The sequence below is a fragment of the Agelaius tricolor genome, unplaced genomic scaffold, assembly GCF_023055355.1.
Source record: "Agelaius tricolor isolate 1412-34295 unplaced genomic scaffold, bAgeTri1.0.p SCAF_12, whole genome shotgun sequence".
In the NCBI taxonomy this organism is placed as follows: domain Eukaryota; kingdom Metazoa; phylum Chordata; class Aves; order Passeriformes; family Icteridae; genus Agelaius; species Agelaius tricolor.
The window spans coordinates 3084794-3154823 of NW_027269272.1; the positions used below are offsets into that span (position 1 = coordinate 3084794).

Here is a 70030-nt window from a genome sequence, read left to right on the forward strand (position 1 = left end):
ACTGTGTGTGTGCCAGCATGGATTATACAGCCTCCCTTCCCCTTCCTCCTGCTGCCTGGGGTGTGCTGTTTCTGCCACAGTGAAATGTGTCATACTTTTATTGAATAGCAACGTCCCGACCGAGGAGAGAAATACAACACAGGCATAATGAATCATGGGCTCTGTGGCCTTGCTCAGCCCCAGGAGGCTGGAGCAGGCCAAGGGATGAAACACCAGGGGCCAACTCTTGTTTTCTTTACTTTTGCCTGCAGAGTGCACCCACGGGAATTCAGAAAACAATACTCATCCTGCCTGTGCAAGAATCCAAGGATCCTAAACGGGCCAGGAGGAAAAGCATGTGCAGGAGGCAAGAGGGCCAAGTGGCAGAGTGCTCCTCTCTGCACAACATCCCTCTCTGAGGAGGGGTCTGGCTGCTGCTGCTGCCTGGGGAGCCTGGCCAGGGGCTAGAGGGCACTGATCTTACCAAAAAATCCTTGTCAGGCTGAACATGAGCTCTAACGACAATCCCACTGTGAGAAGAGTAAATGAAATGAAGAATACAAACAGAAGTGCAGTTGTGCACTATTGTATTTGCTGGGAATGCCCCCACAAAGGCAGGAATGATGAATCTGACTCCATGTTCTCAGAAGGCTCATTTATTATTTTATAATACTATATTATATTAAAGAATACTATACTACACTAAAGAATACAGAAAGGATACTTAGAGAATGCTAAAAAGATAATAATGAAAACTCCTGACTCTCTCCAGAGTCCTGACACAGCTTGGCCCTGATTGGCCAAAGAGTGAAAACAACTCCCAGCAGAATCCAATGGAACAATCACCTGTGGGTAAACAATCTCCAAACACATTCCACATGAGCACAACACAGGAGAAGCAAATGAGATCAGAATTGTTTTCCTTTTCTCTGAGGCTTCTCAGCTTCCCAGGAGAAAAATCCTGGGTGAAGGGATTTTATCAGAAAATGTGAATGCCACAGTGCACACCATGCAAGCCTTTCCTCTGCTCAGGGCAGGCTTCAGGACAGATGTCAAAAGATAAAGCCTGACTGGGGAAGGACCAAAGATGTGCAGCAAGGAAGAGTGGAGGACTTGGAAACATGACCTGTGAGGGCAGGAGGAATGAAGTGGCATTGGTTAATCCTGAGGAAGGAGGACTGGGAAACGAGTTAAGCCTTTAAGTGTGTAAAAGACAACCACAGAGTAAGGCAATAAATCAGCCTCCCACTGGGGATAAGGGAAAATTACAATAATATTTTGGAAAAGACATTGAGAGAAACTTTCCAACTGCAGGATAAATAAGGACTGGAAAAGATACAGGTTGGCACATCTCCATCAACAGATGTTTTTAAGACCAGGTTAGACAAACCTCTGTCAAGAATGCAGGTTTTGGCAGTAAGGAAGGACAATGTGGGGTGTTAAGATTAATTTCAGTACTTTTTTGTTAGCTGATTTCACTGTGCAGAAGCCAGGAGCTTCTGGAGAAAATTTCTGCCATGGCACAGGGTGAAGGTATCCATGCACATCCTGAACATGGTGGGACTTCCCTGCAACTGCTCTGCCCAGCATGTGTGGTTTCCCTGCAGTTCAAGGACAGTCAGGTCAGGCAATCAGGGAGGTGGCACCTTTTTATCATAAAGCTATTAGAGCTTTAAGCAAAGAGCTAAGAAATTGAAGATGCAGCAAAATATTTTTTCATGTAAAAGCCACTCAAACCCACCTTTAGGGGCCTCTCAGTAAAGGAAGGAGTCTTTGAGGAAGATTCCATTTAAAAGCCCCATAAAAGCATTATCTATTGTTCTCGACCTTCTAATATTAGCAGGCCCAGAGCATAAATATTAATCACTTCATTGAGCAGCTGAGTGCTGCTCTGTGATGTTTCCAGCACTGCACAGGTAAGTGTGCTCCTTCCCCACTGATTCAGTCACGACTGGAACTCACACAAATATAGCCCAGAAAATCAGTAGTGCTGGGACACAGCAGCTGCCAATGCTGGGGGTGGTGCAGGAATCCCTGAGCTGGCCTAGGATGTGGCTGGGACAGGACAAGAGCCACCTTTATAGGCTGTTCTTCTTCTGACTCTGCCCATCTCTTCAGGGTGACAAATCCACAGGGCTGACTATGACTCCCATTACTTTTCCCTGAACTGCTCATTCTGCAGCGTAGGAAAAAATGACTTGGACGAAGATGCTGATGCCAGCTTTGTTCTCCAGAAGGAAGCTCTGCTGGAAGGTAGGAGTCATAAGCCAGAAAAGGCTAGCACAGCTCAGCACAGCCCTCTGGAATTTGGATGCTCTCCCTCACTCCCCCTGTGGTCTCCTGCTGCTGCTTGCCTGGGGGCATGGCAAGGTGAGTGGGTGAGGTTCACCCCCAGAGGCTCCTGGGCTCCAGCACATTGCTTTTGGTTAGCTGCAGACTTTGTAGGAGTTTCCAAAGGTAGAGGAAGGGCTGTCTCCACCATGGGTGGTCCCTGTTCAGGTACCCTCATGGTCTGAAACCTCATTACAGCAAGAAGGGAGGGAGTGAGCAGTTTTTGTGTGTGTGTGTGTGTGTATTGGGGAAGTGTTACAGTGGTTTGGGGAGTTCTGTACCATCCAGGCAGGTGAAATTGTTAAATTGTGCCTCTTCCTGCAAGCAGCACAGCACAAGGGGAATCTGAGATGGAGTCAAGGAACAGTGAGAAGGGGACTTGTGCAAGAGGAGAGTGGGTAGAGAGAAGAGACAGAAAGCAGGCCCTGTGTGTTGCTGACCTGAAGGGGAGAGCAGGGGGCTTTTGTGCAGCCCCTTGCACTGACAGCAGGTACCTGCCTCCACATGGTTTAGGTACAAAAGAACTGAGAAGATGCTGAGTGAAGGTTCTTAGCCAAGGCTAAGACCTTTCTGAGTAAACATCCACATAAACATACCCCAATTAGTGGTAAGTGTGGGCTGGCCAGCTGCCCATCTCACTTATGTCCCTACTCAAGAGAGCCACAGGAACTCATCTGCCTTCGGGTTCAGCACATATGTAAGGCTTAACTAGCTTTTAAAGGCCAGGAAATGCCCTAAACCACTTTGCCTGCCCAGGAAAGTGTCTGCCTTCTGTGAACCCCCAGCCTCAGTGCTCATGCTCCAAGAGCAGCACTCTCAGCCAAGGGTTCTGAAGGGCACAGGGTGTGCAAACCCACCCAAGACCTGAGTCCTGCACCTTGTCCAGGCAAGCAGGCTCTGCCTCCCTGATTCTCCTGGGCAGTGCATCAAACAGCTTGCAGGGAAGATCCCATCCAGCCCCTCAGCAGCCAGGGAGAGGCACCAGGAGACGTGAAAGCCACAATTCTCCCCTGTCAGCTCTCCCTCCAGCACCAGGCTCAGACAGGTACCAGCAGTAAGGGGAGTACCTGGGGAGTGCACGGCGTTGCAATGTGAACCTGAATGCTGCAACAGCTCTGGGGGCTATTTATTTTCTGAGGGTTTATTTTGTAATTCTTTATGTATCCTTGCAGGTGTTTCATGTTCTCTGATGGAAAGCCCCTGTGAAGACCTCGCTCTGTCCAGTCAGAGCAGAGAGGTACATTGTGTGAGGGAACATCATCTGCAGCTAAGGTGGGAGTAATGCACAGTGAGATGCTGATTTTGGACACAAACTTTTAGGATATAACCCCACACCAGATGCTGACTCCTTTCAAGTTGGAAAAACATGGGTGAACCCCAGAAACAGTTTGCTCGCTCTTTCCAGTTAGCACTGGAAGCACAGCAGCCGGGATAGGCACAGTGGTAGCGTGTCCTGCAGCCCCAATGGGGACTGGCACTGATTTAAGCAGGGCATTTGTTCTGGCTTGTATGGCTCAGAGTCTGAGCTTTTATGATCACAATAATCAGGTTGCCTTGCCTGGACCCTGATTAGTACATAGTTTGGCAAAACGAATTGCACGCAGTGTTCCCTGCTTGTGCTTTTGCTTGGCAGAGAAGAGGCCAGAAGCAGTTTAAGGCAGTGGCCAGCTGCAGGCAGGCAGGCAGTAGCCATGTGCCCCATTTTCCACGCTTTGGGCATCCCTGGGGGTGCAGGGGTGCCCTGAAGGAGCCATGGCCCCGAGGGCTCTCCTGGGCAGCACTGAAAGAGGTGCTGGGGGCAGCTGCCGGCGGCTCGCTAATGAACTATTGATGTATCTGCAGTGCAAACTCGAAACGAGCCCACAGTGATGGAGTTAGAGGGCAGCTCTGCCAGCGCGGGGCTCTGCCGTGTCCGTGACAGGGCACGATCGTTTTTTTGTGCTTTTCCACACAGAGCTCCCCAGGCAGGCGGGCAGGGCCGGCGCGGGGCTCGCACCGAGGGTGCTGCAGGGTGTGCGGCACTTTGTCCCGTCGTGTGCGGCACCGAGCCACCCCCTCGGCTGGGGCTGCCACCCGCCGCTCCCCGGGCCGGGCTGGGCTCGGGGCTGTCGCTCCCGGGCAGCCGCTCCTCCTCCTCCTCCCCGCAGCTGTGCCGTGAGGGGCGGAGGATGAGGAGGGCGAGGAGGATGCCCCGTGCCCGCCGGGCTGGCGGCGGCGCCTCCCCCGCGCGGCGGCCCCCGCCTCCCCCCGCCTCAGCGCCTTAAATGCCTCGGCCGCGGCGGCAACAAAGGCGGGCGGCGGCTGTGAGTGAGGGGCCGGCCGCGGGTCGGCGAGGCGGGGCTGGCGGTGAGTGTCTGAGGATCCATGGTGCCTGCGGGGCTGTGCTGGGGGTGAGCGACTGAGGGGCAGCGGGACCGGGCTGGGCTAGCGGTGAGCGACTGAGGGGCAGCGGGACCGGGCTGGGCTAGCGGTGAGCGACTGAGGGGCAGCGGGACCGGGCTGGCGGTGAAGGAGCCACCGAGGCTCGGCGGTGGGCGAGGCTGAGGCGCCGCGGGGTCGCAGGTGCCGCGGGAGGACGGGAAGGGCCGTGCCCCGCCTGCCCGGTCCCGCCGCCCTCGGGGGTCCCGGCTGTGGCGTGAGGCGGCTGCCGGGTGTGAGTGGGTTCCGGCGGGCAGCGTGGGGCGGACAAGCGCTAGCTCCGCTGAGGAGTAACTTTTGTTATTTCTTATTATTTGTGCTTATAACCCATCAGTATAAACTTCTAAGAGCGGCAGATGTGTATGGCGGCGGCTGCCCGGGCTGCCAGTCCCCCCTGCTCTCGGCGCTCGCCGGCGCTTTGGCAGCACAGAAGTCCCCGGTGGCTGCGGAGCCCGCCCGGTGGCGGCTCCGAGCAGAGAGGGTGGGCGGGGGATGAGGCGGACAGACCCCGGCCCCTGCCTGCCTCCGGCTTGTGCTCACCCTTGCTGAATTTGACAGATCCCTGCTGGCCTGGGTCAGTCCGCAGGGACTCGCCAGTCCTAGCAAGGGATTTAATCTGTGAGTAATTTTAGAAGTAGCTGCATTCGTCTCTACTAGCGCACAGCAGGTCAGGCTGCAGAGAGAATAAATAATGTGTAGCGTGGTTTTTTTTTGTGCTGCCGTGTACTAGTCTTTCAGGGCAAATCTCTGTTCCTGCATTTATGAGTCCCCGGTAAATCAGGGCAATGAATGGTGACCAGGGGCTGAAGGGGTGGGAGCTGCTGCTGCTTTATCCTGTTTCCATATCTGCTTGCTGCAACTGGATCTAATCACTGACAGTGTCAAAACATAAATATCTGCAAGGAGAAAGGTGCCATGGCAGAGCAGCTGGATGTAGCAGGAGATTTTCTTGGCTGTGAGGGAGTGAGAAACCAGAGCTGCCTATTAATGTGTGAGGAATGAGTCTAACTCTCTCTGTGTGACTCCTCCTTTAGTGGCACACTCACTTTAGGACTGCACTTGCCTAAACACTGGTAGCTAACCTGGAATACTTTTTCTGAGCTGGGATAGCTTTAAATAAATGGGAATGCTGTGATGCAAGGCTGCTCCTTGCATCCTCCTGCTCTCAGAGGGGAGTCAGTGGAAGGAGACCCCAGAAGAATGGGGTAAGTGTGCATAAGGTGGGTGGGGAGAGGGACAGCTTTCTGTCCTCAGCTTTTGCTGCAAAAACTGAGTATTGTACTGACCTTGGTAGTGCATCTTGGAAAGTCCTTCTCATCTCCTGGTGTCCAGGACACAATACAAACACTCAAACACTCATCCCTCCTGTTTCATCATAGTGCCCTGGGTCACTGCTTCAGGGAAGGTTTAGGTGGAGCTCCAAATGCCTGAGGCACTCACAGAGATATGAGTGATGCTAAATCTTCCCCAGGAGGAAGAATATTAGCAGGAAAAATCTTCCCCAAAAGGCCCCTGGGACAGAGGCCAAGAGTGTCTAATGAGGCAGACTTTTCCTGTTAGCTGCAGTTCTTGTGGGAGGGTGAGGGCCTGGGGGCTTGGCGTGAGCCCACGTGGGGATGGATGTCAGGGGGCAGGCAGCCCATCCCCAGGTCTGCTCTGCTCTGGGCACCTGCTCACCTTACCTGGGCATCACCCACTGCTCTGGAGGTGATGCAGCTGCTGAGTCGAGACAAATCATCATTTTCTTCTGGTTCAGCAAATAAATGGGTTTGGTGATGGTGCTGCAGGGATGAGCAGCTCTGTAGTGCCAAGGTGTGTGCTCTGTTGGTGCTGGGGACAGGGCAGCTGTGCAAGGCTGCAGCCTGGCTCCAGAGAACTCTATCCTCTGCTTTTCTTCTCTCATTTCATGGGTGCTTCTCTTAGCTAAGCTAAATACAGTGGAAGGAGCTGTGTTTTGTGGCTGTAGTGGGAACACTGTGGGGTCCTCTGGCAAAAGTGGTGCATGGCCTGAAAAGGGAGATGCTCACATCAGTGAGCTGCCCCATTATCACTGGAGCTGCAGCACTCAGCTGAGTGCGTATGTGTCTCCTGCTGACAGCAAACGTGAGGTTAGGTTTCAGAAAAGAGGGATATCTGATCATATCTACTTAATTCCTGGACACAAAAATATTTGTTGATGTGGCTTTGAGCAGGCTGCCCACTCTGGTGGCTGCTGTTTGTGTGCTCTGTACCTTGGTTAAAACCAAAGAGTGGAAATGCAGGTGTTTCATTGTTCATGGAGACCTAGTTTTCTAGGGACAAAATAGGTGAGTACTTAAACCTTGTTTTGCAGTGACTGCTGGCAGAGTCCTCTCTTGCAGAGCTGGGAATACATGAGAGGAATTAGAGGTGCCAGTATGAGGTGGGCAGGGCTGCTCTAACAAAGGGCAGAGCAGATGGAGTAATGCTCTGTGTCTTAGCTGTCCTTGAGACAGTGCTCAGAGGGGCTGATTGCTGTGCACTCAGAGGTTCATGTCCTCTGGCAGGGGACAGGCAGCCCTGCACTCAGGGGTGTGTCCCCAGCACCTCAGCCACAGCACAGTCTCACCCAGCTGCTGTCCTGCTCTGGGCTGGGGGAGCCAGCCACAAATGGTCATGGGCCAGGTTGTGTTGGCCTTTGCTCCCAGGCTGACTGATGTGGAGGACATGATTGAACTCAAGGACATGATTGAACTCAAGGACATGATTGAACTTGAGTTCTTTGACCGCCAAGGCTTCTCCTCACACCCTCACCCTGTTGCACTGGCAGTTTGTGGAAGGGCAGAAGTGCTGCTGCAGTCGTGATCTTCAGCCCTTTCCACAGGAGAGCTTCAGTGGTGTGCACAGCCACCAGTGAAAATGTCATTTTCCTGTGCTCTACTCAACATTTGTAAAGATCACTGTAATAGGTCTGACAGAATTGTTTTGATGATCTTTTTCAAAGTATCCAGACCTTTTTGTAGCCCTCAGATTTTGGAAGAGGGATGTAAATCACAATTCTGCACAGGATTAGCAATCAGAGAGCATTATGAATCAATCTGATACTTTGTCTTAGTCACAGCCCTTCTTAGATCGCTGACCTACATATTACAGCTTTCACTGTAACTGCTTCACCAAGGACAGGCTTTGCTTCCCAGTGTGAGGTGGCCCAGTGGCCAGACATGTTTGTGTTTGAAGGACATTCCTGGTGGCTTCAGATCTGCCTGAAGTCTGTGCTGCTTGACTGGATAACTTGTCAATGAAGTGTGAAATACAAGTGGTTCCTTTGAATGTTCTTTTAATTATAATTGTGCTGATAAAAAATCCCAAAAAACTAGAAGATGAAATGAGATGCTTTCTGTATAAAGTGCTCTTAGATGTCGAGCCAGCAGGGATCATTGTTATCAGATCCTCTAATCACTTGTGTGATTAAAAACCTTGGAAAAACTTACATGTTGTAAGTAAAAATGAAGGTTTATTGCCTTTCTGAATGTGTGCTGTAGCTCAGCCTTTGGTGAGCTGTGAACCCAAAGCTTCTGTAAAGTCCCTCCCTGTGGGTCACCGGTGGCACTGAATATGAATGCACATCTGCTGGCTCCACTTGCAGATGAGTTTTCCTGCTGATTCCCAGAGCAACGAGGTGAAGGATGATGAAAAGGAGAGTCCAGAACAGTGTCTGCAGAGCAGTGACTTGGCTGATTTAAGGCAGCACTTAAGCCCATTTCTACCTGTCATTATGATTCCACTCTGCAGGGCAGAGTCTTTGCTTTGAAGGATGCTGGGAAGCAATGAGAAATCCATGTACTGGTGTGTGTGTGTGTGTGCTTCCCAGCACGTACCAGTAGCATGGGCCATGGTGAGGGTCCTTCTGGGTGGAGTGTGTGTACTGCAGCATGTTCACATCTTGGGTATGGAGCAGAATTTGACTCTCTAGGTGTCCAGGAGCTCTTCTGTGAAACCAGAGTAGAGGAAGCCTGCCTTGTCATTTTTTGTCCCAGCAGGTTCCAAGAGGTGCCTTTGCTTAGCTGATGTTTGCTGGTCCCTCTGCAGCATTTGGAAGGTCATGCATTTTCCTGGGATGCTTGGCTTGGAGTGTCTCTGAAATGAAGAGCTCTGCCACTAAGTCATCTGGTGGTCTTCAGGGTTTGCTTGTGGTGTGTTATTCACAAGTTACCACAGCCTCTGTTCTCAAGCAGAGGTTGGTGTGGAAAGCTGCAGCACAGCATCTTGCAGTTTCTCTTTCTATAAATAGCTAAAATAAAAAGGTCTGTTTGTGAGATTGGAAACATTGCACATAGTAGCTCAATTTCTTACAGCAGTATGCTGAACTTCAGGGAGGCCTCTGCTTTTGTGCCTCGTGTCCCAGAGTCCTGTGCCTGGGGATGGTTTGTCTGTACAGGCAGAAGGGAGCTCTGTGCCAGCCTGTGCTGTTTGTGTGTGCTCCTGATGTGTGTTAGCTCTGGGAGCTGGCAGCTACTGAAAATGAGCTGAGCAAAGCTGCTCCTGCTCCCTCAGTGCTGAGGCTGTGGAGAACCCCAGTGCCCCCAGCACAGGATGCCTGCCTGCCTGTCTGTCTGTCTGTCTGTACACCCCACACTGATCCCTGGGCACTCGCAGGCATGTTTGTCACAGAGCCCAGCTTGTGCCTGGGACTGCTGGGGCTGGTGGGAACTGGAAACAAGCTAATGCTCCCTTCTTTAATATTGCATCCACTCTGCTTACAGTGGCTGCAGCAGTTTGGACTTTCAGCTGTAAAATTTTGCAGAAAAAGAAGAGTTGTTGACAGCAGTGATTAATTTTTTAATATGCATTGCAGCTCGCCCTTTTTGTCTTTGTGGTACAGTGTGTGCTGATTAGGAAATCAGAGGGGTTCCAATCAACCTGACTGTGTTCACTGGATTTTCTGCAAATACCCAGTGTGTGCCAGCAGAGTCCCAAATGTATGGGGACAGTGGGATAACCCTCACTGGGATGGAATGACAATAGAAAATGCTGTGGCAGTTGTGCAGCAATGACAGCTTTCTCAAATGGATCTCCTGTGGGCTACAAAACATCTGGTCCTGGTTTTTCCCCTGGTTATCTCAAGGACCTGCTTTTACCTTGAAATAACATTTAATGTACAGCATCAGAGTAATGACTTTTTTGTTCTAAATTTGTTTGTAAGGCAGAGTCTTTAGGAGAGGCTGCAAGCAGAACTCTGTTGTCTGAGCTGCTCTCTTCTGAAGGCACAGAGCATCCCAGAAGCAATTAGTTTATATCTTAAATGAATAAATGAATAAAAACTTCTCAGAGAAAATATCTTCATGCTGTGAGCTGCATTGCCTTGCAAGACTGAAAATTTGGGTGTGATCCTTTGTTAACTAAGTTGAGTGAAAGTTTATTTATTTGGTTGGTTTTTCTTCTTATCTCCTTCGCTCACAGTTTAGTTCTTCCTAAATACAAGATTTTACTTTTGTCCAGGGATAGATTATCACTGTGTTATTTCTTGGTTATCTTTGTGACCTGTTTTCCTGCTATTCTCTGTGCTTGCAAGGGGTCTTAAAGAAATTAAAAATTTAGATGTACAAGATTGTAATTGTTTGGATAAAATCTCACTGTTGCTCTCATGAGACCCCATCTGGAGGGCTGCACCCACCTGGTCGGGGGTCCCCAGCACAGGAGGGACATTGGCCTCTTGGAGCAAGTCCAGAAGAGGCCACCAGGATTGTTAGAGGGATGGAGAACCTCTCCTGTGGGGGAAGGCTGAGAGAATTGGGATCGTTGAGCCTGGAGGAGGGATCAGGGTGAGCTCACTGTGCCCTTCCAGTGCCTGGAGGGAGCCTGCAGGAAAGGGGGAGAGGGACTTTTTCCAAGAGCCTGGAGGGACAGGACAAGGAGGAATGGCTTCAAACTGGCAGAGAGTAACTTCAGATTGGATATTAGGAAAATTTCCTCCCTGTGAGGGTGGTGGGGCCCTGGCACAGGGTCCCCAGAGAAGCTGTGGGTGCCCCATCCCTGAAGTGTCCCAGGCCAGGCTGGATGGGGCTTGGAGCAACCTGGGATAGTGCAAGGTGTCCCTGCCCATGGCAGGGGGTGGGACAAGGTGATCTTTAAGGTCTCTTCCAACCCAAAACCTGCTATGATGATTCTATGTTACTTTATATTTTTTGGGTTGCTTACATTTTTATATAGATTTAGATTTGTCCTTCTCCAGCAGAGCTTCAGTGTAAATAATTGTCAGGGAGTTGGACACTTTGTGAGTGAGGTCCATTAGCAGAAATGTAGCAAAGATGGAAAAGTTGTGTTCTGGCTGGTATTTCACAGGCAGGTCTGATGAATACTTTATGTTTTATGAGAGTCTGGAAGGTGCTGGATGGGTTTAGCTGTCATCCAGATGATGGTGTCTGTGAATATGAAGCTTGTTTCTTACTAACAGCCATTCTTGCAATCTTGCAATCCACTTTTCACAAATGCTTATGTCCATGAGAGTGCTGCTTTCTTGGGAAGATCATCAGAGTGGCTGGTTAACAAATTTGTTCCAGAGCTTGATAATGTTTATTTTGTGAAGTCTGTGGCTGCCTGGGGAGCTGCCTTGCACCTTTCTGAACAGAACCCATTGTGGAGGGACACCTCCTGCCCAGGAAGGGATTAGTTATGACTTGCTTCCAACAAATGCTGCAGGGGCAGGCTGCAGTTGGACGGGGGGGATTCCCAAAGGCAAAAATGGAATTGGTAGAAATAAGTGTTGCTAGTGCCTGTGACATGAAGGGTATTTTTAGAGACACGGCAGTCCCCAGGCAGACGGGAAGGAAGAGCAGTGGCGGGAATGCCCTGTGTGATGGGCCAGTCAGACTTTCTGCTGATGGGACAAAGTGAGGGATCACTGGCAGTTTGGGCTCTTTAGATTTAATTTAATGCTTGTTTAAAGAACAACTGTTGTGACTGCTGCAGACTGAGCAGCTGCCCGTGGATTGAGTGCTAGGAAAAGGTGATGGAGCCTTGAGCTGGCAGCGCTCCAGGTGCTGTGAGCAGGGACCGCTGCCAGGCCGCTGCTTTACCACGGGGCTGGGCAGAGCACAAAGCTGGGGAACCCTGTGGATGCCATGGAGCTTTCTGGAGATTTATCTGATGATTTTCAGAGCAGTTGTTACTTGTATTTTATTTTTTTTATAACATGGTGTGGGTGTGCAGTGGCAATTATTTTAGGTTCTGTGGATGTGGCTCAGCAATTTCAAAAGTGGTTTGAAGTGTGTTTTTAAAAAAATTGACGTGAACTCCTTAAAGTCTGCACCTGGGGTAACAGTAAAATTAGTTTTCAAATGTGATAGCACTCCCCTCTCCCTTTCCACTGCCAATTTTGAAAACTTCTTACCACTTTGTAAATCACTTTGCAAAAGATCTCTCTTTCAAATGAGCTACATGTTCCAAGGTTAAGAAGCTTGCCTTGTTATTAGGGGAGTGCAGTTGGGTAACTATTTATTAGCTATTCATGGATGAATTGTTTAATTAGACAGATAATCATATGCTTGCAATCTAAGGAGAAAAATTCAGAGAGGTTAATTAAGGAATGGTTAGAAAATTTGATGTCAGAAATGGTGCTAAGTTTCAGCCTGGACCCTCTTAATTAAAATTAGTTTAGTTCATGCTGGGAGTGAATGGAAATGAAGGAAATTTAACCTTACCATGGCTACAGATGTGGGAGTGTACCAAGGTCAGCAATGCATATTAACTCATACTTTTAAAATTAATTTCTGGCACTAATTTGGTTTGATTTTTCCTTACCATGGCTACAGATGTGGGAGTACCAAGGTCAGCAATGTATATTAACTCCTACTTTTAAAATTAATTTCTGGCACTAATTTGGTTTGATTTTTCCTTACCATGGCTACAGATGTGGGAGTACCAAGGTCAGCAATGTATATTAACTCCTACTTTTAAAATTAATTTCTGGCACTAATTTGGTTTGATTTTTCCCATCTGTCTTCATGCATACAACACTCTGGTAGCCTTGCTTATTTGCGGTATTGCAGAAATGCTGTTTTCCCCCTGGCTGCTCCTTTGTGACCGCTGAGCTGAGGTTTTATGCTGGGTGAGCTCGGCAAGTCAAACCGTGCAGGTGATGCTGCAGATGCTTAATGGGGCACCTAAACATCTGTGCACGCTCACATCTGTGAGGCCTGAGACGTGAAGGTCGTGTCCTGCCGCACGTGGGTGGGAACCAAGGGCAGAAACGCCCTCCGGAGTGTGGGGTGTCTGCCTCCGGGGCTGGGGGCAGGAGGGGACCGGCTGTGTGTCCCCGCTGTGTGTCCCCGCTGTGTGTCCCCGCTGTGTGTCCCCGCTCAGCCGAGCCTCCGGCCGCCCGTGTGGGAGAGCCCAGCTCAGCACCTCGGCCGGGAGCGGATCGGGGCTGAGCTCCTCCAGCCTCGCTGCTGGCAGAACCAGAACATCTCTGCTCTTCCTTCCCGCATTCTACCCGCGTGGATTTCCCCTGGTTGCTGCAGCTCCCTCATCGGGAGGAAAACAAACGCCAGGCAGGGCTCCCAGTAAGTGGGGGGAGCAGCTGTGGGTGTGTTGCCAGCCCCCCACGTTCCCCTGAGTGCTTGTGCTGTTCTCGGCCAGCGGGTGCTGGAGACTGCAGGATGGTGGTGGTGACTTTTGGAGAGTGTGAACCACCGTGGCTGCCCTAAGCCCACCTGCCAGGGCTTCAGTAACCACAGGCTGTATTTGTGGCTTGCTTTTTCCAGCACTGGCTGTTTTTCTGAGGTGAAGAACTCAGGCTGTGTGAGAAGGTGTTCATATCCTGCTTCCCCTCCCCTGAGATTGCCCCAGAGGAGTGTTTTAATGCTGTGTCTTACAATCTTGAAGTTGTTTTGGAGCTTTTCCTGTGGCCAAATTCCTGGCTAACCACATGCTCCTAGAAGCCTTCTCATCCTTCTGGTATTGCTCCTTGTAGCCCCCTTCAGCTCCTGCCAGATTCCTAAGCAGCCATCTCTTAGCTTTCGGTCTCTCTGGTTCTTGAGCATCTTTTAGCTCTCCCACATCCTTGGCTTTTTCTCTTAGGTTTCATGAAAACAAACTCTTCTGGAAAAAAAGAATCCCAAGCCAAAACCAAAAATACCACTGTGAAAACCCCTACCCACTCTCCAAATGTCCAAATACATTCTGCCTCTTTTCTCTGTAGTTGCACGTATTATTTTTCACAAAACTGAATTTAGCTGTTGGTGTTATCAGTAGCTCTAATGAATTTTTTTTATAGCCAGTTACCAGGAGACTACAAGCTGTGTGTTTGTGTCAAAAAGTAGGTGTAATGGTTCAGAGCAAATGAGCTGCAAAAACTACCCCCTTAGAAAAGGCCTGTGGAGAAGCTAAGTTGGTGTTGCTCACTGGAGAAAGAGATTCTTTGTCTCTGGTTTGGGGAGGAGGCTCAAGGAAGTCCAGTTCATCTTGAGCAAGATGGGTTTGAAATGGAAATGTTGGTACTGCAGTACCTGGGGAAAGCAGTGAGAGGGTTGGTAGGTGTGGGAAAAGGATCCTGCTGGGGCATTGCTGGCTGTGGCTGGGTGAGAGCTTGGCTCAGCCATAACTTGCACAGGTCCTTTCTCCACGGCCATGGCATGGCTCCTGCTTCAGCTGTGGCTGTGGGGCTTGGCAGTGTCCTTTGTGCTGCATCTTGTCCTGGAGGCATGGGGAACACAAAGTCCTGCTTCAGCTTGCCTGGAACAGGTGAGGTTCTCTGTTCCTGGGAGCAAAGTGCAGCTGCGAGGGATTTCCTCTCTAGGGTATCCCAGTAATGTCCTGGTAATTGGCTCTGTGTTTCCCCGGGCCTGTGGCCAGCCTAGCAATCAGTAACTGGGTTTTCAATTCCTGCCCCTGTTCTGGGTAGCAGAGGCTGAGGTCTGGCAGCAGTGATCACATCAGTCTCAGATCCCTGACTAAGGCACTGCCCGAGTGCCTTTGCTGCTCTCTGTGTTCTTGGTTCCCAAGCCTCTCTTCTGCAGAAGGGATGGTTTGGGTTGTCTTGCTCTTCTGTGGTGCTGCTGAAGTTACAGTATTTGCACAGAGCCAATTCCTCTGAGATGATGATCATTCTTCTGTTTAAGCACAAACTGCCAACTTACAGAATTAACTGCCAGTGGTGTGCAGTAGCCCTTGACTCGTCCTAGAACTTGCTTTAATAGAAGAGAATAGGTCTTTAATGAAAGTGGAAGGACTTCTGTGTTTTCTCTGGAAATACAGAAGGGGTTGCAAAGCCAGGCTCTCAGAAGGCAGGACACTATTGAAGTTAGAGAGCCCAAATCTGACCTCTGTGCACTGCAGGTTCTGATTGCAAAGCCAGGCTCTCAGAAGGCAGGACACTATTGAAGTTATAGAGCCCAAATCTGACCTCTGTGCACTGCAGGTTCTGATTGCAAAGCCAGGCTCTCAGAAGGCAGGACACTATTGAAGTTACAGAGCCCAAATCTGACCTCTGTGCACTGCAGGTTCTGATTGCAAAGCCAGGCTCTCAGAAGGCAGGACACTATTGAAGTTATAGAGCCCAAATCTGACCTCTGTGCACTGCAGGTTCTGATTGCATGGTTCCACAGCTGCTGCTTGGCTCGAGGCTGCCTTGCTCACCGAGCATCATTGATCTGTATTTGTACTTGTTAGGTGGGGTTTCATTTTCCTTTTTGCAGCTCTGAGGTTGTGCTTTACTTGTGTGCTTCAGCCCTGCCCCAGGAACAGAAACATGAGTTGTCCAATAAATGTGTGAACAGCTGCAGTTCACGGTGTGCTTGTGGCAAAGCAGCTCTGTAAAAGGGGAGCTGAGGCACGCACAGGGTGCTCAGCCAGTTCTGGGTGCTCTTTGGGGAAGCTGCCAGGAATTCCCTCAATTTCTGATGTCCATGAAGTGCAGTTCTGTGGCTGAGAGCTCAGCCCATGTGCAGAGCTGATCATGGCTCTGTCCTTCTGCCAGGGTCTGGCAACTAAGGATGTGAGAAGTTTATTTTAAGGTTTGTTTCATTTCATAGCAGCTGTAAAAGAAGCAAAGCAGGAATCACTTTGTGTCAACTATGGTTTGCCTTTCCTGAGACTTTATCTGGCTTTTGTACCTTATTTACTACACCTTAAAAAAAAAATCTGCTGGAAAACCCCACCCAGGTAAAACATTATTTCAGCACTGTCATTCAGTGAGTGCTTCTGCTGAGTGAGAGGAGTATACTGTGACAAAATGAGGGGCAGGATTAGGTCTTTTTTGTGTATTTTATGGGGAGGGGAGGGAGCTGGGCTGTCCACCACGCAGGCTTATCCTGCCTGAATCATCCCAGACACGGGGATGAAGCATGGACAATGGAACATTGTCCTCCCTGTGGAGCCTTGGTGGGAGGCTAGGGATTGCAGACAGGATTTGTTGGCTGGGTGTCAGACAGGAGCCATGAGGGCAAGGAGCCATGGGCTCTGTCAGGGACCTGAGAGCAGGTATTTAGGTATTTATTTGCTCCATTCAGTGCTTCAGGCTTGTTCCCAGCCTGCCTTCCAGTCCTTGCCGTGGTGGTCTTCATGGACCAGTCCTGGTGTGAAGCTCCTCAGCATCCCATTCCACCTCTGCTCTGTGAGGTTGTCTGGTTTCACATCCTGCTCCCCTGTATCTGGTAGCCCTGCTGCATCCTGGCTCCTCACATTTTCTCCTCTGACTGATGTGACCAGAGGGTACTGCTGTCCCTGCCAGTGGTGGCATTGTTTGTGTCCCCACAGCCATGCTGGCCCCCATCTGAGCCTCTGTGCTCTGGGGCTTGGGGGCATTCCTGGCTGGTGCTCTGCTCTGCAGAGGCTTTAATGATTTTCCATTTGACTGTGATTAACCTGACAGGCAGGGCTTTGCTTATTGCATTCTGCAAGAGTTGTGGTGGCAACTCTTTTTTTTTTTCTAGCTTTGGATGAATCAGCATTAACAAGGAAGCAGTAAACAAACACAATTTCTTTTACAAGACGACAGACAGCAGGATGTTTTCCTCTGCCAAAGCATCCATCAGGCTATTGCTTAAGCTGTAGCTGGGAAGGTGGGAAGGAGGAATAATTCCTCACTCCTAGAAAAAAGATAAGTCATAAGTCTCTGTTGACTGCCAGTGGGAGGGATGCTGAATGACAGAGGAGGCTGTTGCCTCCTCCTCCTCCTGGTCCCACAGTCTGGTGATTACTGGCTGTTAGTGCACAGACCTGTCACATTGGAGCCTGGATGTTACTAGAGTGTATGAAATGCCTTCAGGCAGACAAACTCTGGGCTGGTACTTAATTTACAGCACTCTCCAGGATTGTTCCATATAGATCCTCTGTCTATATGGAGGGAAGAAGAATTAATGATTAATTAATGAAGACTTTTACATTGTTCTGAATCTGGGGGTAATTTTAGGCCCCTACTTTACCTTGTAATCTTTCAAGCTTTTGCCTCTTTTAGTAATTATCTGCTGATATTCATGATGGTTAAACTTGCCACATAGAAATGTTGTGTTGATGAATTCCTCAAATTCTCTTTTGACCAGAAGGCAAGGAGATCTGATCCCTCTCATGCTCATGGCTTTCAGAACTCGTGCTGAGAACTCAAGCTGTGCCAAGGGACACTGCCCACGCTGCAGCTGGTGGCTCTCAGCACCCAGCACAGGCTCTGTGCACATCTGGCAGGTGCTGGGCTCTCAGAGGTGCTCCTGAGCTGGCACTCTGGCTGTCCTGCTTTGCTCAGGGGCACGTGTCCCCTTGATCCTTTTGCCTCCCAGAGATGCTGGTGAATATTTTTGAGCATTTTGCCCTGTTGGCAGGAAGGAGTGGGTGGATGGCTGGGAAGCTCCTGTGGCCCCAGCCTGGCTGCTGTGCTTCCTCTTACAGCTCTGTGGCTGCCCAGGCTCTGCTACAGCAGAAGTTGCATTGCCTCTGGTGACATCTCTGGGCTCACTTTCCATTCATCTATAAAGGCAAAACTTCAGCAGGGAGCAGGTAGCCAGGGCTGATTGTTGTATGCTTTGAAAACTGCTGCCCCTGAAGAACTGCTGCCTGGCTGGATAACCAGTGTGCTGGCCTTGTTCAGTTGTCTGTGCTCCTCTCCATCCCTTTTATCTCCCCTTTGCATCATTTTCCTCACTTAAATGCACCCTTTCTGCTGGCCACAAAGGCTGGTGTGAACACAGCCTGCAGCAAGGGGATCCTGCTGAGCTTGCAGACTGGGGACTTCCTAGCCTGGCATGTGAAAGTGCTGGGGCTCTGGCTCACCATTACTCATCCAGCCTTCCTGGGCTGCCTCACAGCTGTCCTGGGGGTCTGCCTGTGCAAATTCCCTCACTTCTTGCTCAGTGAAGTGCTTCTCCAAGATGCAGCTATGCTGAGGTACTGCTCAGGTCCCACCAGCTGCAGGCTGGCAGACACCAAGAATGTCAGAATGTTATTTTTCAGTCTAGCATGTAGCTGTTTCTGGTTTTTCCCTTTTGACTTGACCCTCAAGTATCATTCTCACTTCACTCTCTCTCACCTGGTGGGAAACTTCACCAGCCTGTGCTGGTGGGACCTCAGTGTTTGAGGTGGGGCATTGTGTGCCCATGTCTCTTTGCATGGGCAGCACCCCTCTTTTTAATATATTCCTCCTTTCTTGCTTTTTACCTCTCTTTTCCCCCATCCTCCTCCTTTTCTTCACCACACAAAATGTGTAAAGCCTAAGCTTGCCTTTTTCCCACTGCTTTGCTTTCCCTGCCATGGTGTGCTGCTGTGGGTTAGGGTCCCTTGGATGGTTCCAGCTGGCAGGAATTTGGGATATGGACATATTGGAACCTCTTACTAAGCTGTGAGTGCTTGGGGTCCCTACTGAGAGCAGAAAGCTGAGCTGCTGGACTCTCAGTGGAGCATATGCCAGGCCATGCCCATACACTGGAAACATGCCCAGGGCAGGATAATTATGGGAGGCAGTGTTTCATCAAGTGGACCGTGTGCTCTTGCTTGCTAAACAGTCTTGTGATTAATATCTTAGTTAAGAGGATTTTAGGACATGTGCTGCAGTTACACAGAGTTTCTTTCAGAAGTAGGGGAGAGGTTAGGAATATAAACTCTGTAAAGGCTCTTTTGTGTTTTCAGCAAGGGTCACCAGGTAATTGCAGTGCATCCCTGCTCTGTTGTGTCAGAGTAGCAGTAGGTTTTGCTATGGAGGGTTCAATGGGAGAGGGATCCTTGAAGAGCTTTGCCCATGTTTTTATACAGGCTGCATTCTTAAGATCTCCTTAGGGACCTGTAGCTCCAGCACTAAGGGTGGGTTCTTCTTCCCTGATGTCAGCATTACCAGCTTGCCCTGGCTCCTGCCATTAGATTCTGGTGAGTTCTGCAGCCAGCAGGTGTTCACCAGAAGATTTTGCCTTCAAAACAAGGCTCTGTGTGGTGTTTTACTGAAGTAATGTTTCAAGGTGTCAGCAGCTCGACTGTTGGCCTTATCCAGGACACATGGTGTGGACACAGCACTATCTGCATGCTCTGGGTGTTTCTGTGCCACTGCTGATTTGCTGTGTGGTCTTGGCTGGTAGTTGTAGTCTCCTGTCCAGTGGTTTCTGATCAGTCTGATGTGGTTGTCTAACATCTTCACCCTAATTTCTTTCCTAGGCTAGAGAACTCAATGAAAAAGGACATGGGAGCATGAAGAATTGCATGAGAGCACAGATGTGCTGCCTGTGGTGGCATCTCCTACAGCTCTTACCTGGCAATCTGCTGCTGCCTGGAAGGGGTTGACAGGAACCTCTGTGGATAGCAAAGCAACCTGGAGATGAAGGTGATGACCAATCTTTTTTTCCCTACCCCTTTTATCACTTCCACATGTCTGCAGCAAGAGCAGGGCTGCTGTCAGCGTGACAAGGCCACATACATTGAGGCACAGCTGTTGGCACTGGGGCTATCTCATGTAACTATCTGGAGGGATAGTAAAAGAAAGATAGATAAAGAAAACAGGGAGTGTTCCCTGATACTCCCTTAGCAACTATCCTATATCTCTATTTTAAAGCAAAATAAGACATTTATTCTGCTTCTTGTGGGAGCCCTTGTAGAAGCTGCCACGTATTGGTAGTGTGCCAGAGAGATAGGAGTCTGATATCCAGTGTTTATTCTGTCTTGCATAAAATGAATGAGATGTGTACTGGGGCTCATTTTGGTAAAGCTTTCCCTGGAAGCCCTTTGGGGACATTGACATTTTGGCCTTTGGCTCTAGGTTAGAGTAATTAGCTGCCTACTTCCACAGCTGACCTCTGCTGATCGTGCCTGAAGTGCTGCTGCTGGTGGTGCCAATAGTTCTCCTATCCCTGTACCCCACTGGCCTGCCCCTTATCACAGCACTGCAGTCCTTTGGCTGTTGCCCTTGAGGATGATGAGCATCATGTGAGCCATTGCAGTGACTGTTGCTGATGCTGGGACCTCCCTTTTTCTCTCGTGCATGGAAAAGCTAACTTGATAGGAAACACTTTTAGAAGCAGCTGCAAATGTAAGTATTGGGTTTATGGCTCTTTTCATATGTGAAGAAGGTTTGGGAGGACCTCATTGTATAGCTGCTTCTCTAAATATTTAACTTGCTGGCTGTCAAGAGTGCCAGCTGTTGCTCCTTACCTCCTCTTCTGCTGGAAACATGCTAATGCCCTCTCCTCCACTTAAAACCTGATCTTCAATATGGAAAATGCACCACCCTTTCTTACTTTCTGGCTGTGCAACACTTTTCTGTCCCAGTGTTGTGTTACCTTTAGCATTGCAAACTGTAACACTTGGGCAAGGGTGGTGGAGTTCCAGCAGGCTGCTTGCCTAGGGCCTGCTGGACTTCTCATCCCAAAGAGGGCAGAGAGCAGCCAAAATCTGCACAGAGGTCAAGACAGAGCAGTGTGGAGCCTGGGGAGCATTGGCAGGAGTGGGAATGCTCTGCTGGAGGTAGGTGAGTAGAAAAGAAAAAGCATAGCCCTTTGCCTTGGGTATCTCTGGCAGCTGTTCTTTTCATGGGGAAAGAAGAAAACTAAGCTGGAGACAGCTTGATTTCTGGTTAGGTGGGATTTGGGTGGACAATACAGGATTAAAGAAGCAGATCAGCCAATCCTCCACTGCAAAACTTCTCGTTTTGGTTGTTGTACAGAAACAGAGAGTTCTTTAGTTCTGGTTTTGTTCCTTGTTCCTCTGTGGAAGTCTGCTCGCTGGAAAGATATGATTTGAGATGTGGTGCCAGGTGAGCTGGTGAGGTGGTTGGGTCTCCTGGGAGCATGGCAGCAATCCTCTGTGAGCCTGTGGCAGCACAGGGCACGTCCATGTGCATTTGCATGCACAGGTAGGGAGCAGGGACTGGGACTGCTGGCCTGGATTGGGTGCCTGCTGTTGGGATGGCTGAAACCCAAGGCCAAGCTGACTTTTCAAGCTCAGGCACACTTTTTGTGTGGAGATATTCCTTCTCTTAATGAGCATTGGTAGCACTCAAGAGTCACCTTCTGTTTGGGCCAGAACTAAATCTTGAGCCCCTTTTGAAATGCTCAAAAGTCTTCCTTGTCAAACAGTCAAACCCAGCTGTTACTAAGTCTGGTTTCAGACTAGAGAGGCCTGGTTAGGCCTGGCTTGCAAGATGGCAAGGCTGCTGGAGGAGATGGATATTTGAAAACCAGCAAAGTGATATATTTGGTCTGTAATAATCTGTGTCTCTGTCCAGCCTCTTCTCAGCAGTTACATTGTTTTATATGTTAATATCTGAAGTGGAAAAGGGACTTTCCTTTGAAATAGGGAAGTAAAACGAAAAATAGGCACACACCCCCCTTCATGCCCCAGTGCTCCCTGTGGCTGGGTGGGAGCCTCTGACCCCCTCCTGCTTTTAGAAAGGGGCAGAGCCTCCCTGTTGGAGCAGAGGGTTTGTTGTGTGTTGGACAAAGGAGAGGAGAGGACAAAGTTGGGCAGAGGAGAGGATGGGATGTGCTTTGGTGTGTTGTGTCCAGCTTTAGGAGTGGCTTTCCAAGGTGGGTTCCAGGCAAGTGGACACCAGCAACAAAGCCTTTGACCAAGCACTGAAATAGTTTCCCTTCAGGATAATGGGATGATGCACATGGAATGGTATTGGGTAAGATTAACAGCACAGTTAATTCCACTTGTGCTGAAGTGCACTGAGAGCCCATCTGCTTGGTTTGACTGCAGTTTCATGTGTGCTTTAGAGGAGTCCCTCCAGTTTTGGGCAGCTCTGTCAGGAGCTGGGTGTTGGTGTATGTGGCTCTGGGACCTCTCTCCACACTGGTGCTCACTCTCTTTCTGTGTACTCGTGGCCTGTCCTGTCTCTGAGGTCAGTGCTGTGGCAGGTGACACTCATCTCAGACACTCTGCACTTGAAGCATTGTGTGGGACTTGTGCACGAGCTCTGAAATGCATTGGTGAGCAGAGGCTGGGAGCCCAGAACAGGCACTGCATGCAGTGGATCTGGGAGAGGTGGGGGAAAAACTGACCAAAACTGAAGAAAAGGGAGAGGGACTTCCAAGAAGGAAGGTTAGTGGAGGGTGAAGGTAGGATCTCACCAAGGCAGGAAGGCAGATTCTGGCTGCACTGTGGGGAAAGGCCACAGAAATTAGGGCATCCCCTTGTGCTGTGTGGATGCTGGAAGGGATGTGAGGGGCCTTAGGGGAAGATTTCCCAGGAGGAAGAAGAGAGTCCTGGAGATGCAGACAGTAGGAAAGCACCCAGTTTCTCGTGGCTAGCACCTCCAGCCTCCCTCCCCTGCTCCACGCAGCGCTGTGCATCCCTGGACTCTGAACGCAGCTCTTCACGAACCGCCATGCTTGGCAATGGGCGCTCAGCACCAGCGCTGCGGCTCGGCGGGGAGCGGGGCCCGGGGCCGGGCGGGGAGCGGGGAGCGGGGCCCGGGGCCGGGCGGGGAGCGGGGCCCGGGGCCGGGCGGGGAGCGGGGCCCGGGGCCGGGCGGGGAGCGGGGCCCGGGGCCGCTGCTCGGCGGGACCGGGCAGAGCAGAGCCCGGGGCTTTCATCTGCCCCGGCAGCAGCAGCAGCAGCGCCGTGGCCACGTCCAAGGCTCTGGAGGAGCCAGCGCCTCCAGATGAGTGTGTGGGGAATTTCTGCTCTGCTCCCCCGCTCTCACGCAAATGATTTTTCACCTCTTTAGACCGTAATCTGCCGAGATCTCTGAAAGAGCTCTGATGTTCAGTCAGCTTTTAAAGACCTCCTAAAAATAGCATGGGAGGTTTGCTGCAAGCACTGATGCTTCCCCTGTTTGAGATGCCTCCAGATAATGCTGTACAGAGATCCAGACAAGATAAAGAACCTATGAACTAGGGCTGGTTTACAATTTTTAGCCTTGTACTTTGGGGAAAATACCCTTAAATTGCTCTTCTAGCAGACTTCAGAAAATATTCATCAGGCTGATGCATTTTAACTAGTGATTTCTATACTTGTTACTTCAGAGTGAGGAAGAAAAATTCAGAGCTAATGCCATGTGAAAGTAATTTCCCTTGACAACATACAACTCTGGCCTATATGTGTGTTGGACAGCTTATGGAAAAGCTTTTATTTCTGAAATGTCACTGTATTATGAATGCATTATTTCTTAACTCAAAAATAGAGAAGGCTATATATGTAAATATATAAATATATATATAAATATATAAGTATAACATATATTCATTCCAAATCCAAGAGAGAGTATATGTTTCAGTGGCATAGAACCACTTTAGCTGAATTGGCCTGATTCTTCAAAAATAATTAGAAAAAAGCCCCAAACCAAAAAATAAAAAACCAAAACCATAAAAAGACCAGTGAAATGCAAATTAAAAGTCCTAAAATAGTTTATGACAACTTTTCTAGGCTGCTCTGCTGTTTTTCTTTGCTTTAATATTAAAGTGCTGTGGTTCTCCTTACATGAGGAGTTATTCTAACCAGCATACCCAGGTCTTGAGGATTCTCTGTCAGTTTAGCCTCAGGGGATACAGCATGAGGAGGGAGAAAAAATTGTATGCCTCTTGTTAGGAGATATCCAGGACTTCAGATACCTGTGTGAGCTTAAAACACAGTATGGTAGCAGGCAAGTTCCCATCCTGTTAACCTGGAGGGGAGTTTGTGGAGAGGAGAGTGAGGTACTTTGCTCTGAAAGATCCTTTTGGCAGGAAGAGGAAGGAAAGGGAAGATGAAGGGTTACCTGAGATCAGCTCCCATGTGAGCTTCCCATCTGAAGTGCCTAAAAACTTGTCTCTTAGCGGGATTTGTTTAAATAAAATTAATGAATAACTTTTAACCTGAAACTTGGTTGAGCCAGATCAAACTGTTTAATGTTCAGTGAACTTTATGCCCAGTACTTTTCCAGTTTGAGCTTGGATTGGATGTTCAGCAGCAAGGAGAAATGGCCTTGTGCAAGAGATGCCATCAGATCCTCTCCCAGTCCGGAACACTGTGGGATGTTGTGGCCCTGAGTGAGATCACTGCTGTTGGAAACACCCAGCAGCTCCTGCTCTAAAGCTGTTAGGCATGGTGTCCCCCCAGAGCGTCCTGGGAGTCACCCCAGCAGCTGGCAGCCACCACCAGCACGTGGAAAACCTCTGCTGGGTTTCTGCAGCCTCCTGGTCTGCACTGGGGTGCATCCATTCCAGGCATGACAGATGCCTGACTTCTGTGTCTGGGGAGAGTTCCCTTTCTCAAGGAGGAAGTCTGGTGTCTCTGTGGCCAGGTGGCACTGGGTGGCCAGAAGGAACTGGCTTGTGGGCAGGAGTCCAGCCCTTGGCAGCAACATCCTCCTCCCATCCCTCCTTCCTTGCATATCACATCCATCCTTCCAGCAAAGGGCTGCCTGGTTGTAGGAGAAGATGAGGACCTTTCATTGCTCTGGGAGGCTCAGAGGGCTTTTTTAAGTCTTGCAGCCTATTGGTGAGACCACAGAAATGTGTTGTACTAAAGGCAGTATGGGAGCCAGTATTGAATGGAGAAGGTAAAGTCTGCTGCCTCCTTTACTGCTTTAGGGAGTAACTTCTGTTTTTGTTGGAGTTATCTGTCTAGATCTCTGAGTCCCACGTACATAAAATGTCTTAAATACCAGAGGGCAGAAAGCTGCCTGCTTCAGGGGGTGGGGGAGTGGTTCAGATCCTTGGTGGGTCCATCCACTTGTCATCTGCAAGCTCTGCTGCCAGACTTGGTTCTGAAGTGCTGACTGTAGGAAGTGGGTGATGTGTTTGGGAGCAGGAGCTGGGTAGTGCTTTCCAGGCTTCACACCTGGTTTTCTGATGGAGAAGAAAGCAGACTAGAAACACTGGGAGGAGGTGATAAAAGACATTAAAGTGGCCTTCATTGCCTTCCTGGCCTCTCAGAACCCCAGTAAGCTTTACATGTGTTTCAAGCATGGTGTTTTCCTCCCTCCAGCAGCTGTGTAGACTTGTTATGTTTCAGACCAATTCATGCCATGCCCATAGCAGCACTGATCTGTCACTGGGATGTAAGTGGGGAAGAAAAAAGGGAATTCTTTGGCTGTGATGTGTGTGCACCATGGAGCTGCCAGATGGGTGGCATGCTCTTTTTGGGTGCTCACAGCTGCAGGTGGTGCTAGGCTTTGCCAGTCCTCCATCCCACCAAAGAGTGGGGATTGCACATCAGAGAGGCACCTCTTTGTTCCTGCTAAGTGTTCTCCATGCTGGATCCTTAAGTGGAGGCCATAATCTTGGGTTTGGGTAGGAGGTACTGCTGAACCTGCTTTTCTTTCCTAAGCATCTGGGAGGATGCTGAGGGAAGAAAATAGCAAAGAGGTTTCAAATGCAGGCTTTCTCAGGAAAGTTGCATTAATGTTTCCTGTTCTTCTAAATAGGTACATGAAACTTTGAGGGTGGAGGAGTGTCTTAAACTCTTTAAATGTCTTTGAATATGTCTAGGCATCTAATTTTGTGCTATGCATTTGTATTGCCTATGATTTATAAAATTGAATTGTATTTAGGCAAGGTTGCTTCCCTGGCAATATTTTTGTGGGCTTAATGACAGTAGATATATTTGAAAAGCTGATACAGGGGCACAGTGTTCCCAGACAAATGTGTTTGAAAAACAGGGCAGCACTTGCTGGTATTAATGAAGTTCAGCCACGCCAAGAGCTCCCTGTGTGAGGAGGATGACTTGATGTGCTTTGGCAGGAGATATTTGACATCTGCTGCTGCAGGCTCTCTGACTTTTGAGAGCCTGGCTGCTGCTCCAAGAACAAATGGCCCCCAGGATCGTGGGGTACACTGATTGCTGTGTGTCTGCTGCCTTGGCTGCTCTGCTGCAGCCTGACTCTGAGCTTGGGCCTGGGCTTGCTCCACAGCTTGAGTGGAGTTACACCTGGCTTTCCTCTGGTTCTTTCAGTCTCACTTGAACCAGTGGAAATGGTGATGTGAGGCAGAAGTGGTATCAATTAAGCTTTCCAATTGCTGTGGTTATGGAGACTAAAACTAATAGATTTTGATTTGTAGAAAAACATGGGGTTTTTTTCCTGCCTCTTTTCTTATCAGAGACAAAATAATTGCCTCTAATTTTGAAGTTTCCGTTTGTCCCCCCATGCCTCAAGTTCCTTGCATGGAAAGTAACTGCTTTGATTTTTGCTGGATAAATAATTGACCTGCTTGTTACATGTTTGTTTTTACAAATTCTCTGGTAGTTATTTCCTTTACTAGGTTCTAGTAGGTGTCCTTTCTAATGCTCTTTTAATTGCCTCTAGTTGCCTGTCTCTCAGGTCCTGCCTTTTTTTTTACCACCTGATACCTTTTGATAAACAGTCTTCACAGCTGTAGGTGTCTTTGCATTCTACAATGCAGATTTCTTAGTGAAAACCAATTTATTTTAAATGTAACACAGGAAGTGTTTTGCTTCACATAAAATAGTTTGACGAGGGCTTTCTGAAGTCAATGGTGAGAACTCACACTGCTTCCTTCTTCCAGTGAAGTTGGTGTGGTAGAACACTGCTGTTTGTTAAGTGCCAGCCCTGCCTTCCCCAGCAGGGATCAACTCTGGATGTGTAGAGGAGAAATCTTGGTATTGCTATTGGACTGAAAACCAGCATTGGTAGAGCCAGACTTGAGCAAGTTGATTTCACTTAGTGAAAGCCTGGGTCTGAAGTTAGATTGAATTAGACTTCTTTGAGCAAGTTGTAAAGAGTTCCTGCATTGTCCTTGAGTCCCCACCTGCAAAGGGCTGGTGTCAGATGTGTTATCCTCAGGGGTAGTGTCTGCAGCTGGCACACAGGGGATTTATTGTCCTGCTGCCATGGAACAGCAGTTTCATGTCTTGGCACGCAGTGATGTTTGCAGAGGTGTTAGTGCTGACCTGCCACACACTGGTAATTTCAAATAAAGGAGCATCCCTGTTCATTCTGAAGGATGAATGTCATAGAGGAACACGTGCTTGGGGGGAAGGATTAAAGGTGTAATGTTCCATGTAAAGTAAATAGCCACAAATCAGCAATTGCATCCTGCTCTTTAAAGCTGGGCAGGGTAGAGGGATTTTTGCTGTTAGCTTCAATATGGGAATGGCTGTGATAAAGCTGCCTACTGATGAAATCCTCACCTGTAAAGCCCTGACACTGGGGCTCTGGGTGCAGAAGAAAAAGCAGCATTTTCAGGAGTTGGTGCTGTTCATGCATGTATTTTCTCTCCAACTGGAGGTGAAATTGGCAGTTTTAGAAATGGAAAAGGTTTGTTGCTAAGAGGGGTCTCCAGGTATCTTGCTGAGTGAGACCCCCATGGGCATGGGTGAGTAACCCAGCAAAGAGGATGCTAAGCATGGTCCACTACATTCACTCTTTATTTGGCTCAGTATATTTCCTAACTGGAATCCATATTATCAGCCACTAAAAGCACCCTCTATAGCAAGACTAAAACATAAACCTTTAATTAGATGAAGTGCTGATAAATCTGATATCCTGGATTTATGTGGTGTCCTGTGGCTCAGAAAGCAGTTTTAACTTGTAATTATTATTATTATTATTATTATTATTATTTACTATTATTATTATTTAAAATACTTTCATGGTAAAACTCGAATATATGTATACCATGGTTAAGGTACTAGATCTATATAAAATACTCAGTATATAATTATTATATCTAAAAACGCTGCTGCCTTTTAATGAGGGCTGAAGGGGAGGCAGAGTGCTAGGCACAGCCACCCTCCAAAACCAACATGGCATGTAGAAAAGAGCAAGAATAAAGGGCTGACACAGTCAGAAATAAAGGCTTCTGACTTAAATTAAATCCCAATGTTTGTTGACATGTAAAACTGAAATGAAGCACATGCTTGAACTTACCCCTGTGCCTCCCCCCAGAATCTGCCTCTCCTGTTCTCTTGGGAGGATTTTTTTTCAGCTGTGACAGCAGCATATTTTCAATGGCACACACAGAGGTTTTTAAAGCAGGCAGGGCTAACTAAATGATTTATTTCATTACAGGTGACCTGTATAGCTCCTCAATGTATCACCTAAAATTTAACCTTGTTTCTCATGTAAAATGCTTTTTTTTTCCTTCACATCTCTATGTAAAGTGTCCTCATTTTCCTTTCTGTTTTGTTCTGTTTGGTGGCATTGGAAACGCCTAAATGTATGGCTCAACAGATGTTTTATTTTCACAGCACAGTGATATTTTGGAAAAAAACCAAGAATTGCTAGAAGCAAACCTTCCCTGTTTATGTATTTACAAAATCATAATACACACAGTTGAATTACCAGGCTGGACTAAACTTGGCTCCAGAGGGACAGACCTTGAGCTTGGAAAGTGTTTTATCACCTTTCACCTGCTGTATCCAGCACGTGGAAAGTGTAGCTTCTTCATTTGCAAAATGGCATGAGCATAGTTTGTTTATTACTGTTTAGGGTCCTGATAAATATTTTTTTCCTCAGGACAGGAATAGGGGATTTTAAGAGCAGATACAGTTTTGAGGTTACTTTTTGAATTCACATTTTTTTCTCATCTTAGCCTTCCTTAAGTATGCTGTTTTGAACAGAAGAATTCAAGCCATACATTTCCATGTCTTTCTTCTTTTCTACACACAAGGGAACTCATTCACCCTCTGGTACCAGCCACTGCTGTTTTCAGAGATGCTTTACAGTGGGTGTTGGGTGGAGGAAAGGGTTAACACTGAGAATGTATCAAAAAAAGAATAGGAAGGTGAAGTTAAATATAAAACCTTCATATAGGGCAGCATAAAAACATTCAAGAATACATCAGCAAAAGTTGGTAACAAAGCTTTCCTACTTTGTGGGCAGGCACAGCATAATTGTGGCTGCAGATGGATATGCCAAAATGAAGGAAATCTGGAAAGAAATGTAAATGCTCTGAGTTTAAATTTGAAATAGTTATCACATTATCTAAAAAGAAAAAAGATTGAGGAACAACTTGCCAAAGTGAAAAGCTTTTGTGCATCCATCAGAGAGAAGAAAACTGCAGCTGAATTATGTTGATGTATGAATGGCAAGATCAAGGAGAAGCGTGGTAGACCAGGTGGATGTGATTCCTGCATATCCTATAATCCCCAAGGGATTTAAATTAAATTAGAGGTTTTATTTACCATGGTTATATTTGAGGGACTGTGGTAGGATCCATTGCTTCAGACCAGTAAATGTAATTAAAATGACACCTGTAGAATATGTAAGACCTAATGATCATCATGTGTTTGCAGAAGGGTCACATTTCAAATCTATCTACATATTTCCATTTCCTCTTCTGTCACAGACATATTTTATGAGAAATCCTTTCCTTAGGATTTTTCCTCCTGAGAAGCTGAGAGGCCTCAGGAACAAAATGTAACCAATGGTTATCTGCTGCTGTGGAATGGAACAGGTGCATCTGGGATTGGGCTCATGTGGCTGTTTCTAATTAATGGCCAATCACACTCAGCTGGCTCAGACTCTGAGACACAAGCCTTTGTTATCATTCCTTCTTTTGCTATTCTTAGCTAACCTGCTGATGAAATCCTTTCTTCTATTCTTTTAGTATAGTTTTAATATCATATATATCATAAAATAATAAATCAAGCCTTCTGAAACATGGAGTCAGATCCTCGTCTCTTCCCTCATCCTCAGACCCCTGTGAACATGGTTACACTCTTCTGTCATTTTCAGAAGGTTGTGAACATGGAGAGAGGGAAACCTGGAATTTTCAAGGTTTTGGTGAGATTGCTCACCAAAGTTCAGAAAAGGCCACCCTAAGCTGTGGTGGGCTGAGAGGGTTCCTGTCCTGGGTTAGTGCTGCCTAGGAGGTAGGAAAGCAAGAGGTCAGGTTTCACAGCATCACAGAAGGCTCTCAGGGATTTTCTGGGATCCCCACTGGTGAATTCTGATAAGGGATCAGCAGAGGAGAGGAGGAAGGGGCTGAGTTCTGAGCTTGGCTGTCTTTGTCACCAGAGGGGCTGCTGGAAGCAGGGGAAGCCCTGAGCAGCTGCAGAGGGCTCTGGTGACCCTGGGGCAGCACAGGGGCAAGGGAAGCTTCTGCTAGCAGGGGGAAGAGAATGCTCTTTAAGGTGGGTTTATTCCTGCTCCAGGGGCAGCTTGCAAAATAACCTGAAGGGCATTGCAGATTGCGTAGAGATCAGGGCTCAGAAGTGGTCAGGAGGGGAAATGAAGGAAGGAAGTTTCACAAGGAGAACAAATCAGCCCCATTGTTGTGTTGCTGCTGGGCCATGTGGCGGGAGCGTGTTCAGCGGGGGTGCCTGCCCCGAGGGACGGTCACGCCCTGCTGCTGGCGCTGGGAGGCTGACCGAGAGCATCTGAGGGGTGGAAAAGGTGCTGAGCAAGGAGGAGCTGGAACCAGTGGGACAGAGGCTGGAAAAGCGAGAGAGGCGGGGTTGTCTGTGCCTGTGTGCAGCTGCGTGCAGAGTTCATTGCCTCAGGCTCTTAGGGAAATGTGAGCGGTTTCAAGAGCCAATTTAACAAATGTGCAGAGGATGGGCATCGGTACAGCTGATGACACAACTTTGGGGAAGCTGTGTGCATTTCCTGGAAGAAACATATTCATACCTTTGTCCATACTCGTGTGGTTTGTCTGTGTACCGGCTGTTGGGCGCAATAGGAAACAGGTACGGGCTGTTTGCTAACAAGTATCCTCACCTCATTTTTAGGGTAAATCTGCTGTGGGATGTGGAAATCAGGATTGCTGGATGTTCTCTGCTGTGCCATTGTTGGCTGTCCCTCCCTAGGCAGGCAGCAGCCTCTGGGACACCAGAGAAGCAGGATTTTCACACTCTTGTGTACTTTGCTGGTTTAAGACCTGAGAGCAGTGAGATAATTGGACAATAAAGTTTAAGAGTGTGTGGACAGAATGTGACTGCCTTGAAGATATCACGTCCCTCACTTGTTCTCTGCACAGGATTAATTTATCCTCAGAGGACTTGCTGTGTGGGCTTAACATGCCAGCCAGTGCTGTACACTACAGCTGTCACAGGTTCTGGATTTCAGGGTGGCAGCTATTTGTTTAAGTCTCAGCAGTGTCAGGTTCTGGGTTTCAAGGAGGCAGCTATTTGTTTAATTAGTTTTATTTGTATTTTTCTAGGTTTGGGGGATTTATTTTTTTTTGTCCTTTCTTTCCTCATACTCATAGCTGATACCTTGTGTTTTGTGTATGTGGCAAGCTTCCAACACCTTTGGAAAAGTACCTTTGTACTGACCACTACCAGACAGAAGTACACACAAGCAGCCACTTCTGGGCTATCCTACTTTGCCAGGAAGAGCAGATTCTTCTCTTCTCCACAACAGAGGTTTGGTATCAGAATGCTTGAGAGGGACCCCTTCTTAGGGCACTGCTTGCACAAATAAAATAAAATCCTATCATGTGAAGTTGTAGTAATAATTAAGCTGAATTGCAGAGTATCCATGGGGAACAGAAGGTATCTTGAAATGTTGTGGCTCTGCTAAAACATGTTTGCAGAGCCTATTTTGCCAGCTATAAAATCAAAGCAAACTAACTGTTCACATTGCAGTGGCGTGTGCAGTCAGAGGTGGGGATCATTTGTGCAGAAGATGAGCTCTCCAGGTGCCCTTGAGTGGCCTGGGAAGGAGAGGAGTTGTTGTGACTTGCTGGGCATCCTGAGCTGTGCACCACCACAGGGAGTGTCTCAGCAGGAACTTGCAGAGAGCTGTAAAGTTGTTCTACTGTAATGAACCTGCCACCCTTCTAGATGATTCAAGTGTGAGAAGCAAAAGCTGATGGGTACTGACATGTGCCTGCTGTCACCTCCACCTGGGAACTCCTCAGGAGATGTTTTTCAAGTCAAAAGCAGGGCAGAGTCCTTCAGGCCTGGAGCAAGGAGCTCTGCTCTGCAGGGTGGAAGGCTGCTGGGCACTCCCAGCAGTGCTGAGCCTCTGTCCCCCCTGCACAGGAAGGGGGAAGAAGTTTCTGGAAGTCAGATCCTTGCCTCTTGTAAAGGGATCCAGCGTGGATAAAGTCAGGCTGGAGCTGTGTGAAGCTCACAGGGAGGTGTCTCAGTTTGGCACTAAGCTGACACTGGAGAGCTCTGCTTTGGTGTTTCTCTGGGTTGGGAAAGCTTTGCTGTGTGTGTTAGCAGGCACAGAGGGCCTGCAAGGCCACCATGGTGCTCAGCAGCTTAAGGTAGGAAATGCCAAGTCATGATGACTGGACCTTAGAAGCCCCTCTCCCTGCCTTTGGACCCTTGCTTATCTCTCTGCAAGACTGTAGGTCCCTTTCCTTTGACCCTTACTATAGGACAGTCCCTAAAACCCCTGTGCCCTGTATAACGAGCTACTTTTACCCCGTTTGTTAGAAGATGCTGTCCCTGAGACCTTCGCAGAAGACCAGTCAAGGACACCTCTGTGGAACCTCACACAGGCTTCTCCTCTCTCTCCCTGCGTCTGCCAAAGGCTCTTAGCGAGCCGAGAGCTGAAATCACCTAATGAGCTGCTAATCACTAGAGCTGAAACCTCTCACGAGCTGTGGCTGGGAGCTGCTGGGCTGTGCCGAACAGGGCCGTGCTATCCAGGGCCGTGCTCTCCCGAGTGAAGTTCGTTGTGTGTGCTGTGCCAGCAGAGCCTGGCGGTGTGGAGGCGCCCAGCCCTGCTTTCCCCATCACACACGGCTGTGCAGGCAGCTGCCTCCACATGGTGCCTTTTGCTCTCTGTGACAGGCCCCGGGTGCGCTGTCCCTGGGGGTCCCAGCTGCAGAGGGGGTGGCAGGAGGCAGCAGGGAGAGGCTGAGAGCCCACAGCAGGACAGGGGCCATGAACAGCATGGGGAGCTTTACTCCTCACAGAACAGAGCATGGGGTGCTCTGCATCCCCTCCTGCTGCCCCACCTCTACAGACTGCTGTACTTCTGCTGGGTCAAAAACACTTCAGTGTGCCCTTCTAGTGCATTTGTACTTAAGGAAATGAAAATTTATACAGTCTGTCAAGGCAGAACAAATGACTTCAAGAAAAGTTGGAACTACTTGTGTTTCTTAGATCTTTTTGTTGCTGTTGTTTAAGAACTGGAACACAGCAATATTTGCTTTTTCATTGTGGAGTGCTCTATGAAAAATAATTTTGTTCCTTAATACAGTTAAAATATAAGTTTTCAGCATTAGGATGCTTTAATAATTTAGTATTTAGCCTTGTAAGGGAAAGCATTTGTAATTAAGTCATGTGTCATTGAATTGACTCAGACTTCCTGTAAAAGCAAGCTACTTTTTTTTTCTCGATTTCTCAGCTACTAGTGTCAAATCTGCCTTTCTCTTGCTGCATTTCCTTGGCAGAGTGAAACTGTAAAGTCTAAACCACATTTATCTATTTTCTGAAGACTTATGGATTAAGATATGTTTTTAAAATTAGCTTTCCACGTATCTTGTTCCAAAAGAGCAGGGAGTCTTCTCTGCAGGAGTGCCTGAATTACTCAAGGATAGGCAGTGAGATAGTTCCCTGGGAAAAGCAGCTTTTTCTTTTCCCCTGTTCGTTGTGTGAACTACCAGCATCAGGGTATTTCCTTGCTGTATTTTGGGTGTTTCCAGTGCTCAGGGTGGATCTGGTTGCTCTGTTGGGACCAGAGAGAAGGCAGCCTGTGAGTCTGCTCTAGCTGGGAGCAGATTTCAGACAAAGATGTCCATTTTGAGTGGGCATTTAGACATTTAAAATGCTTATGTGGTGTTTAATGTGTTTGCTGCTGTCCTTCCAGCGCTTGGCAACAGCTTCTTTGGGGCCATAGGGTTTACCTGAGGCAATACTTGCTGATCTCTAGAACTTTGAGGTTTTCCTTAATATGTTTTTCTTTTTTTCCCCTTCTTTTTTGCAGGTATTTCTTGAACTCTTCAGCACATCACAGAACTGTTGTTTTGGGATATCCTGCTTAAGCCCTTGGAGGAAAATCTGCCAACAGCCAAAAATGACTTGAGTTGGAGAGCTGCTGCTTTATCCCCAGGTAGTGTTTGCAGCTCAGTAACCTCTCAGCAGCCCAGCATCGCAGGGTTTGCTTTCTGCAGGTTACTCAGGGAGGAAGTTGCTGCTTGTGCCTCTCTGGGAACAGCTGTGACCTGCATGTGTTTGTTTCCTGAGGACAGCTGGAGCCTCCTTACTGTTCCTGTGCTTTTGGACATGTCTGGAGCAGCCATGTAGGAAAATGAGCAGCTGTGGTCCTGTGTGCTGCTTGTGAGGGGTTTATGCATCAGTGTATATTTTATACACCAGCCCCCCCCTCCAATAAATCAGCCTAGTTTGAGCTGCTTTTTGGGCAGTCATCCTATTGGATTCCCACTTTTCTGACATGATGGAGCTGGAGGTATGTGCTAGTGTGAGGCAGTGCAGAGGAGGACAGGCAGTGCTGTACAACAGCATCTGGCTTGGCTTTCTCCAGAGGTAACTTACCTGGAGTAATGTTCATCCAAGTGCATTTATGAGCCCAAACATGTCCCAAATTATATGTCCCAAAAATACTGGGGCTTAATTGGCTTCCCACAGGTATTCAGTGAGGTTTGATGTTGACAGTGCACTCAGCCCACTGCAGACTTGCAGCAGTTCCCTGCCAAGTCACCAAAGTACCAGGTTGGGGAAGCTCCTGGTGCTCATGAACTCAGAGCTTTTTTTTTTTTTCTTTCCAGTTCTATGCTTTATCATGTTCTTCATTAGTGGTAAAGCCTGTGGTCAAGCAAAAACTCACTTCTGGAAGTGCATTTGTTGGCATTTGGATGTTGACTGTCAGGATGGGAGATGAAGCAAAGTAATGTAGAGACTTACCCTGCTTGCTGGTATGACACTGGCAGTGTTAAATTTGGCTGTCACTTGTGGAAGGGAGTAGAAAAAAGGTTTGAGTGGCAGTGGCCTCAGGTCACCATTACATAGCATGTGATGGCTGATAGCCAGCTCAGGTCTTTGTTTTGGTGTTTGAGGTGGTAGACTTTGAAATGAGATCCTTGAACAGCCTGAAATTTTAGCATTACCCTGATGTTGTCTCTCTCCCCTCCACTGCATACAGATCTCCATGATTTTACCTGTGCCTGCAGCCCTGACTGAGCTGTTTCCTTTTCCCAGGGCCAGCTTCCAGTGTCCCATCTGGGGATGCACCGTGCACTATGGTTCACATCAATGTGTTGAAAAAGTTCATGTGTGTCCTTGTGGTGGTCCTGGTAGCACTGACAGTTTGCCTGTGGAGAGAAACCAGAAGAAGCTACTATGATCCTTTGAAGACCAGGAATGATGATTTGCAGGGGCACAGGAGCTTGGAGAAATGGAACACTGTTAAATCACAAGGCCTTTTCCATGAAGCAGCCAGTGAACTGGGGCAGGTATCCAAAATGTGGCTTGGTGCCCAAAACAAAGCAAAAGGCAGCACCTCTGAAACAGCTGAAAAGTCCAAGAAAGCAGCCTTTGGGAAGGTGTGGGATAAGGACAGCTCATCCAGAAATCTCATACCCAGGCTGCAGAAGGTCAGGAAAAACTACCTGGCCATGAACAAGTACAATGTGACTTACAGTGGGAAGAGGAATGCTAAGCTCAGCCCAGAGAAGCTGCTGTGCCAGCTGCGGGACAGAGTCAATGTGACCATGATCCAGAGGTCAGATGGGCCTTTTGGTACCTCTGAGTGGCTGCAGTACCTGCCAGGGAAGAGCCTCAGTGAAGCTGTGGGACAGCTGGGTCGCTGTGCTGTGGTGTCCTCAGCAGGCTCTCTGAAATCATCTCGCTTGGGACAAGAGATAGGTTGGTATCTTTCAGTTTGCATGAAGGCAAATTGCATTGTTTATCACTTGGGCTGAGTAGAAGGAACCTGCTGTCATGCTCTTACTGATAAATCTCTTTTTTAGAAAACCTAGAATGGAATAGGTGTTTAAAACAAAGGGTGTTTAAAACAAGTGGAAATGTTAAACTTCTAAAGTCAGTAAATATTTCAGCCTAGCTGGAGATGGGAGTAATAGGTAGCTCTATTCTAGCAAGTCCTTTTGATTTTTGTGATCCCATTGGCATCACTGGAGGGTCACATGAATATTGGATACCAGAGAGCAGTCTTGGTTTCTCAGGTGTTTATTTCTTGAGAGGGCTTGGGGTGGGTTGTGTAATGCTTACGGCACAGTCAGAAAAAATTCACATTGGAAGATATTTTCAGAGAAGAAAATGGTAAAGGGGAAAAACCCTTTAGACATAGCCTTGAGCAGTGTGTGTTGAGCTGAGGGCTGGGCACAGACAATCTTCAGAGGTCCCTTCCAGCCTCAGTGATTCTGTAATTCTTGCTCAGGGCTTTCCAAAAGTGGTACTGCTTCATTCTGAGCCATAAGGCAGCTGGCTGAATTTGAGTGGCCCAGAAGACCATCAAAAGGCTTTACAGGGATTTATCTCTTAGGAAAAGTTTGGTGATGCTTTGTAGTCTCATCTGACCATACTTACCTGAATTAAAGCATTAATTAATAATTGCTGAAGCTTTGGTCTTTTACTGTGAATTATAAAGAAACGTGTTTTGATGCCAAAGTGTTTTGTGTCTTTACAAAAGCAGCCTGCTGGGGAAACTCTTCAGTCAACTCAGGATTTTGTACCAGGCAGAAAATTCTCCAGAGCCTGCAGCTCCCTCAGCTTGCTTCATTTTTTGGTGTTTGGAGCTCAGTTAAGGTTCACACTTTGCTGAACTGTAGCTTCACTGAAGGAGAACTTTGAAGGTCTGGGAGTTTTCTCTCAAGTGGAAATTGTTTGCAGGCTTTGGTGTATTCATAAGTTGTTTGTTGGCTCAGATCCCTTTGGCCTGCACTAAGCTGTAAGTAGCCTTCATCTTCTGAAACAGGTAGATGGATAGATTTTAATGCATCATTCATGGACAACTTGGGCAAAACTGTCAGAATCATAGCCCCTCATGGGAGACAGTGTTGAGTACTTGCTCAGAAGTTCTCCCCCAGACTCCTCTGTGTCCACAGGCAGGTGAGCAGGAGCTAGAGTGAGGTTGAGCAGTTGGAAGTGTGTTAAAATGCTATAAATATGCAGTGAAGAACAGCATTGCCTCCTGGTACAAATTGCAGGTGGGAGTTGGTTGGTGCAATTGTTTCTGCCTCTTAGGAGTGTTTGAAGTGAGCTGGGTCAAGACTTGGGAAAGCAGTTCTTCCTTTTCCTCCAAGCACCTGTCTAGGTTGTTTGGGGGCCTCTTGGAGCTCAGAGCTGCAGGTTTGCACAGAAGTGACCTTCTGTTGAACAGCCTCCCCAGCTCAGGAGCCTTGTGCCCAGGGCTGCCTGTGTTGGGCTCCAGCATTGCTGCCAGTGCTTGTTCCTGTGGAAGGAGAGCCTCACAGGAGTGGGAGCTGATGTTCTGGAGGGTTGGAATGCAGTCCCTGCACCTCTGCATTGGGTATGGGAGCAGCCAAGTGGGATGGGCTTTGGCACAGACGTCAGACTGGCAAAGCCCTGTCATTGTTCCCACAGCCGCTCTCTGAGCCCTCCCCACACTGAAGCACTGGTTTGTTCCAGATCACAAGGGATGGATGCTGGGCAGGTCACTGTGTAGTGTGCCCGAGGCAAATGCCATTAACCCCTGCTGCTGTCCCTGCCCTGTGTTTCTTGTGTCTGGGTCACAAACTTCACCCTTCTGCTCAAGCAGTTAACTCTGCTGGTGCTTCTGCTGAGTTTGAGCACTTCCAGCCTTGAGCTAGGCAGGGGGAGAATTAAGAATTCAGGAGCATTCAGTGCACTTCTGTACAGTTTTCCCTGCTTTTTCCATGTAGGAAATGTTATGGTGGTGTTGGAGGAAGTTGTCTAAAAGGTACTAAATGAAGCTTCAAATGAAGTATTTGTGTAAATGAGCACAACTGATTGCTGAGTAATAACTCCATGAAATATTTGTTCTGTCTAATCATGTTAAGATAGCAAATGAGCAATTAAGTAAAGCAAAGGAGGCTGGCAGAGCAGCACAGGGTTGTAAACAGCCACCTTTTACTGGGCTCTTGGTATTACTGAAGGATATAAATTGCCACTGAAAAATCTGATGTGAGAGATACTGAGTATAGCACAAGCACCTGGGGACAGAGAGCCAGCTACTCTGCCTGAGCAGTCACTAAACACCCTTTAATGTGCAGAGAGCCAGCTACTCTGCCTGAGCAGTCACTGAACACCCTTTAATGTTCAAACTTGGGGCATAAGAATGCTTGGTGTCTGGCTGAAGTTACAGATGGGGCAATCATAGCCCTGGATTGCCTTAGTGCAAGGCAGGATGTGGAGCTAAGGGTCTGTAGTGGAAACCACAGAGCCATTTCTCAGCATGGAGACACTTTTTTCCAGAAACATCACCTTCCTTGGTTTTTGGATGGTGCTTTGGAAGGGCTCTTAAGAAGTCCCACTTGTCCAGGAGAATAAAGTTGAGAAATCAGTCTTTGCTGCCAGGGATTACTGATCCTCCAGCATTGCTTGTTAGAACACTCCCATTTTCAAGAAAATGATCTCAAAAAGACCCAGTTTGGACCAGGTGGGTCCTTCTGCCCTGGAGCTTGGCAGTTCCCACTTGCAGACCCTGCTGCAGGTGCTGTGTGTTGCAGTCATGTGTGCTCAGTGTGAATGCAGGAAAGTTCATCCTGCTTCCTTAACTCAGCCCCTCTGATCACAGGGAACCTTTCCTACCCAAATGCAGCCACAAGGCAGAGAGGAGCCAGGCTGACAAGCACAGCCTCCCTTGGTGTCACAGCAGCAGCCTGACTCCAGGATGTTACAGTGGCCTGGCTGGCTGTGCCAAGGCAGAGGAGGATGCTGGAGGAGTGCTGTGCTATCTTAAGAGATGATGCCAGCAGAGGAAAATGCAGTGAATCCCAAGGCATGTAAGAAGCTGTGTCTCTTGAAGGCACAGCAGTGGGAGGCATGCTGGCAGGCTGAGGACAGCTTGGCTTTCCATTGTGGTTGCTGTACATGTTTCTGGGGCTGGTCAAGCTCCAGGCTGAAAGAGAGGATGCTGGCTTGCTACTGCTTCCTAGTTTCTTGGTTTGCAGTCAGCCATGTGGTAAATTAATTGTGTCTTGGTCTGTCTCCTGGTAAAGTGTTTGGAAGGAGGAAGAGGGACAGCAAATGCTAGGGTTGTGCTCTCAACCTGGCAGTTGGTTGTAGTTTAAAAAAGTAGATTTTTAAAAGTGTATTGATCCTAAACTTTGACCCCACCTTCCTCCAAAGAGTCTGCCTTGCTACTTCTAGATGTTAGGTTGGAAGCCAGGGATTAACCAGCCTGTATTAGAAGTGCAGGTGAATAATGGCACTTGTTTGTGCTGTCACTCAATGCCATTTGCTGACTCACAGCTTTTCCCTGTGCTTGGCTTTCAGACAGCCACGACGCCGTCCTGCGCTTCAACGGGGCTCCTGTCAGGGGCTTCCAGGATGATGTGGGCCAGAAGACAACAATTCGTCTTGTCAACTCCCAGGTAGGTCTGAGGAGGGCGCCCCAAGCAGGCCAAGCGTGGCAGAGCTGTGTAGCTGCACTGTCTGGGAGCTGGGAAGAGCAGGGCTGTCCATCTGATTCTAGCACATGGCTGTAGGATGGGGATGGCTCTCCTTGGAACGGGGACAGTTGGTGAATCTGAGGTGACTGCAGTGGCACTGGCTACTGGCACTTGTGATTTCCAGCAGGCCAAGGTAATCTGTGTTTTGTCTTTGCTCAAAGGCTCTGTGTAGGCACAAGAAGGCCAGCTCCATGCTGCTGCTGTGTCTTTGGAGTGAGAGGCAGGAACAGCTCTGCCAGTGCAGGTCAGCAAGGAGAGGTGTGCCTGCCCCAGAGATGGGTATGAAGAACGTTGATGTGGCTTTGAATAAAAGAACAGTGTTTCTTCCCTGCCCAGAAAGGCTGCAGACTCTGTAGGTAACACATTAACCAGGGTTGCTACATGGCTGAAGGCACTTTACGAAGGACCCACCTGTAAATCTGTAGCCTGTGTACAGCCAGGAGAGGGATGGGCTCTGGTGGGTCCAGGACCTCATTGCAGAGCATGGCAAAAAGTGCCTTTAATGCAAGGCCTTGCTCACAGAGTTACATCTTCCCTGCCTCTGAGAGCTCCATGTAGGTACCAAGGTGTCCCTTTGCTGATTTTCTTTGGCCAGACTCTCCAGGGTTAGAGCCCTGTGCCACAGTGCATTAGCAGAGTCAGTCTGCCACTTGTCCAGCAATAGAGTGAGACCCTTGCTCTTGTAGGCACATCTCAGAGTGTTTGCACCTTTCCTCCACAGACCTGTCACCCTTCATGGTTGTCCTTTCTGGGGGGAGGAATCTTCAAGTGTAGACATGCAGAGAAAAGAGGAAATCACAGTAGGATGTGCTGGTGAGAGAATGGAGGAGGACTGAACAGGCCAGGAGTCACTTGGTTAAAGGACCTGGTGCAGCACTGAGTACAAGCATCTCCTCACCCCACGAGAGGAAGAGGAGGGGGAGGCTGTAGGCACATGAAGGCTGAGGGAACTGAGTGAGGGAGAGATGAGTGGCTGAAGTGTAGCTTTTGTAAGCCTGAACCAAAAAGGCAGTTCCTTTTCCTTACCCCAAAGGCAAGATTTGTAGGCCTGGAGTTTTCTCACCTGCCTCTGTGTGAGGAGTGCATGGATGCTGCTGTGTAACAAGGTTTGAAGTTCCTCAAAACAGCAGCAGGAGGTTGTCCATCCTCTTCAAAGGCAAGAAGACAGAGCTAATGTGTAACCAGCTTGCCTCCTTCATTTTGTGTGTCTTTTAAAAGATATTCTTGCTTCTTGTGTGAATGTTTTTGCTACCTCTTTCAGCTCTTGGGCCACTCTTCACTTACTGCTGTGCTCTTTGCTGTTGCTTGCTGCATCTCAGTTCCTGTGCATTAAACCCCCAGTCAGAAGGGTGACAGTTTGTCCTTTCTGAACCAGTCTGGTTTGAGCAGACAGATCTGGCTGCTGAATCCTGTGCCCTGTTTGACATTTTTCTTTTTTTTTTTTTTATCTTTCCTGTCTCTGTGTATTTTTCTGATGTCAGATAGGTGTTATCACTTAAGCAAACTTTCTTTGGAGGATGTGCTCATGGCCAAGCTTACAGTGCATGACCTATGTGCTGTCAGTGTTATCTGCTCAGGGAGGAGGGTAACCCTGTGCTTGTACAGCTATGATAGGACTCTCCATGTGGATTCTCCTGCTTTGGACCAAGTGGAGTTACAGCCACGTCATTCCAGTGCTTGTGTTCTCCATGAGATCAGCCTGCAGTCATGGCTGGTGTTCTCTCTGAGTGGAGACCCCAGCTCAGGAAACTTCCCTTGCAGGGAGAACAATATTGCTGCAGTTTTTAGAGGCTGAAGTTGACTCAAAAGGCAGCATTGGTCTGGCTGCTGACCAGGGAAAAAGATGTTTTCCATGTGTGTAGTGCAGGAGTCTCTCATCTGGGGTTTCTGAACTGAGCAGCTCTGACTGCACTTTAACTTCAGAGAGCATTGGATTGGAAGCCTGAGTTTTTACATGTTTTTATTTGCACTTTGAATGGTTCAGTGCTGTTTTCAGTCTTGGTGACATCAGTTAAACCTTCTTGTTAGTGGGGTGGCCTGATCACATTATCCTTTTAGCTTTCTGCAGGAGCTGTGCCTTATCTTGCCTTGCCCAGAGCTCTTACAAACATCAGGTACTGGACAAGCTCTAATTTGTTCTTGTTCTGGGCTGGCTTTTCTTGTGTTGTAACTGAGAAAAGGGATGGGTTTGGGGCTTGGCTGCTTTTATTTTGGCTCTTACTGCTGACCAACCTGTCTGCTGCCAAAGTGAAGGAAATGGGATCTCCTAAATCTGATCTGTCAAAGCTGGTCTGTATTGAGTAATATCCCTTTGGCACACATAGCCAGTGGCCCTGAGTTTCTTAATAATTATTTTAAGATAATTTTCTCTTAATTTTCTGGCCAGTCTCTAGGGCATACATGGGGGCAGAAGTGTTTAAGAGTAGAGTGGAGTTTCTTGTACATCTGTGTGCATAGGGAAAGATTAATGGATTGGTACTGACAAGAAGGCAAGAAATTTGGGAACTCCAAATCTGAGAATATGTTTGCAGGCCCACAAGCTTCATAGTTGTTCTAAATAAAGAATTTATTTAATATTGCCTCATTTATTTTCTCAGGCCTTGACTGGTTCATCAGTACTGCTGCTTTTTGAATGGCATGTTTTCCTGCAGTCTGACACAAAGCATTGATTTGCCCTGGGAAAGCAGTCACATCTTGCAAAAACAAGGGCAGAAGTACATGTGAGGGGGTGCCAGTGTCATGCTGGAGGACACAGCTCCTTTCTGCAGAGCTGACCAAGGGCCACAGCACCTTGTTCTTCCCAGCCCTTGTTTCCAGTTCTCCTGGGCTGGCTTCTTGCTGTCACAGAGAGCACTCTCTGCTTTGGCTGCCTTTGCTGTTATTGGCACTGACAGTCTGCAGGGAGGAAGAGAAAGGAGATAGCACATCAGTGGAATGGAGGAAGGCTGTGGTGGGAAAGGAGAGCATGTTTACATTGCAGGACGTTGACTGCTGCTAGCAGGAAAGAAGGAAATCATTGTGATGTGGCCAGTAAATGTACTAAGAGGATAGAGACTGTATTACCAAGATCCTGTTACACAGGGAACTGGCTAAAGAAGGAACCAGAAAACCAGTAGATCACTTGATTAATTAGGATCAAAAATCTGGGTAGGACAAGTCAGTCATGTAGTAATTTAAATAATTTTACTACTTAGAAAGAATCAGTCACTGTTAAACAACAAATGGACACTGAGGGTAAATGGGGAGCCAGATCCCTTCAGCAGACAGGTTCAGTGACTGATAGCTAGCAGGGAGTGCCCAGAGCCAGCTCCAGTGTGTGGGAGCACACAGCCAACAGTGGCTGTGGAGGTGCTCCCCACCTGGTTTCTTGTCCCTTTGCTTTTGTGCCTGTCACAGCTCTCTCAGGGTTTGTGTACCTTTGCCAACACTCATGGCTATGGAAACAATGAGATGAAAATAAAGTGCACGTGCTCCATCCCACCTGTGGCCAGCTGAGGGGATGGCTGGTGCCAGCTGCTGTGCCCCTTTTTGCCCCTGGTGTCCACACCTGCAGCACTGCACACTCCAGCTCTCAGTGACCTAGATAGTTTAGCTACTGTAAGGAAATTAAACCAGGCAGTGCATGTGGTCAAGGCCAAGGCCTAATCCTATAGAGTTAAAAACAGATGTGAGGAAACTTTTTGCTTTTGGAATAATTCCCATCTGGGCTGGCTGCAGCATCCTTGTACTCTGGTTATTGGGGACAGCCATGCAGGCAGCCAGCTGCTGAGGCAGCCAGGATGCTCAAGGACTAATTGGCTAGCTCATAATTAGATCTGTGGAGAAAATCAGGACAAATGGAAGCTCATTTGTATGATTTATGATTTCAGTGTTTATGAGCTGTGCCCATACAGGTTATGGCTTTGGGTGGGTGGGGAGGACAGGAGATGAATTGTTTGATTAGGATTGTTTTCTTTCTGCTGCAAACCTGGGTTGCCCTTGGGTGTCCCAAGCAGTGGTGGTTATGTCTCTCTATGTATAGAGAGAGCTCTGTTTGAAGCTTTCCTTCTCATTGCTGCTCTCAAGAAATTCCAACCTCCCCTGCCTGAGCCATCCCCTCCCTGCTCTTCAGAGGCAATGAGGGGCTTGGCATGAGGCAGGATTGGCTGGGGATGCTGTAGTCTCTCATCTCTTGCACTGATGGTCTCAGCAGGCTGAGCACTGGCTGCCAGGGTTCCTGTTGCTGGGGGAAACCACCCACCTGCAGGCCTTTTTTGGGTAAAATGAAGGCTCTTGATGGATCCAACAGTGGATTTGCATTAGGCTCTGCCTGGACTGGCAGCAGCTGCTGTTGTGCTGGGATCCTCACACAGCCTGGGTCACTCTGCAGCTCCTGTCCTTGGTGTGTTACTGGAGATGGATGGATGGATGGATGGATGGATGGATGGATGGATGGATGGATGGATGGATGGATGGATGGATGGATGGATGGATGGGAAACCTTGGGAAGCATTGTGGCAGCTTCTCCTGTGACTCTCCACCAAGTCCTTTGCTGCTAGGCAGGACTGGCCTGGGTGTTGGAAGGGCATTGCTGGGGCTGTGTCCTTGCTGCACACAGGGGGCCATGCTCAGTGACCAGCAGTGGGGTGGCTCTGGCCATTTTCAGGTGTTTTATTGCTTGGCTGCCTGCTAATTCTGATAGTATACTGCATCTCAATGTATCTGTTGTTGTTTTCCAAGCTTGTCACTGTTGAAGAGCAGCAGTTCCTGAGGGAACCATTATATAACACTGGAATCTTAATTGTCTGGGATCCAGCACCATATCATGCAGAAATTCATGAGGTAAGGCTGAGGTTTTTTGTAAATAAAATCAGATTCACATGCTTTGAAGTGCTTCTGTTAAACCACTTCCTCCTAATGTGCAATCACTCATTCCAAGGCCTTTCTTGTTTGCCTTTTTGTTTTATGGATATATCTGTGTGTACTTTTGTGAGCACCCCATGGCTGAGTGCTCCTAAGAAAACTCTTGCCTGCTTCTGATCCCTGTGAAGGGCCTCAGGCCAAGAATAATGGGTCACCACCTTTACTTTCCCATGGGCTGATGGCACAGGGAGGAGGTCACTGCTGGCTGCAGCAGGTGTCTCATTACAGGATGATTTCCTCTCTCTGACAGTTAATCTAAGATTTGCTGGTGGTTGATGCTTGGCTATTTCAAGCAGCAGTCAGCCATGGGATATACTTGATGCATTATGAATGGATTGGGAAATCCTCTGAAGGTCTGTGTCAGCTTTCACCTGTGGGTGTGCAATCCCCTTGGCAATTCACTTTTGATTTTGAGTACAAAAAAGCATTGTTTGATATGTGATGAGCTCTGGAAGCTCACAGTCAAAGCAGGTAGGAGTGAATAGTCCATTCTTTACTTTTATTTTAAATTCTGGCTGTAACTGAGAGGTCTTTGCATTCTTTCTTTGGTCTCCATTTCATATTTTCTTACTGATATTTATTTCTGTGCCTGGTCCCACAGCTCCAGGAGGCATAAGGGGCTATGGACAGCATGTTTAAGAGTCAGTAAAACCAGGATGGGCTATTTCTAACATTGGGAAAAAAAAATCTCAAAATTACTTTAGGAAAATGTAAACCATTCCTAGTTTTTACTGAAAGGGGAAATTTAAGGGTGCAAATCAGCTTAGCCTGGTTCAGGAAGCTGAGCTGGGAGCACTTACCTGCAGAATATGCTGCTTGGTATTGCACTGTGGAGAAGGGTCTGGGTCTGGAACATTTAAGGCAGAGTTCTCAACATTGTCTGCTGTTGGGGAGTGCAAAATGAAATTACAAAACTGAATTACCATTCATTGAGATTTGGGGTTTCCCTGCTCTATTTACTGAGTCAGCTCACCACAGTGACCCAAGGGGACAGTGAGTGAGGGTGTGTGGCAGGATCTTCTTCCCCAGCAGCAGCAGGTTCACTCATCCTTGTTTCCTGTTGCTTACAGTAGAGTGGGCCAGAAATCAAGAATCTGACCTCCTGTTTCTGTTTTGCAGTGGTACAGAAAACCAGATTACAACTTTTTTGAAAGCTATAAGGCGTATCGTAGAGCACATCCAGAGCAGCCCTTCTACATCCTGAATCCCAAAATGCAGTGGCAACTCTGGGACATTCTGCAGGAGAATTCCCTGGAGCATATTCAGCCTAATCCACCATCATCAGGAATGCTTGGTAAGATAATTGCCCTCTAAACTTCTGGTTCAGTTTGCAGGCAGGAACTCTCCAAGATGCCTTCTTGGAGAGTTCCTGCCTGCAAATTTATGGTGCTTATCAGAGTTGTTTTTACAGTATTTGTCCTGTGCCAAAATTTAAGCTTCCTGTCTTGAGAGCAGCAGCTCAGTTGTATTAAAGTAAGTGGTTTGCAGCACCCCTCTGAAACAGCAGGCACAAACATGGCCCAGTTCCAGGTGGAAACAGGAGAGCAGGCTGCAACACTGGGACAGTCTCTAGGATTTGTAGCTTCTAGTGCCAGAGCACTTCCCACAGAGTGCAAGAGGAAGGATGTGTTTCCTGCAGGCTCAGATCTGCTCAGGCAAATAAATCTGATTACTGTAAATTAATTCTAAGGGTGTGCCTGTTTCTTTTCCATATATTATTTATATATAAATATACATGTGTGTATGTGTATAAAGACTTACTGGGGGTCTGTGGAAGGTCAGACTGAATAGTTGCCCTGAAAAGGTCAGTGATATGCTCTCCTCAGCAAAGCAGCTCCTTTTTACATTCTGCTGTTGCAAACATTTTCCTGCTTGGTGGAGAGCAGCTCTCATGACCAGCTGAATGAAAAGGAGTGAACCTCTGGGGAAGCTGCCATGTATTTGAAATCACAGCATAGATGTAGAGTCTTGTTTGCCACAGACTGTCCAACTGCTGTGCTTCCACCCTTTGTCTGCTCCCACCTCTGTTCATCACTGCTGGGGCAGAGGCATTTTCTGTCTCTGTGTAAACAGAGCTGCTTTATGATTTTGCCAGGCCCAGCACCTATTAAATCACTGCATCATTGCTTGGATGTGTGTAGAGCAGCTGTGTAACAGCACAGTCAGTGACTTCAGCAGCAGAATTGTTAACTGGAGTTATGGGCTTGAAGACACACATGTAAACAGCAATTCCTCCAGGGCTTAGCTTTGGGCCAAATCCTCTTGCTTTTTGCTTTGTAAAGCAAATCACCTTGCCAAATTCAAGGGCATAGATGAGCTCCAGTTTCCACCTCTGTGTTCCCTGGAAGTCCTGAGTGTGATGGAAATTTTTCATTTGAAAAGGTGGATGAAGACATGTTCAAAATCTACTTTAGGTTCTTTTAATGTCTTACAGTTCCTCATGGTCCCTGCTGTCTCAGATACTGCATGAATTTTCTGTGATGTTACACACTGATTCAGTTTCTCTGCTGTATTCTTGCTATTTCTTGCAAGAAAGAAGAAAAGTAGCTGGTAACTGTGGCTTCCATCTGATCTGGCTGTGCCCAGCACTGCCTGGTGTGATGTCCTCGGGTGACAAGACACAGGAGGGCAGCACTGCTCTGCTCCAGGAGCCTGAAGAGCAGAGGCTGCTCAGTCTCCGAGCATCTCCCAGCACAGGCCCTTCCATGTTCCCTGCACTCACGAGAGGCAGCTGGGACAAATGTGAAGGTCTCATCTCTGCCTATCCAGGAGGTTTGAGATGGGCTGTTCGGATCAGCTAATTACAGTGCACGCTTGGCAGACACCCAGGTTTCCATGAAGGTCACAGATAATGGTAGCACTCTTAAAAATTGTCCTTTTGGCATGGCTGTCAGTGTAAACAATCAGCTGAAATCACCTTGATCATACACTTGGCAAGGGAGGGCTTCAGAAAAGAGCCCTGTCTGGCCAGACTTGTTCCCTGCCCCTGTGCTCTGAATGTTAATAATGGAAACCCTTCCCCTTTGTCCTGGTTCAGGGCAAATTTTGGAGAGAACCCCCAAAGAGGCTCCTCTAGGAAAGCAGATTCAATCGGCCCTTCCCGCCAACCAGTTTGGGAGAAAATATCTCCTTGGAGAAAAGTGGAAAAAACCTGTTTATTAAACAATAAAACCTAAACAATATCAAACAATAAAACCCCTTGTTGCTCCAAAAGAGATGACAAACTGAGAAAGTCCCTCCCCAGGTTGCAGCTCAGCTCACTCAGTCTCTGGTCAGTCCCTCAGTGCAGGAAATGTCACAGGCCAGGCCCAGCCCGGTGGCCACAGGTGGAGCTGCCTGTGCTCTGCTGGGTGTTCAGTCCAGAGCAGGTTTGAACAGCTCCAAAGAAAAGGGAAAAAAACCCCACAGTCCAGGGAACTTCTTTGCCTCAGCAAGCTACAACTAACTAAAGCAAAGGAGAGCCCTGTCCTGCTGTCTGTCCATCCACAGACAGCACAGTGCAGGAGCAGGAATGTGGAGGAGTGAGTGCAGAAAACAAACTGCTGCTTCTCTCTCCCCTTCACTCTCTGGAACAAGTCCTAAAGGTGCAAAACTTATTATTCAGCATAAACAGAACAGACAACTGGGGCTAAAAGCATCATATAGTTATGCCAGGACACTCTTGGAGCTGCCTGCTCCTTGCTGGCTGCCTGTCCCTCTGGAGTGTTTCTTGCTGTCTCAGGTGTGACTGGGGTTAATAACAGAAGCCCTTCCCCTTGGAGCTGCCTGTCCCTCTGGAGTGTTTCATGCTGTCTCTGGTGTGACTGGGGTTAATAACAGAAACCCTTCCCCTTGGAGCTGCCTGTCCCTCTGGAGTGTTTCATGCTGTCTCTGGTGTGACTGGGGTTAATGACAAAATCCCTGCCCCTTGGAGCTGCCTGTCCCTCTGGAGTGTTGAATGCTGTCTCAGGTGTGACTGGGGTTAATAACAGAAGCCCTTCCTCTTGGAGCTGCCTGTCCCTCTGGAGTGTTGAATGCTGTCTCAGGTGTGACTGGGGTTAATAACAGAAGCCCTTTCCCTTGGAGCTGCCTGTCCCTCTGGAGTGTTTCTTGCTGTCTCAGGTGTGACTGGGGTGCTGCTCTCTGTCCCCCAGGCATTGTGCTCATGATGACGCTGTGTGACCAGGTGGACGTGTACGAGTTCCTCCCTTCCAAGAGGCAGACAGACATCTGCCACTACTACCAGAAGTTCCACGACCACGCCTGCACCATGGGAGCCTACCACCCCCTCCTGTTTGAGAAGAACCTGGTGAAGCACATGAACCAGGGCACAGATGAGGACATCTACACTCATGGCAAAGTCACCCTGCCTGGCTTCCGCAAAGTGCAGTGCTGACAGATTGGTTTTACTGGGTTTAGTTTTCCTTGACTTTCAAAGCACTTTTTAAATCAGGGTTGTCAGATTTGTTAGGTCTAAGCACTGGTGTGTTTTGACAGCTCTTCCACGTAGCAAGGCTTGCTCTTAGGACTTTGTTGACCGACTCTGAGCTGTAAGGCTCTCTGTGGTACAGCCACTGAGCTGCATGAGTCACTGCAATAAATGGACTCTCAGTGGAGCCAGGCTCTTGCAGCACGTGGACACCTCTGGCTTCATCTCAGCTGATGACAGGGTAGGGGAGGCACAGGAGAGGCTTTCTAAGCAGAGATTGCACAAGTCAGGATCATACAGTGAACATAGTTCGGTTTGCTTCAAAGGGATTGTGACAGCCAAAAACCTGGGCCATTGGGAAACATGAAAAATTGTTTAATATTTGTTCCCATAGTCAGGGGCTCTTCAGATTAGGGATGATTTATGGAAACGCTGTCAAGCTGTGTAATGATAAGTGACACTTCTAATCCAAAATATTTGATTTTATAAACAGTCTGTGAACTTCCTTGCAAATTGTAAGACTTCTGAAACCACTCAGGTGACATTTTTGGCAAAGGAAGAGGAAAGCAATTCATAATTCAGTGAATCTTGCAAGACTTTTTAATCTTTCTTTTTTAATAATTTAAAATAAATTTTAGTAATCATTTACTTTTCCAGTACAGTGCTGGGCTTGGTACAGAAGAACCCTTATGATCAGAAAGGTTTTGGGAAGATGCTCCAAGGCACAAATGGGAGAACACACTGGAAGTCGGTGCCTTTTTCAAGCTCTCTGCTGCTCTACCTTTGCAATTGTTGAATTACTTGCTGTACCCATTAACACAAACACCACAGAGCTGCTGCTAGATGAGTTCCAGCCCTCTGCAGGCCAACAGAGGGGATGTTTTGACTGCTGTGTGCTTTTCTGCATAGGTGGGGAGCAGGTTTGCCACTTCCATGCTTCAGGAGTGGTGGGGGGGGAGAGCATGCTCTGCTTCTCATGCTGAAACACAGGCAGAGTGGAGAAGGGCAGCTGCTTCTGCTCCAGGGACTCCTGTGGAGCAAGGTGGAAGGGATAGCTCTGCAATCTCAGGGTGTTGGTGAGAACACCTTCCTGTCTTCTGTACTCGTGTGTTTCATCAGGTCTGTAAAGAAAGCTTTCTCCTGTTTTGAATAAATCCTGTGAAGTCATTGGCCTGGTTTTGGTGAGTGTTAAATGTCCCATGGTCCTGGGGATTTGTGCCACTGCAGGCACAGCTGCTCCCTGCCCATTCAGCCCTGCTGCTCCTCCAGCTCAGGGCTGCCTTTCTGCACACCCATCTCTTGGCAGTGTTCACCAACTTCACACAGGTACAAAGGTCCAGGTCCTTGCACCACTGCTCAGGAGCACCACATTCCACTATGGAATGCAAGGAAGGCAGCTTGGAAACCATTCCTTTGCACTGCCAGGGGCAGAGGGAGCTTACAGAGGAAAAGCCATGAGGGGTTGCTTGGGAGAGCCACAGTAATCCTCTCCCATCTCCACTCTTGGGTTTTGACAGCCCTACCTCTCTGTTCCTTATATCAAGGAGGTATCTGCCACAACAATTTGCCTTCTTACTGTGTGTTTAGTTGAGATTCAAATAGCTCTGACTTTTTTCCTAGGCTGTTTCATCTGTTAATTCTCACAACATTATTTTCCCCCACTGTGCAGACCAGCCCAGGCACCCTCCCTGGCTCAGGCTGTGTAATGGATGGATGGAAGCACAGTCTGCCTGCTGCTCACCTGGGCTCCCAAACCCACCTGCTCCCCTGCAGGGCTCCTGCAAGGAGACAAAATGTCCAACAGATTCCCCAGATCTCTCACAACCCTCAGTTATTTAGGGCTGATAGTCTTGCACTGAGCATGGAATTTCAAATGTTATGCTAACAGTTTTAGCTACATCCAACATGTGATTCATTTACAGCCTAAACAGAGTTTTACAGGAATTATGACAGAGCATAAAATAAGCCAGTGATAACCCTCATTTTTCCCTTTTTTTCTTTGCCTAGATTGAAATCTAGTATAAAGGGCAAGTGATGACAAATCTGGTATTTAAAAGAGCCAGTTATAGTTTAGTGGGCAGTAACAACTAGATGGTAACAAAAGTCTTGTCCTCCTGCAGTCTTCACCACTTCCAGAGTGAACAGCTTTCTGTCCATGTAGAAAGGGGCAAAGGGCAACACTACCCTTTCCAGTTAGCCACTGAAGGACTAAGGACTGGGAAGGATGCTCTGTAACTGCATGGGAAAGCTGGAAAATATTTCCATTTACTCCTATTTGGCTTTGCTTTTTTAGAGAGCCAGGGCCATGGGTGGGAAGAGATTATCTGGCCAGAGGAGGTGAGTGCCACTGTCAGCAGTTCATGGCTGGACATGGAGGAAGTGTTTGGGTGATGTAGAAGGAATGACAGGATGTTACTGGCAGGGGAACACTGGACTTTGTTGTCATTGAAGATTTTTCATTGTCTGGGCTGACAAAGGTGCCTGTGGGTTTTTGTGGTTTGCTTTCACTGAAGAAAAGAGGAGAAAAGTCCCAGAAATTCAAACTGTATGCACCTGAGTCAACACACCCATCCTAGGTGCCCTGAGAAGAATGGAGTGGGTGAGTGGGAAAATCTGACAACCCACAGTAAATCAGCAGTGATGGTTAAAGAGATGCATGGTGGCACTCCCTGAAAAGAAACAGGAGCTGCCCCAGCCTTTGTTCCTGTGCTTGCAGGCAGCTGACGGTGTGGGCACAGGCACGATGGCTCATCCTCCTCCTCTCTGTGAAGTCTGGCACTCCTGCCCAGAGCTGTGGGTGCCTGATTTCACTTGTGAATTGTACCAACCTGGCAGGGAAACTGCAGCACTTGCAGCAGGTGATGACACAAGGCACGGTATGGAAGCATCAGGCTTCACTTTGGAGCAGATAATTGGTGTGCATACCTTAGTTCCTCTCCCTGTGCATTGACAGGAGAGGTGAAAGTTGGAGTTTGTGGGGTTACCTGCTTCAGCAGGGCATCTCCTGCAGCTCCTGAGCTCCCTGGGAAATGCTGAGACCCAGCTGAGTTTGTGCCCTATAGGAATGTGTCCCCTGTTGAGGGAGTGATAAAATTGGCCTTTGTCCCCTTAAAAAGGAGAGAAGCCCAGAAGTTTCTCTCCTCAAGGGTAAAAAGACACCTCATAGGACCTGGGGGACTTCACCTCAAACTTAAGGATGGCCAATTGGACAGGAGCCAAAAAGTCCTGCCTAAGCAATTTACTAGAAAAAGAAGAGAACAAAGAAACTAATGGCTTTTGTGAGGTGTATTACCAGGAGAAAGAACCTCTTACACCTGCATTGGTTTTTGCCTGCAAAGAGTTTGTTATTTTGCCTTTTATTAAACCTTTTTGTTTCCAACAGTGCAACAGAAGCCATCCTGCTGATTTTATGCCTCCAAAGGTAGCTGAGCTATCTTGGGTGAGTAATGGACCTCCAAGAGCTTATGAGACCTGGCTTGAGGAGGCAACTATTACTGTGCCCCACTCCAGAAGGAGCTACAGATCCTTTCTGAAGACAGAACTTGAAAGGAAGAGGATGTGCTTAATTCTAGCTTGGTTTTGGAAGTGCAGATGAAGGTGAAAGTGTGTCTCTCTCAGCTCTAATCAAACTGCTGCTTCTCCTTTGGACCTCAGCTCAGTGAGCTGCTAAACAGCCTTGCCTTGTGAAAGCTCTGGAAAGTGGCCTCGATGCACAGGAGCACTGGAGGGGATCTGCTGTCTAATGCTCAGATCCTGTCATGCACAACTTCTGGGCTGTTGTGGCAGTGGTGTGCAAGGCTTCTTTCAGGGGATTGTTCTAGAAGGTTGCTAACATAGCACCCTCCCAGGGTCTGCACTGAGAGGGGAAGGAGCCCTTCCAGGGGCCAGCCTTGGCACCTCTCATCTTCCACCCAAGTCCTGTGAAATCCTTCCCTCTGTAGGGAAATCCTTCCCTCTGTAGGTAGGTGGCTCCTGCTGCTCCTCATCCTCCGGGATGTCACCTCTGCAGGGATTTGTCTCCAAGTTTTGCAAGGGTTTGCATCTGTGTGTTCATTTGGTTACAGTTAGCTTGTAGCTTCATGTGTGCTAAAGGGAGCAGTTAATTTAAATTGCATCTTTTGACAGCCAGCTGGATGTGAAGCTTAGTGCTCTACCACTAACTTGTGTTTGGTGTACAATGAAGAAGACTGATTTAGGGAGAAAAATTAAGCAATGAGTATTTGAAAAAATGAAAAACTCCTCAGTTCAAGATATGTTTTAGGAAGATACATGGATGTTTGCAAAAGCAGAATGGAAGATGAGCAGGGAAAATCAGGCATGAGAGATAGTTTGAAAAAGTGTTTGTTTAATGCAGTTTGTTCCAAAGAAGTCTCTTAAAGCCAGAGAAGGGCAGGAGCAGAGGGAGTGGACTGAAAGTGGTTTGGAGTGAGTGACTTCTGGCAGAAGTTGGATCTCTTGGAGCAGAAACAGACATTTCCCAAACCCCAGTGAGCTTGGCTTGCTGTTTCCATCCAGGTCTGAGTGTGCTGCTGGTTTTGGATGTCAGTGTGCATGGAAAGCTGTGCCTATGGGAACAAAACCAACTTGGAATGTCTTTATTTCCATTCCTGCAAATACCTTGCAGTGTTTTTCCTGCCTGGCCCTGGCATCCTTTACAAAAACAACAGCGAGGTGCTTCCATGGCCAGCACTGGTTCCAACCTGAGACAAACAAAAGGGTCCTTGTAACAAGGGGATTAAATCTGCCAAACTTTGCTAATCCTGCTCCAGGACAGCTCTGCTGGGGTTATCTCCTGTTCCAACCCCCAGCAGTTCACACAGAGCCCTCCATGGGTGCTTGCCTTGTACCACTCTGGTGATGCTGAATTATTGTATTTGCTGGGAATGTCCCAATGAAGGCAGGAATGATGCAGCTGACTGACTCCATGTTCTCAGAAGGGTAATTTATTACTTTATGATACTATATTATATTAAAGAATATTATATTATACTAAAGAATACAGAAAGGATACTTACAGAATGCTAAAAAGATAATAATGAAAACTCCTGACTCTTTCCAGAGTCCTGACACAGCTTGGCCCTGATTGGCCAAAGAGTGAAAACAACTCCCAGCAGAATCCAATGGAACAATCACCTGTGGGTAACCAATCTCCAAACACATTCCACACCAGCACAACACAGGAGAAGCAAATGAGATCAGAATTGTTTTCCTTTTCTCTGAGGCCTCTCAGCTTCCCAGGAGAGAAATCCTGGGTGAAGAGATTTTATCAGAGACTGTGAATGCCACACTGAAATGCCCTGGGTCGTTTCAGGTCTATAAATGTGACTTGCCAAAATGGGGAATAGCTGAGGCTTTCTCTGGGAGTTAAAGACAAATGAAAGGCAGGTGGAATTATGGTGGAAGTGATACCAGCATTTGCAGTGCTCATTTCATTTCCCAAAAGAAAATAAAAATGACTAATATGTGTGAAAGTAGGCTGTATTTCATTAAAAGCCAGTTTCAGGTATATCCAGCAGCATTAAAATAGGAAAACAGAATTGCAGGCTCAGTGTGTAGTTTGTATATTACAAAATCACTGTTATTTCTGGTGCCTGAAGTATTACATAAACACTAATTTTAACAAGTATACAGAGAGGGAACTTCCTTAGTTTTCTCCTGCTCAGCTGAGTGTTCCACACCCATTCAGAAAAGCCAAATGGCTGCATTATCACATAAAATACTCCCAAAAAACGGAAGCTGATCTTTAACTGGGATAAGGCACTGAAGTGTCCTCCCATCAAGGAAGCTATATATCATTTTCATGAATTGAGAATCTGTCTCCCCTCTCAGCTGCCTGTTTTATCCATGGCTATCTTCACAGACATTATCCTACTTGATTCTTTCTTGATTTACCAAAGATACATTAAAGGCACACAGTCCTTAAGTAAGTATGTGGGAGGGGGCATTTTCACTGGAATTTAGGAAAAAGGCTGAGTAAATGGTTAAGGCTGGACCTCCAGTGCCTGGGACAAAGTGCAGAGCAGTTTCTTGCTAGGGGAACAGGGTTTTATAGGGAATTTGGAAGATGCTGTCTTGTCCCAGGTGCCAGTTTAAGGCTGTTTTTACGGGATGTGTGAACCAGGACTGAAGCCAAAGAATTTATGAGAAACAACAAAAAAATTGTTTTGTTAAAACTGAGATGTTCAAAGCAGTTTTGACAAGAAGCAATTTAATCTTGTTGAACTGTCATGGCAGATAATTTGACTCTGACCAAGCTAGTTGTGACCCATAGGTTAGATAAACTCTTTTCTTATTTTTAATAAGAGTTATCATTTGCATAAATAAGATATGCAGTCTCTTATTTGTTTTTCTTTCCTGCTTCCAGTTCTAGACCTTGTTTGTGTAGGGAGATTGGTGAGTGACTGAGACAATGAGATGCACATTTGGCTTTGGCACAAGGTAAATGTGTGGGTAAGTTGTGTATCCTGGCAGCAGCCTGAGCTCCTGTGTCCAGCTGGGTTCTGGAGGTGCTGTAAATGCCCCATCATGTCCAAACCACTGCAGCCTTGCTGAGCTGGCTTTGAGGGCTGAGCTCTCTGAGACAGCCTGAGCTGGCTTTGAGCTCACCCCACAGCTGAGCTGGTGCCTCTGAGCTTCTCTGCTGATCTTGTGTGGAGGTCTGAGGTGTCCCAGGGTGGGCACAGGGCCTCCTGCTCTGGGTCCTTCCACCCCCAGATGGAGGTGACACTGCTGTAGCTGGCAGTGGTGCTTTGCACTCTGCCATCTGACTGCCCTACTGGTGAGGGATGCAAAAGAAGAGCCCTAAAATGGATATGTTTGCCTAAACTGAGCCCACACAGTCATTGCTGGATGGATTTGTCACTGCTGGGACACTGGGGTGAGGTGGGGGGCTCTGGGCAGTCCTGCCCTGCAGCAATGCCAACCTCTGTGTTTGTCACTAGCATGCAACTCAGAAACTTTCCCTGGTGACAGAGCAATGGAACCATCTCCTCCCTGCTGTGTCCTCCAAGGAAGGAGGGAGGTTCTGCAGAGGGCAATGCAAACCAAGGCAGAATAAGTGAGTGTCAGTGGCTCTGGGGGGACACCTGGCTGGAAGCTGGGCTTTGGTGAGGCTGTGCTGCTCCAGGCTTCATGGTGAGAGTTTCATCCCTGTCCCTGGCCTGATGCCTTCCTGCCTCTAAACACCCAAACCTGTGCCCTGAAGGAATTCTGATTGACTCCAGCTTAACTGTACACTTTTAGTTAATAAAGAAATATAATGATGGTGCTATAATGCAGCACTGTCATATATGGCAGAGAATGGAAAAAATAGCAAATGAGTAGCCCTGGTGGTATGTGTGAACAAGGAAGTGGTGTGTCAAGAAATCAGCTATTTTTACCACTGTTTGCCATAAAATGAACAGTGCAGGAAATAGTTTTAAGCTTGGTTAATCTTCAGTTCTCTTGAATAACTATTAATATTAAAACAAAGCTTGTGTTGCAATGGCCACGCTGGCACCCAGATTCCTGCTCCATGGACCAGCTGTGTCCCCTCACTGCACCTTCCCCTGCCCCAGAAATTCTCCAAGGGCTGGAAAGGGGCAGTGATGGCTGTGGGTTTGTCCTTTATGAAACCTCTGTGCTTCTTTCTGCAAGCCTTGTGCACCTGTGGTGTGATCCCATCCCTGTTCTCTATCCACCCCTTCCTGGGAGCAGATGGTTTCTGTAGAGCTGTGCTTGATATTTCCATAGCCTCAGCACGACATGGGTGCTTTTATTCACTAATCTGCCAGTGTAAGCAGTAAAGCATCTTTGGAAAAGCTGATACACAGATTAAAAGCAGCTGAGCTATCCCATCACCTGAAGTCATGCTTTGTTTTTCTGCAAAGTGAGATTTGTCAGCAGGCTCAAATTCCCTCTGTGCCCAGCTGTCACTGTGTATGTAGGGGGGATTCTTACAGGGGAGCTGCTTGGAGAAAAAACAATAAACACAGCAAAGTTCAGCCTTGTGCTTTGCTGCAGCTGAGGGTGTAAGGCAGCAAGAAGCTCATTGAGGGTGAGGAGAGGGATGCAGCCACGAAGGAATTTTACAGAACCGAGGAGGAGACAGCAGCATTGTACCAAGTGTGTGTGGGAGCTGAGCACCACGCTGCTTTCAGCACAAGGACACTCCAAGGGCAGAGTTTTTGCATCCCTGGTACAAATGGAGGTGGATACAGCTGGTTTTGTGCCAAGTGTTTTGTTACAAAATCCCTGGACTGCAAAGTTGAGCTTAATCCCTCCCAACTCCTCAAAGCCCTTGGGAACACCTGGTATCTTGCTTGAGGTTTTCAGTTGTGATGAAGTTGCACTTCAAAGCTCTTCCATGGATCAGCAAACGCCAGAAACACTTTACATTTTCCTTTCAAGCAGGAATGAGCCTCCAGTGACTGCTCAGTGCAAGCCTGAGAATTGCAGTGCTTATGAAAACACGCAGAGTTGGTGACATCTGTCTGACCTGGTCAAGTTAAAAATTTCCTCTCTGTTTGTTTGCTAATGGACCTTTTGCTTTGATTCATAAAGATAATGATCTGGCAGAACTGAGTGCAGTGTTTCCAGGAACACAGCTCTGAAAAACAGCTCTTCCTTTCTAGTCAGAAGGTGATTATTCTACCAAGAGCAGCACTTGACACTTGTTCATGGCCAAACAATTACAAAACTTACTAATCCTCAGGGAAATGGCAGGTTGGGTGAGAATGGGAAAAGTTGTGCAATCGATTTCAGGAAATTCTATTTAATAAACAAAACAAAAGCCCCAGACCGACCTTCCCAGCAGCATATGGTAAATATGGCAAAGCACTTGACAGGCACCTTCCCACTCGGCAGTCATGAGTGGCCTGAGTCAATGGGATTTTGCTGCATTATAAATATTTTAAGCTCCTTTACTGAACCAACTCACAGGCACACATAAGAAATCCTGCAATGCCCCAGCAACTTTGCATCTGCAGATGTCACCAGGTCCTTGCCTGGTGCACTACTGGAGCATCTCCCTGGGGTTTTTGGGTGAGGAGCCTGCAGGGAGGGGCTTGGTGCTGCAGGGCTGGAATCCTTCCCCCTGTGCCAGAGCTCTGCAAACTCAGTGGGAATTGAGCTCTGGGTGCACTCCTGGGACCCTGCTGGCTCTCCAGGGGATGTGGATGTGTACACAGCAGGGGAAAAAGCACAAAACTGCAGAGTGAAGCACAAAACTGCAGAGTGAAGCAGGGCTGTGTGAGCAAGAGTGGCAGCAAGGGGCATTCCTGGCTTTTCCAGTATTGGAAAAAATACTGGAAAATTAATAACCAAAAATGTTATACTTTGATGTTGGTGTAATGTTAGTGTTTTTATGAAAAGATATTTTTTTAAATGTTTGTTGTGGTTAGAAGTAAAATAGGTTTTAGTTTAGAAATAAAGGAAAGAACTTTATTAAATTATAATGTGAAAAAAGGAATATACACAACTTAGAATGAAATTTTTAAAATATTTTTTAAAAAATTTACTATTACACAAAATAGAAGCATTCCTGGCTTTTCCAGTATTGGAAAAAATACTGGAAAAATAATAACCAAAAATGTTATGGTTTGATTTTGGTGTAATGTTAGTGTTTTTATGAAAAGATATTTTTTTAAATGTTTGTTGTGGTTAGAAGTAAAATAGGTTTTAGTTTAGAAATAAAGGAAAGAACTTTATTAAATTATAATGTGAAAAAAGGAATATACACAACTTAGAATGAAGTTTTTAAAATATTTAAAAAAAAATTTACTATTACACAAAATAGAAGCATTCCTGGCTTTTCCAGTATTGGAAAAAATACTGGAAAATTGATAATCAAAAATGTTATAGTTTGATGTTGGTGTAATGTTAGTGTTTTTATGAAAATATATTTTTTTAAATGTTTGTTGTGAGATGTGATTAGAAGTAAAATAGGTTTTAGTTTAGAAATAAAGGAAAGAACTTTATTAACTTATGATAGGAAAAAAGGAATATACACAACTTAGAATGAAATTTTTAAAATATTTTTTTAAAAAAATTTACTATTACACAAAATAGAAGCATTCCTGGCTTTTCCAGTACTGGAAAAAATACTGGAAAATTAATAACCAAAAATGTTATAGTTTGATGTTGGTGTAATGTTAGTGTTTTTATGAAAATATATTTTTTTAAATGTTTGTTGTGAGATGTGATTAGAAGTAAAATAGGTTTTAGTTTAGAAATAAAGGAAAGAACTTTATTAACTTATGATAGGAAAAAAGGAATATACACAACTTAGAATGAAATTTTTAAAATATTTAAAACAAAAATTTACTATTACACAAAATAGAAGCATTCCTGGCTTTTCCAGTATTGGAAAAAATACTGGAAAATTAATAACCAAAAATGTTATGGTTTGACGTTGGTGTAATGTTAGTGCTTTTATGAAAAGATATTTTTTTAAATGTTTGTTGTGAGATGTGGTTAGAAGTAAAATAGGTTTTAGTTTAGAAATAAAGGAAAGAACTTTATTAACTTATAAGATGAAAAAAGGAATATACACAACTTAGAATGAAATTTTTCAAAATATTAAAAAAAAATTTACTATTACACAAAATAGAAGCATTCCTGGCTTTTCCAGTACTGGAAAAAATGCTGGAATAATAATAACCAAAAATGTTATAGTTTGATGTTGGTGTAATGTTAGTGTTTTTATGAAAATATAATTCTTTAAATGTTTGTTGTGGTTAGAAGTAAAAGAGGTTTTAGTTTAGAAATAAAGGAAAGAACTTTATTAACCTATAATACGAAAAAAGGAATATACACAACTTAGAATGAAATTTTTCAAATATTTTTTAAAAAAATTTTTACTATTATACAAAATAGAAGCATTCCTGGCTTTTCCAGTATTGGAAAAAATACTGGAAAATTAATAACCAAAAATGTTATGGTTTGATGTTGGTGTAATGTTAGTGCTTTTATGAAAAGATATTTTTTTAAATGTTTGTTGTGAGATGTGATTAGAAATAAAGTAGGTTTTAGTTTAGAAATAAAGGAAAGAACTTTATTAACTTATGATATGAAAAAAGGAATATACACAACTTAGAATGAAGATTTTTTAAAATTTTTTTTTAATTTCTACTATTACACAAAATAGAATTTTAGATTTTTAATTTAGTTATTACCTTTTAGATAATTTACTTTTAGTTTATTAAGAGGATAGGAGGTTTTTTTAATTATAGGTTCTTATAGGAAATACAATTGAAATTTTTTTGTAGTTTTATGTTATGTGGTACTGTTTGGAGAACATTTGTTATTGTGATTTTTTTTATGTCTAGTGTTTTTATTATTGTGCATGGATTAGAGTTGTTTTTAGGGTTTTTTTTTAAGGATGTTTTGTTTAGTTTTAAAAAAGTAACAGTTTTTTATTTTCGGGACACTAGGTTTTTTTAAATTTATTTTTTGGGGCTGAGGGGTTTTGAGAACAGAGATTTTTTTTTACTGAAGACAGAGAATACTATTATTTTTTAATTTGTTTTTGTTTATGCACTTTTTAATATATCATTACTGTACTTTTTTAGTTTTAAGTGATTGAGTTTTTTCCAATGCAGTTTTTGTGTTACAGAAAAAACGATTTTGTTTATGATTGTATAAGAAAAGTTTAGCTAAAGGCTATTTTTTTTTAAATTTTTTTAGGGTTTTTTTTTACCTAACAGTTTTGAGGATGGGGCACAGTTTGGAATTTGGGAAGTGGAGACATTTGCATGTGCTTCAAAATGTGAGCAGGTGTAACCAGCAGGGATCTTCATGCTTCAGCTGAAGGCTGTGTGTAAATGAAAACGAGTTTCTTTCGTTCAGCTGCTGTTTAATGAACTTTGCCTGCCTTAATTGAGTTCCCAAGGCCATGCAGGTTGTCATGGGTTGCTCAGTGCCTTCACTGCCCCTCTTTGCCTGTTTAGTTTTGTTGTATTTGAGGTTGTTAAAGCCACTCGTGTAGTCTAAGCCCAGCTTTGTGATGTCTGCTGCCACAGCTATTCCTGTTTCTCTCTCAAGGCTGGTAATCTGATTCTTTTAGATACCTGGCTGGAAGGAAAGAATTCAGGGAAAAAAAAGGCTTGAATATATCAAACAGGATAAAATCACAACCTCCTCCCTCCAGCTGCAGTAGATCCTTCCCACAGTAAAGTACACACTTAAATTAAAACAGCCTTTGCTAAAAGTTATAAAAACTTGCACAATTTCAACTGTCTCATGACAAAGCTAAGGAATTGAGTATTTAAAATTGAATTGTTTGAGGAAAAATACTGGGAGCCTTGTAGTTTTCTCACGTGAAACAATTTATTGTCACCTCAGAACAGCAGTTGTCCAAGTTTGGGGAGTTTCCTGTTGTGAACGGCAGAAGAATTGCAGCACACAATATGCATGAACAGCAAATCTCAAAGTTTATTGATAACTCACACATATTTATATTGGTGTTAATGAAGCTTATACATATTGCAAAGCTGAGCTCATTATTGGTTAAAACACACCTAAATCAACCACACCTACTTCTATGCTCTAATGATTATTTTGCTTCTATGTTTACATTCTTGTGGCTATTCTACCTAGGCTATCTTCATTTTTCTGGCAAAAGATTTTCTCCCCCATCTTCATGTTGCAGCAAAGGTCACCATGACCTCTGTCAGTGATTGGACACTGATTACTTAATCCCCAGATTGTTTCCCCTATCCTTATCCAACGGTATCACATCAAAGTGGCCTTTCTCAGCCAGCCAATTATCCAAAAAGCTCTCCACAGTTTCCTATGCCCAGTTCCTTAGTTTATGTTCAATTTCTGAAGTGCTCCTGTCCCTGGATTCCTTGGGGTGAGTGGAGCCAGCCCAGGGCTGCAATGCTGGGTGAGCTGGGCCCTGGATGGTGAGGAAAAGCCACAAGTGCTGGATTCTGCCATCTCCTGGGGACTTGCAGAGGAGAAGGGAGAGCAGGGACTGTGCTGCCTCTGGGCAGGGAGCTGCTGGGGCAGCAGGGACGTGGCTCCAGCTGCCAGCAGGCTCTCAGGGCAGGAGAGCTCCCTCCTCCATGGGAGATTCTCTCTGGTACAGGGTCAAGACACTCGTGCCTCTGTTTTCAATAAATTGAGAAAAAATCTCTACCTTTCTACCTCAATCATTCAAGTGTGTGCACGTGGCTTTTCCCCTCTTGTGGCTATAGGACAGGAAAGAACACAAGCACACACTGCTGTTCTCAAAGTGAGGGAAAAAAAGGTTTATTTTCTGACTCTAACATTTATAGTTTTCTAAGAGTGGCAGTAGATTGGAGGGTGACAGTGCTACCTCTCCAATGACACTAGGCAGACTAACAGTCTATCACCTTTCTCTTCTTCTATAAAAAAATGCAAAACAATGAGTTATTTACAAAAAGTGTGTGAAAAAGTTTGTTATAAGAATATCCACATCAGAAGGCTTAGAAAATCTTAAAAAAATCAAAGCAACACCCTCTTGCACCTTTTTTTTCTAATTATAATTTTCTGACATACTTCCTGGAAGGCAGAGTTATTAATATTTATCCTCCCAGGACTGAATGGCTCTGCTCAGCTCTGAGTCATCCTTCCAATTACAAATTAATTTATCCACCATTGCTCTTTGCTGGGAGGAGCAGCAATGAGCAGTGCAGACTGAAATTTGCTGAAGGGAAGCAGTGCCATGTCTGAGGTGTGCCTGGGGCTCAGCTTCCTGAGGTGCATGGAAACAGGCTGAATGTTTGGGAAGGCAGTAGGGCAGGGTGATGGCTGATTCACCCCAAGGACTTTTACAGTGTGCAAGTGGGAACAGCTTCCCCCAGCACAGGGGAGCTGCCCAGGGCTTCTCCCCCTCACCTGCCCTGGTAAAATCTGGCTCTTGGGGCACCAGGTTTTAAATCAGCCTTGCCTTCTCCCTGCTGCACTGCTCACAACAGGATGGGGATTGCTGAAGGCATCTCAGGGCTCCAATTTGCAGACCAACAGCAACTTGCAAAAGAAGGGTTTGTTGAACTGGGTAGCTTAAGATCACTCTGCCCTGGTTTTGGAAAAAAAATGCAGATATTTGGCTGTTTGTCCTTCAAAATAGAAAAAGCTGTTTCAAGGATTCCTAAAACATATAGATGGTGCAAAGTGACTGAAAAGCTTTTAGCTGTTTCAACCACAGTGAAATCAGCAGTGGCTGTAGCCCAAACTTTGGACTGACAGGAGAGAATCCCTGTTGGAAAACAGGGGAGTCACAGCCAGTCATCCTGAGGAAACCTGCAGGGAAATTTCTGCCTGAAATGTGGGAAATGCATTTGCTTTGGGATATCTGCCAAGACAGAGAACTGTCCTGGTCAGTAAGTCGATATCTGGAGGGCATCAGCATGAGAACCTGCTGTGCACGTGCTTATCAGTGAACAGGCAAAAGCTAAAATCCTTTGGGGTCACCTGAACTGCATGGAGGGCATCCCCTTGCATGAAGGCAGAGCCCACCCCTGCCCTTGTAGGGGGATACAGTATGAAGGGGGTATAGAATGCAATCTTATCCCCCAGTGAGTTGCAGCTGAACCAATTACTAAGGATTAGGAGCAGGCTGGATGATAACAGGCCACACCTGTAGCCAATAAGAACAGTGGCATAAAAGAGTGGATTGGTGGGAGCTGGAGTCAGATGGTTACTGCAAGGACCAGGAACAGTCAGTGCTTAGAGGAGCTGCCCACGAGGAACATCAAGGAGCTATGAAACTCTGGTGATGTGGAACCCTTGCACTATAATGATAATAGAACTCTTGATATATAAGATAACAGGACCTGGGGGGCTGCTCATTAAAAGCAGCTCTGTGGGAGGCTGCAGTGTCACCTGCCTGGGTCTGCCAGTGATGCTGTGAGTAAACCTCTGCCCTGACAGATGGGGCAGGTCAGAACCCTGAGCTGGGGGCTTTGGGTTCCTGCCTCGGGTTGCACCCACTCAGGAGCAGCAGAGCCTGGCCAAGCACATCCATTTCTGTAATCCCCTCACCTGCCTGCTCACTTCCAGCAGCTCTAGATGGATTTCCTCTGTCCCCCTTGTCTTCATTATTTTATTCTTATCTGAAAGCAAATTCAGGGAAGTGCACTAAAGCAAACATGCCCTCTCTTTTCTCAGAAACACAGAGATGTCTGACGTGTTTGTTACACATGCCTGTGACCTCCCAGGTTAACTGAGCAACTTCCCAATGCAGTGTGGGGTGAACCTCTCCTCTGGTTTGGGGTCAGATGGAAAATTCAGGAAGGGGAGGCATTTCCTGCTGAGGGAGCTTGGAAATGTGCATGATGAGCATGGGGCAGCTGTGTGAAACAAGGGCCCCTCTCCCTCCAGGAGCAGGGAATTGTTGATGTCACTGAGCTGGATCCTGACAGCTCAGATCAGACCAAATCAGGAGCCAGGGCTCCTGGTTCCATCAGCAGCTTCAGATTCAGCTGAAGATGTTTTAGCACTGGGAAGATGGTCTGATTAATCTTATTCTCATTGATTTACCACTGTGTCATTGTCTGGTTTTTAATGCAAAGTGTTTGTACACAAATTATATTAAAAACTTCAACATGTAGAATTAAGATTGAATCAAGCTCTTTCTGTTGCTAACCAATCTTCCTTTATGCCATGAATATATTTTTATCCAGTCACCATCATTTTGGATTGAAGGAAACATTTTTGTTATTTACCATATTTATATGTTATTGAAACCCTGCTTGCTGAGAATTTCCGACTTTCTGTGCTGCCAGGCACTGAGCCCCAGGAGAACACTGCATTTGACCTGAGGCCTTGGAGAAGGTTCCAAAATTGATTGATGGAACTGGGATTGGGGGTGTGGAGTTTGAATAGGAGTGTGTGATATCATCTGGTGGAAAAGTTAGAGTTTAAGGTACAACAATATCGTAATATATATAAAGCAAGATGGAGGTTTTAGGGCAGAGGCTGGTCCTTCTTCTTGACTTGTGGAGTCATCTTGTTTTTTTTTTTTTTAGTTTTGTTTTCCTCTCCCTTATTTGTATCTCTACCAGTTGTAAGATCTGGTTTCACCTTTCAGGATGAAAACCACAACTGATGTTGGGGTTTAGAGGTGGAAAACCCTGCTGTGACTGGAGGGTGCCCACTGGATCCCAGGGGTCCCCTGCTCCTTGGCACGTCCTGTCCTCAGCTGAGCTGGGCAGGGGTGATGGTGATGGAGGTGCCCTGGCAGGGTCTGCTGGGGCAGAGCAGAGCTGAGCCCTGCTGGGGAAAGGGCTCTCTGTGGAGTACAGAGGTCACCCTTGGGCTCCCACTCAAAGAGTTTTTGTTATTCTGCTGAGATACTTGAGATCTCAGTAGTTTTCATGCTAATTTTAAACTTGGAAGATGTTTCTCATGGGCTGTTCATAGACTGGTTGGCTCTTCAAAGGCCCAGAGGGACTTTTTCTGCACAGCAAGCCTGAGAACTTCACTCAGGGAGGCCAGCCAGGAAGCCAAGTCTTTCATTTATTATCCTCAGAGGCACAGCTCACTGAAGAGGGTGAATCCTGCAGAGTTAATGCAGCTTCTCAGCTTGGACCGACCTCGCTGATGCTGAGGGAGCTGCTCAAAAGACCTCAAATAAAGGTTTGTATCTGTATGGAGGTGTGTGGGGCTGGGGTCAAAGAGACTCCAGAACCCCAAAATCTGTAGCTTTTGAAAACCAGGCTGCTGCAGACCTCCAGCTGCTGTGCTCCTAAAAAGATGGAGAAGAGCAAAGACATCTCAGCAAGGACAGCTTGTTTTGGAGAAGGCAGTTTCACAGCTGACTGACTCGGGGTGCAGTGGTTTCCTACCTGGTTTCTGCTGTGCTGAAAAACTTGCAGCCTGACTGGATTCATTGCTTTGGGTCTTAAAGGGAGAGTTAAATCCCTCTTCTGCTCAGTAGTGCACATGGAGAGGTTTCTTCCTGAAAGCAAAACCCCTCTGCAGTCAGGATTAAGCATCCATGTGCAGGAATAAAGGCAAAGGAACAAAGAGTCCTCTCTGAGGTTGTTATAGAAGGCACTGTGCAATAATACCTCTAATTATTGTCTGTATTTGGATTACGTAGATGGACAAGATAGGATCTTTTCCCTGTGTTTCCTCAAATTCCAATTTGATGGGAGTGAATTGTTAAACTCAGGCAGTTCAACAAAGCAAAGGCAGGTAATTGGTCATCTAATGCTTGTATAAATATTTCCAGTTCTTGTGATGGAACAGGGTTGTGTGCACTTTGACTTTAATAATCTGCTTTTCTTTTCCATCTTTCTTTAAATAGATGCTGAAATTCCTTCTCCATTGTTCCTCACTTTGGGCTGTGTAACTGTGTCAGTTGCTGATTGAGAGCCAGGGGAGCAGGAGCCTCTCTGTTCATTCCTCCCAGGTCTCCTTTCTAAGGATGTTTTTGTTCTTGGATCACAGCAACTTCTGCTGAAGTATTTGTGGCTGGCACTTAGTGCATTTTTACTGCATTAGATCATAAGGGTGACACTTGCATGAACCCTCATCACTGGAGTGTGACCCTGTTCACAGGGGTGTGAGGATGAGGGAAGAGATGAGGCTCTGACTCCATGTTTCAGAAGGCTGATTTATTATTTTATGATATATATTACATTAGAACTATCTAAAATAATAGAAGAAAGGATTTCATCAGAAGGCTGGCTAAGAATAGAAAAGAAGGAATGATAACAAAGGTTTGTGGCTCAGACAGAGAGTCTGAGCCAGCTGACTGTGATTGTCCATTAATTAGAAACAACCCCATGAGCCCAATCCCAGATGCACCCGTTGCATTCCACAGCAGCAGATAACCATTGGGTACATTTTGTTCCTGAGGCCTCTCAGCTCCTCAGGAGGAAAAACCCTAAGGAAAGGATTTTCCATAAAAGATGTTTGTGACACTGGAGCTTCTTCCAGCATCTTTGCCTTGAAAAATCACTCCAGGCTTTTAAATCTCATCCATGGGAGGTTCTGTGCAAGGGTTCTTTAGGTGTGAGCAGCAGGCTTGGAGCTGTTGGATGAAAACATGTCTGTGGTGTGTGAGGCTGGCTGCTGTGGGACTGCAAGCCTGAGAATGTGTTCTGTTAGCAGCACCAAGTGTGGCATGGCCAATGTGCTGCCACTGGGGTGGAACAGGAGCCTCCTGTGAGCTTGTTAAGGTCTTTGGATTCATTTTCATCTTTGATTTTAGCTGTGGCTCAGAGTGCTGCAGGCATGCAGCTGGATCACTCTGCCCTGTGGCCATCAGCAAATCAGGGGTGGTGCTGATGCCTGGGAGGGGCTGCCCAGAGCAGAGGCTGGACAAGATTCAGAGAATAAAGTGGGGATTTATTGAAGGCCTTCAACAGCCACACCTTGGGCAGTCACAGCCTCCCAGAGGCTACACCCAAGCTGGACCATGGGCACCAGTTTTTCAGACAATTGTAAGTTTGATCCATTCACATATCAGGGGTTAATTCTCCAGTTACAGCTTCAGCTAATGAAGTCATTTACCCCCAGTTTGCTCCCCCCCATTCACTTTTGTTTGTCCTTTTTGTTGCCTGAGGCTGTGGGGTGTCCATGGATCTCAGGCCCAGAGGGATTGTTTTGTCTGACCAAACTGTGAGGACAGTAACTCACACTCTGTGTGGAGTTTGGAGTGATGCACTGATGCAGTACAGGATCTGAAAAACATGACAGCTGAAATCCTGAGGCATCAGTGCCTCATAAAACCCTTGTGGGCTGGGGCATGTGCAGGGTGCAGAGGCTGCTCCCCACCCTGGGGTGCTGCAGGGGCTGTGCTGAGCCCAGGGCAGAGCTGTGGAAGGAGCTCTCTGCTCACAGCAATCCTGCCCCAGACTGATGCTGCCCCTGCTGAGCGACCAGACCCCATCCCTGCAGGGTGTTCACCTCGTGGGGAGCATGGAAAGGGATGGCAGGAGCTTTCTGTGCCTTTGGACAGCCTGTGGTGTACCCAGAGCTGAGGTGCATCTTGCAGATAAAAGAGTGCATGGCCAGGGCCAGCTGATGGCATTAGCAGAGACTGACTCTGCTGACACCCCAGGGTTTGCCCTTTGGAGGACTTCTGGCTGTGTGAGGATGTGGAAAGTCGACCTGAATTAACATTTAAAATAACCAGACCGTTTAAATTGGTTAAACCCTCCTGTGGGCTTGGATTTCAAATAGTACTGCTTTACTATCAGATTCAGATTAATTATATCTGAGAGTAGAGTAAGGACCACTGACTCAGAATCAAAGCACCTTAATGCAGATCAACCAATGAACTCTAAATCCACACCCCTAAGTGAACTCCAGCTGATTTCCTGTGTCCCTGTGCAGGCAGGTCCAGGGCCCCAGTGCTCTCCAGAGTGGTTCTTCTCTCCCAAGCAGAAGCAGCTTTTAAGTAAAGGAATTTGATGGCCTAAAATTGCCTCACCCTTCCTTTTTCCCTCCTTGGAAACAGCCTCTCTGTCTGCTGAGGAGCAAACACTGTACCATTACAATTAATGCCACCTTTGAAATGAAGAACTGCCAGGAAGACACTCTCTGCTCACTTCTGACTGGAACATCTCATGGAAGGACCTGGAAAAGCTCTCAGTCTCTGTTACTCACTGACAGATTTCCCTGTCAGTCCCCACACTGCTGCTAAAACAGTGTTTTTATCTTTAAATCACAACTGATAACTTACACTTCTAAAACAGTGTTTTTATCTTTAAATCACAACTGATAACTTACACTTCTTGCAAGAGAAGGAGTTCCCACTCAGCTGAGTGTTCCCTTCCAGCCTTCTGGCAAAGTCAAACCAGGAACACATCCAAAAGTGAAACTACATGCCAGCACATGTATGATGATCTAGAGCTGGAGAATTGGATGCTGCCTCCTCTCTCCTGCTCAGCAAAGGTGCTCAAAGGCAAGAAAGCCTGTGGGGGAAATGAAAGGTGCTCTGCAAAAGTTGTTCACAGACTGGAAGTTCAACTGGCCCTACCAGCAGGACTTGCTGGTGCTCAGTGAAAACAAGAAAACCAAGGAATCAGGAAAAGGAGAGGGGCTGCCTGGTGTTCATCTCTACCTGGGTTGCCAAAGCATCATGGAAGTGTTGCACACTCCTTTGTTATGGGCTGCTGAAAGCACTGGTGTCATTCTGGTGTAATTGGTTCATCTGTTACTGAACTTGCTCAGAGTTTGATGGGAAACCCAATAAACATAAAAGCACTTTCTGGAGACTGGATGTTACTTCAGTTGTCAGCAATGGGACTGGTGTTGCTCACTTTTTTGGGCAATATTCTCTAGGGCTTGGGGGAGAAAAAAGCCATCTAGCCCATGTGAAGGCAAATAAAATCAGTCTCTATAGAAACTGCAGTCAGTGTTCATCACAGTAAGTTTAGTTCTCCTGTGCTCTGTAAAAATAACGTGTGTCAGCTTCCTACCTGGCTGGGGGCTGTCCTGGCCACAGAGCTGACAGAAACTCTGCAGGGTAACTCCAGAATGAGTGCTGGCTGTCCCCACATGGCAGGAACCCCAAATTCCCTGGGATTTAGCTCCCTGCAGCTCCAGAGGGTGCTCCTCCTTCTCCTGCAGGACTTGGGCTTGTTCTGTTCTAATCTGGGGCCTTGGCCTTTTACAGCTGAGCTGGTGTTCCTGTTCAGTTCAAGGTGAGGCACAGGGACACTGAGAAATGATTTGCTTTAAATGAAGTTTCAGATTGTGGGCCTGAAGCTCTCTTACAGGGGTGAGAAAACTCCCATTGCCTGAAGGGACTTTTCCTCATTCCTACTGGAACGGGGCCACCACAACCCAGACAGAAAAGGAAAGAGTGAAAGAGTCCTTGGAAGCTTTTCCTGTGATGGGTACAAGGGGGTCTGTGCCTCTGGGAGGTGACACCTGGTGCCATCTCACATCTGCTGAGCCCCAAGGGATGTGCAAGGCTCCCTCCTCCCTGTGAGCGTGGTGCCTGTGCCCTCATCACCCTTTGTTCCTTTTGTGATGCTGAGGAGGGAGGGCTCTGAAGGACATGGGGCTGTTTGAACTGTTTAATGCTCATTTCCTTGTTGCTATCAGTTCTGCTTGACTCTAGACCCAGTCCTTGTGTTTGTATCTGAAAACTCAGCAATGTCTCTCTTGGGGTGTCCTCTGGGGATTTGGTCTGCGTGCAGTGAGATGATTCATGCAAAGCCAAATAGCTTTTCCTTATCAC

The 70030-nt window shown here is 46.8% G+C and overlaps 1 protein-coding gene across 8 annotated transcripts; it reads left to right on the top strand.

Moving 5' to 3' along the window:
• Nucleotides 1-4403: 4403 nt before the first annotated feature.
• Nucleotides 4404-50049, top strand: ST6GAL1 (ST6 beta-galactoside alpha-2,6-sialyltransferase 1). 8 transcript variants are annotated; one of them, XM_071437124.1, is made up of 9 exons: nt 4418-4656; nt 12398-12415; nt 19315-19480; nt 33926-34051; nt 35158-35823; nt 39397-39494; nt 44292-44393; nt 45594-45768; nt 48608-50049. In XM_071437124.1, the coding sequence occupies exons 5-9, from the start codon at nt 35199-35201 to the stop codon at nt 48847-48849; spliced, it is 1242 nt and encodes a 413-aa protein (XP_071293225.1). In that variant the 5' UTR covers nt 4418-4656; nt 12398-12415; nt 19315-19480; nt 33926-34051; nt 35158-35198; the 3' UTR covers nt 48850-50049. The 8 variants fall into 8 exon arrangements, with proteins under 8 accessions (XP_071293230.1, XP_071293225.1, XP_071293224.1 ...); XM_071437123.1 differs by lacking the exon at nt 12398-12415 and adding an exon at nt 19943-20182; XM_071437129.1 differs by lacking the exons at nt 12398-12415; nt 48608-50049 and adding an exon at nt 45886-47864 and having other exon boundaries at nt 4404-4656.
• The last annotated feature ends 19981 nt before the right edge of the window (nt 50050-70030 follow it).

Coding starts and splice junctions, on each gene's coding strand:
- ST6GAL1 (XM_071437126.1), top strand. CDS start 35,199: ATGGTTCACATCAATGTGTTGAAAAAGTTCATGTGTGTCCTTGTGGTG. Junction 35,824..39,396: donor TCGCTTGGGACAAGAGATAG/GTTGGTATCTTT, acceptor CTTGGCTTTCAG/ACAGCCACGACGCCGTCCTG. Junction 45,769..48,607: donor ACCATCATCAGGAATGCTTG/GTAAGATAATTG, acceptor TCTGTCCCCCAG/GCATTGTGCTCATGATGACG.